Source organism: Leptosomus discolor, unplaced genomic scaffold (assembly GCF_034619465.1).
Source record: "Leptosomus discolor isolate bLepDis1 unplaced genomic scaffold, bLepDis1.hap2 HAP2_SCAFFOLD_35, whole genome shotgun sequence".
In the NCBI taxonomy this organism is placed as follows: domain Eukaryota; kingdom Metazoa; phylum Chordata; class Aves; order Leptosomiformes; family Leptosomidae; genus Leptosomus; species Leptosomus discolor.
The window spans coordinates 834,673-904,467 of NW_028237764.1; the positions used below are offsets into that span (position 1 = coordinate 834,673).

Genomic DNA, 69,795 nt, shown 5'->3' on the forward strand with positions numbered 1-69,795 from the left:
CAGCCTCCCATGGTCAGTGTCTCAAACTGCATCTGAGACACAGCAGACGTCGCCCAGACCCCCCACAAACCTGAGCTTTTGCAAGCAAGAAGAGGAGCAGCAGGAACAGGAGAAAAAAATACAGAGCAATACATTGATCATTATGCAAATGAAGAACAGGAGAGGAAGACCGCTGGCACTCAGGAAAGCCTTCTCCTTACACAACAGAGCACAACACCTCCCCGTTGGTGACATCCCAGGCCAGTTCCTCTCAGTCACTTGTCTCTGTAGAAGGAAGAGATTTCTGTGTCAGAAGAGATGCATCTTTGCTGGAGATCAGTCCTTCCACTCAGAGCTTCTCCCCACAGCTCTATGAGGAAATCTCTGGGCTGAGTGATGATGCTGGTTGATGACAGATTCCCTGCCATAGGTCACAGCCCCTGGGGTAAAAATACACTGCTTGGAAGGACAGCCCTTGGAATACCTGGATGCACAACCACCTACACATCCTGAAGCCATCCCCACTGGGCTTCACACCCCACAGCCATCCCCACCAGAAGGCAGCCGTCATGCCCTGTCCCTCTCACACTGCACTAAGCAAGCCCTGCTCTGCAGCCCGGCTTCCTCTTCTCCATCACAGACAGATCCCAGAGGTTGGACACATTCAGGAGATCCTGCAAGGAGCCACCGACACATCACCCTGCACCCAGAGACTTACTGTGTCAGAGGCTGGGAAGAGTTCTCCTCCAGTGAGCTCTCGGACACCCTCCCCCTCTCCCCTGCCTTCAACCTCTCTCTGCCCCGCTCCTTTCTCCTTGGTGCCCACAGGCAGCCCCCTCAGCCCTGCTGCGCTTTGCAGAGCAGCTGCTGCTGGGCAGAGCTGTCCCCCTGCAGCTCTGCCTGCTTGCTAGGAGCTCTCTCTGTCCCAGGAGCCCAGCCCAGCTCAGCAGCAGAGCAACAGCCCAACAACTTTTTAATCATCTCTCTGGTGGTTTTGCCAACGAGTTCGTGAAATTAAGAGACTGAGGGGAACCTGAGGAAACCTCTCGAGGAGTCAAAGTCAGATGCAAACTCCAAAGTTTCTTGGAGCGCTAATGGGTTGCACTGAGGGACGTTACTGACAAAGCCTCTCTGGGGGCTGGTTAAAGGACAAACCTGGAGGCAGTGAGGACAGGTAGGCAAAGGCAAGGTGAAGGTGGCTCTGATGCTGAGTAAACCTTGCTGTGCTTCATCAAGCCAAAAGACCAAGCCCTGACTCGCCAGCCCCTGCAGGGCAGACCCTGTCCCTCAGCCATTCCTCAGGGTTCTTCCTGGGGCAGGGTGATGTGGGGATGTGCAGTGCCAAGGGCAGGGCCAAGATCCTCTTCTTCTGGGTTTGTCCTGGGTGGGCTGAGGAGGCACTGAGGTGCTGGTGCCGTAAGGTGAAGGGGTCTTCTGGTAGGCCTTGGGGGTTGAGACAACCGCCATAATCAAGGGGAGAAAGACCTCGGCTCTCTTGGGGGCTTTTTGTCTTGCCAGAGCCCTTGAGCGTCTCCACCACAGGATGTCCTACAGTGTCCCACACCTGCGCTTGCCATTGCACCGTGCAGATCAGACTGTGCCCAGGAGAGGCCTGAGCAACGCCTGAGGGACATGTGGCAAGAGGACAGTGCTGCCAAGAGCTCTGGAGTGTCACCCTGTTCCCAGAATCACAGAACCAAGGAGGCTGGAAGGCAGCCAGCTGCCGCCTTTTCTAGGCTTCCCCTTCATGCTTGGTTTTAGGCAGCAGCTCCTTTCTCAGCCATGCCAGCCTCCTGCCACCTTGATGTGACTTCCAGCATGTCAAGGTGGACTGTTCTGGATTGTTAAGAGGAGATCCTTGAGTATCAAACAGCTCTCTGCACCTGTCTTCTCTGCTTGTCTGTAGCCCATCCGTTCTTCTAAGAAGGTCCATCAGCAGGCCAAAGTCTGCCCTATAGAAGCTCTGTTCTTTCTTTTCTTCCCTTTTTCTCAGTATCCACAACTCTACCTTCTCCCCCTGGCCTTTTCCATTCCTAGCCAGCTCTTCCTTGTTTGTAAATGTTGTCTGTTAAACCCAGCAAGAATTTAGGCACAACCCTGCAGCTTGCACACCTCCCTCCTCCAACCTCTGTGGAACAGCGGAAAAGGAAAGAAGAGTAAAAGCAAGAAAACTTGCGGGTTAAGATGGTCACTTGGGGTCATTGCCCTGATTGTGTCCCCTCCAAACCTCTTGTACTCTAACCCCCCCAGTCTATTCACTGCTGGAGCACAGTCAGAAACAGAGCAGGCCTTGACGCTGTGCAAACACTCTTCAACAACAGCCAGACATTAGTGTGTTCTCAGTATACTTTTGATCACAAATCAAACACAAGACCATGGGAGCCTCCATGAATAAATGTATCTCCAGCCCAGCCAGACCCAATCCAGTCTCCACCCCTTCTCCATCCCCTTACTCTCATAATCAGCTCCACACTGTGCAAAAGCACCTCACCTGCCACCACCCCTTCCCATCACGTGACTGACGGCTATTATTGCCTTATCTATGGGTCATCCCTCTCACACGTCCATGAAATGATCCATAAAGTGTCCACTGATTTAATGTTGTCCATGACTTGGGTTCCATTTGGGATGGCGGCTACTGAGGACAAGAGGGGTGTGATGTGTGGAGTTACTGGTCATGAAACCAGCTCAGGTTGGATCATTGCTTCACTTGCTCAGGTTTTTAGAATGCTCATTTAGGTGATATGTGCTGTAGAACTTTCGAAAATGTACAACTCAAATTGTGAGGTTTTTTCTACCCAGGTTAAATCTACTGCAGGTACACATCAGATTTTCCAGAAATAAACCCAGTGCATCCACATCTTTGAGAAAAGAAATCCTACAATCAGGTTGGCCTTTTCCTGAGGAAGGAGCCACCTGTGCTGTCTTTCCCGGACAGTTCCCTACGTGCACTATAGGGACATTATCTCCTTCTGCAATAGGCAGGTTTTTGTCTGGGCAGGGCCAGGTCGGTCAGTCGATCCTCTGGTATTAACTACGCAGGTGGCTTCTGCTCAGGCTGCATCCCACCGCTTGTATTTCCCAGTCCCCTTTGCTCTCACTCTTGTCCTTAACAGTCTCTTCTCTCTGTCAATCGTTCCAGAGGCTGGTGTGTGACAGGGGATGTGGCACACCCAATCATTGCCACGTTCCCTGGCCCAGGGGCTTCTGAGGGTGTTTCAGAAAGGAATCCTGCTGTCTGCCTCAGGTCTTTCTGGGGTGCCACAGCACTTGCTCTTCAAGGCCCAGGATGGTGTTTTGGGGGGTGGTTTGGGTCATGGGGCATGTTGCCATCCATCTGGTTGTCACTTCCACCGCAGTAAGCACATGTCACTTGCCTGGGCAGGTTCGTGGCAGTGTGATATAACCCATCTGTGAGGCCTCTCTGGATTGATATCGCAGCACCATCCTTCACACCACAGAGGCTTTGCTCGCTTGGCTCACTTGACTCCGGTGCGTGTGTCACACTCCTGAATAACACCTGCAATGGCTTTAGTGGTCCAGTCCACCCCTCCATCTCAAGCCCATCTGGACATTGAAGCTCTCCCTAGATGTCCTGACCCTACAGGATTCCACTAACTTATGACTAGTTAACTCCTGTGTTCCCAGTGTTGGTCCACCTCAGCCACTTCCATTGTTTCACCCCGTCTACTTGCTTGTTGTGTTGATGTTCCTCAGGGATTTCTCTGTCACTTCCCTTGTCCCTGGTGAGTGACTCCAGCTGTTGAGCTTCCTCATCCTCCAACTCCCGACTTGTTCAGCATTCGGGCCAACACTGTTGAATGTCCTTCCTTTCCCCCTGTACAGGGGAGCCCCATTCAGGGAGAAGGCCTGGGTATGGATTGTCATGCGCCTTCTGCCCGAGTACCTGATGGGACAGCAGCAGGCGTGTGACTTGTTTGTGCCTCTCCAGGAAGCTGAAAGAGCAGGTTCAGAGGATCACGGTGAGGTTACTTCTGTCTGGTCAGGTGAAAGGCCAGAGGAAGGATGATGAGTTAGGCTGGCTGCTTGAAGGGGGCTTTCTGAGATTTTTAATCTTTCCTTGGAAGCAGGAAAAATCAGGAGAGAGAAAAACTGCTACAAGGTGCAGCTTGGAAAGTGGAGACTGGACATGAGGAAGAAGAAATGTGCAGTAGAGCTGAGAGAGTTGTCATCAGTGCAGCTGAGCCTAGTTGGAGGCCTGTAACTAGTGGTGTGCCCAGGAGTCAGTACTAGGTCGAATCTTATTCACTCTATTTATCAGCCACTGGATGAAGGGACAGAGTGCACCCTCAGCCAGTTTGGTGACGATAGAAATTGGGAGGAGTGACTGACACACCAGAAGGCTGTGCTGCCATTCAGAGAGACCTGGACAGGCTGGAGAGGTGGACAGGGAGGAACCTCATGAGGTTCAACAAGGGCAGGTAATAGAGTCAGATGGAAGATATGTGCAGGCTGATACAGGGACAGGACAACACCTGGGGGCCTCTTCTTGCAGGCTCTTGGCACTTTCCTTTGGCCAACAGCAATGGCAGCTGATGCCCCAATAAAGGGCATCTGAACCTGTCCCTGTTGTGATGTTCAGGGTGGCCTGTAGAGGTGTTCATCTGATGGGATGGAGTCATGTGCCACAGGGAGAGCTCAGTGTCTCTCTTCCTCCTCTCCATCTGGTGGATTTACTAGATCTTTACTGACTGCATTGGCAGTTGTCTCATGGTCAGCCCCATGTCGTGTGACACTATTCAGAGCAGCTACTCAAGTCAAAGTTCCAGTCCAGGCCCACAGAGCTATCTGAGATGCCAGGACTGGCACAGGAGTCACAGGTCCTACAGGAAAAGCAATTCTCATTCAGGGAGGGTGCGTGACAGACACCACTGATGGCACCTCAGAGAGCGGGATTTGGTGCCTTTGTGCCATCAGTGGTTACCATCAGTCAGAGGCATCAGTCAGCAGATGATACCAAAGAGGTAAGGTCCCAAGCACAGCAATGGCCCATATCAAAACTCAATTGAAACCCAAAAGGTAATTCAAGGACACCAAGACGTGCTGTTGCTACATCAGGAACAGTTGAAAAAGAAACAGAGATCCTACAGGACTACTCCTACATTAGGTAAGAATACATGTAGATAGATCTGGGATAGTCTATGTCCTCTTTGCTGCAGTTACCACCAGCAAGGTCTCCCAGGCCTTTGAGCTGTGAGGCAGGACTCTGGAGGAGAACAACCAGTGGCGGATGGGGATCAAGCCAGGGGTCCCTTAGCAAACCACACCCTTTCCAGTCCATGGGACTGGACATGTTGCATCCAAGGGTGCTGGTCAGCTCATGAGGATGACTAAACCCAGCCACCCCCAGCAGTGGGCATTCCCCATCTCCATGGCCTGCACGCAAGTTGGAAACATCTGTATCATCCCTGATATGCACAGAAGGGGCCTTCATTCCTGCTATGTTTCCAGTAAAACCCTCCTCCTCCTCCTCTACCTATTTTCTATTGCTGGACAGCCTTTTAAGGATTCGATAAAGCCATCAGCAATCTCTTTATTTCTCACTGACATCCGCCAACTCCCTGTCCCACACCTACACATGGCCAACGACTACTGCTCAGGGCCGCTTCCTCTTCAGAAGAGGCCTTGAGTGTTTTAGATCTTCCTGGTGATTTTTAGAATCTTCCTTGGTGCCTCTAGAGCTCATGGTGAGCTTTCTTAGACACAGCAGGGCCTTTTTGACCATGTCTTATGAAGTGATTGTCTGTTTGTGATCATCTGTGCAGGAGCAGTCCCAGAAAAGAACCAAATCAATCAAAACCGATACTGAGTGAAGTGTCGGTAGGAGCCAGGTGAGCTGCCCTCATGGCTGTGGCTTCCTGGCAAGGAGTCTGTCCTGAGAAGGGGATCCAGCCTCAGCCACGCTCTGAGAGGGAAACAGCAGTGTCTATGCCACCTGGTGACACAAAGGGTGGGTTTTACAAGGCCACCCTTCATCTGAACCGCTTCAGAGAGGGACTTGTGGATTGGGTATCACGCTGTGGATGGCAAATGCTGATTGCATTGGCATTACCCAGAGGGGCTACCCTGGTGCAGATGGCTCTGCTGCAGACATTGGTGTTTAGGCAGACGAATGCTGTTGTTGTTGGAGATAGTGAAATCACCCAAGCACTTGGAGGATAATTTGAGGATTGCCACCTCAGCGGCCCTTCAGTGAACTGGTTCCTGTTTGCCATTGTCTCCCTGTCGTGGTGCAGGGTGTGGTGTCAAAGGTACTGAGCAGAGGAGCACAATCCCTTCTTTTGGCTGCGCTCCTGCTCCTACAGCCCAGGAGGCTGTTGCCCGCCTTTGCTGCTGGCTCATGTTTTGCCTGATGATAATCAAGGACCACCAGGGCCATTTCCACAGAGCTGCTGCCGAGCCACATGGCTCCTGGCCTCTCTCCCTGCAGCCTGTAGTTCCCCTGCTCAGCCCTTGGGTCTCTTCAGAAGGCGTGTGTGAGATTCACTTCTTGCTTTCTCCAGTCATGGAGACCTTCCAACTGGACCAGAGTACCCCTACTATGGCACTGGCCTGGTCTGTCAACAGCCTCGGCCTCATCCCGTCTGCTCCAATGGGCTCCTAAGGGTTGGGCTGACCTTACCTAAGTAACCCCTGACTTGATCTCTGTCACTGTTGGATTGTTTCTGGGCTTCTGCCTCTTAGACACACAGAACTGGAAGACCTTGCTGGTGAAGACAAAGGCCAAAAGTGCCTCAGACCTCTCTACACCTACTCTGAGGAAATTCAGCAGTGGCCACACATTGTCTGCAGTTCTTCTTGAACTGTTCCTGAAGCAGTAACAGCTCATCATTGTGCCCTTGAATTGCCTTGCAAGTGTCAGCCTCACAGCAGCTCTGGCTTTTCTAAAACAAAAGGGAGTTCTGAATTCCTCCTTTTTTCGATCCTTGCATCCCCCTCTTGTAGGCTTCCTTTTTTTCTGTGCAGCTTCCCTGTGACTCTCCTGTTCCCCCAAGCTTCTCTCCTGACAGCTCTGCTTGTTGTCCTGACTCTTGGTGCGCACTCTCTCGTGCTTGAAAGACACTGTCCTTGAACACCAGCTAGACTGAGCATTGCTGCCCTTCTGTGCTGCTCACATGGGCTCCTGCCCTAAAATTCACAAGGCTTGGCAAAAGTCTGCTCCTCTGAGGTCTAACATCTACACTCTTCTATTCTCCTTCTGCTTAGGAGTGGAGACGCCATGCTTCCGTGGTCATGACAGGAAAGGTTTTCACACCCATGCCCAGCTCTTCCTTCTTTGAAAGCAGCAGATGCAGATGAGCGTCACCCTTGCTGACCAAGCTGGCAGCTGTGCTATAAACACCTGTGTCCCAAGCCCCTCCAGAGACCTCCAAGACTGTTTGCATGTTGTTGTGGTCCCCTTCCAGTGAATGCCAGGTAATTCAAGTCCACAAGGGGACTTAAATGGGTTCTCTGCCTCACACCATAATGTTCTGGAGTGGATGGTAGATGGCAGTGTGGAGAGGAAAGGAGGTGCCCACAAAGAGAGCAAAACCTGCTCTCCTCAGGGCCAGAGAGAAACAGAGCAGGGCTGTGCAATCTGAACAGGAGAGGGGTTTGTTGTCTGTTGTGTCTCTGCAGCCCCAAGGGCCTGTGGTGGAGGGGAAGCTGACCTCAGGAAGGAAAACATGAAGTTGAAAATGTCCTTGATGTGGACATCCTGTGACTCAGGCACACTGTGAAAAACATTCGGCTGATCCGTGATTGTATCATCGAGGGGACGGTTACACACTGGAGGAGAGAAGAACCAGCAGAGTTGGAGAAGGAATGTCCATGAGCGAAGACCCTGCTGCGATGAGCTTTGTACTCACACTCTGCCCGACATTTACTGGATAGAGACAGGACACCCCTGAGGTGATTTCAGGGGTGGGATTCAGTCACTGGCCCAAAGGCATTGACTCTGAGGTGCCCTGGGTGGTGCCTGTCACTCAGCTAGTCTGAATGGGGGCAGGATTCCTGGGTTGGAGCTGTGCTGTCCGTGCCAGGTGCCTGCAGTTGTGCTGGGGAGCCCTGGCACCTCCCATAGCACTATGGGCCTGTATGTGGATATTAAAATGAGGTTCAGCTGCCCCGAATTAGGGCAGGCAATGAAGGGATGCACAGGAGACAACTGCTGTTAGACTCGAAGGCCATAGAGAAAATAGAGCTGGTGGAGAAGAGAAAGAGAGAGACTTGGCTCTGCCTGTGCCACATGGCTCCGTTTGATCAGCTGAATACCTCTAGAGGATGCCCTGGACATAGGGAATAGTTACAGGTTCAGTGGTACTACCCACGGGCACCTTCTGTCTTTTAAGTTGGCCAACGGAATTTCCCACCAGCCTCTAAGGAGATGCCCCCAGATGTTGCCCTGTGCCTAGGAACTGCTCCATCAGAGCTTGCAGTCACCAGCATGCATCTTGGTCACCTCTGGCACCAAATGTGTCACCAAGTGTCTGTGCCTGAGCACCTTCCTCCTGCCCTCCATTTCCAGTAACGAGCAAGGGAGCTGAGACAAGGAGCTCACGTGCAGGAGCCTATCTTGTGCACGTCTGAACGGAGGCAAGAGGGATCCCCCCTCCTGTGGGTTTGTGGTGGGCATGGGATGGAGCTAACCCCTCTTTTAGCCCTGGGGACTACAGACCCAGGATGAGATGCCTCCCTTGAGACAGCTGAATCCCTTCCCTCAGGCCAGGTGAAGGAGATCCCTCCCTGTGTTTTAGAAGAATCCAGGAAGACCCACCGCTGAATCGTGAGGTCCAGACAGGCCCCCCTCACTTTCTAAACTTCCTCTCCAAGAGGAGTGTCGGTGCAGCTCGACCCAGCCTTAGCCCCCGACTGCAAAGAAGAGTTTGGAGCCTCGGTTCTAGCAGACACACGTGTTCCTGAGCTGCCTCCCCTCATGAGTGCCAGAAGGTCAACTGCCCCAAGGGTGTGTGTGGCTGTGGTGAATCCTGGAGAGTCCCTCCCGGGAAACCTTGCCGGCTGGGGTTAAAGCACAACCAACACAAACTCCAGAGGTCTATTCCAGTGCTGGACTCTTCCCCTGGTGATTGGGTTTTTTTATTCTTTATGTCAAGTTAGAAAGCATTAGACAACTACGTGGACGAGATCATAGGAGGGGAACATGACTTTCATGTCTTTTAACATTTTACAGCTGATTCCACACAGGGACACCGTAGATAGTCTGTGGGTTCCATCAAGCGATTTCTCAGCCTTGAGGGTAGCCATCTCTTCATCGATTGTTTCACCCTATGGGCCCCATTGACTACTGACCATCCTTTGATGATTTCCCTTTAACGTGTGGTTGGTCAGGCACAGCTTGAAGTAGCTACTGGCGTTAAGCTATAGAGGGACACTGAAGATGCTCTGGAGGACAAAGATGTCATGGTGGGGCATGGCATAATGGGAGGGCCTCAGGAGACCTTTCCCCTTCTTGAAGAGGATGAAAGCCAGGCTGGACACAGGGTTTTGTTGGAGCAAGTACGGGGTGCTCTATTCAGGCCACCATGTACCCCAGGGAGAGTTCTGGTACTATTTGGGACTCTTTTGCATACTCTGTAGTATCACTTTGTCCAGAGGAGTCTCTTCAAGGCAATTCTCACTTCCTTATTCCTCAGGCTATAGATGACAGGGTTAAACACGGGGGTCCCAACTGTGTAAAGCAGGACAAGGTATTTGTTGGTGCCTATGGAATCCCTTGACCATTGCTTTAAGTAGACGACTGTGGCCAAGCCGTAGCAGAGCGTCACCACCCAGAGATGGGAAGAGCAGGTGGAAAAGGCTTTGTGTCTGCCCAGAGCCAACGGTATTTTCAGAGTTTCCCTGGTAATTTTAACGTAAGACACAACTATGAAGGAGAAGGGAAGGACTCCGAATGCCAGGATGATGGTGTACAGCATCCCTTGGTTCCAGAAAGTGTCTGCACAGGCCAGTGCCAGCAGAGGGGGGAGGTCACAGAAAAAGTGGTGAAGGTGACGAGATGCACAGAAGGGCAAAGTGAACTCCTGGTGGGTCTGTCCTACTTGCACTGGTAAGACAGTCAGCCACGACCCCACCACCAGCCAGATGCAGAGACCCCTGCTCATGGTGAGGGTATAGTGCAGGGGGTCACAGAGGGCTGTGCAGAGGTCATGGGCCATAGCAACAAGGAGAAGGCACTCAATGCTGCCCCACAAAACCAGAAAATACAGCTGGGCAGCACAGCCAAGACCCTGAGGAGAAGGGCCTGGGCACTACGAGGGGTGCCATAGGAGCCGGTGGTACATGCTCACCGTGTGGAAGGCCAGCTGCAGGTGGGGCTGCAGAGATGGGGCTATGCTAGGGGGTGCGTGGCCACCCAGACAAGGGACCTGTAATCCCCCTTGGCTCAGCACTGCTGTGGCCACATCTGGATGACCAGAGTCTGGCTTTGGGGCTCCCTTGCCTGGAGGAATGGGGAGGAAAAGGAAAGCCTGCCGAGGAGATCTGCCAGGCTGGAGTTTGGAGCCTGTGCAGGGAGGAAGAAGGTTCTGGGCTTCTTTAGCCTGCTGAAGTGGAGGCTGAGGGCACTACAGGAGCAGCGTGCACCTGCTTGAAGGGTGGTTTCAGAGCTGATGGAGATTTTCTTGGTAGTGGGAAGAGAAGGAAACCTCCACAAAGTGCAGCTTGGAAGGTTTAGACTGGAGGGGAGAACAAAAGAAATGTCTCACAGAGGGTAGTCTTGCAGTGCAAGAGGTCCCCCAGAGGGCGTCTGTATCAGCCTATGGCTTTGTGTTTCAAGGAATGGCCAGCGAGAGTGGAGAGACACGAGAGAAGGTGGAGAAACGGTGGGGTGAGAGCTGGGTGGGAAAGCAAGCAGGGTGTGAACAGCCTGAAGGGAAAGAGGTGCAGGCTTGGGGCAGGGCAGGACAGCCTGCAGTAGAGATGGCCAAGGGCTGTAGCAAGGCTGAAAGGTCCAAGAGGCCTGAGGTCTTGGTCCTCTTGGCTAGAGCAGTTGCCTCTGCCAGCGAGGCTGGTGAGATGGAACTTGGAGGGTGTCAGGATGGGCCTTGGCAGGGCCTGAGGGTCAGGGCTTGGCCTTTCTGCTTCCTAAAGCAAAGCAAAGGGTTTTCTCAGCATTCCAGCCCCCTGCACAGGGCCTTGGCCTGCCTGCAAGCATGGCCTCCAGTGATCTGCTCTAAGGAGGCCCTGGGGAGGCTTTGTCAGTAAGGGCCCTCAGGGGGGCCAGTCAGGGCTTCAAGGGACTTCTGGGCTTTGCTTCTGACTTTGACTTCTGGAGAGGTTTCTTCAGGATTCTCTCAGTACCTGAGGGTCATGGAATGAGCCCCAAATGCCCTAATGAGCTGTTTACCTTGTCATTTTCTTCAGGTCTTCAAAACTTGCACAGATAACTGGAGCTATTTCATAGTGTAGTTCCGGAGGAAGTTTTCAAAGTGCAGCTAAGAAATTTTTTTGTTTTTTTTTTAAGGGTTACACCTTCTGGCTTTTCTTTCAGAGAAGGGGTTCAAGCAGCATTCTCCAAGTGCTAACGATCCCGAGGGTCTCCTCAGGAGATCTGGACTGGTCAGAAAGGCATTTTTTTGACGTCTGACACTGTATGGACAACCTTACTCCTCACCTCCCAAACCCCACAGTTTTCCTCATTGTCCCCTGGAACCTGCATCACTTTTGTGACATCAGCCTTCTCCCTTGCATTCTGCAGCTGGATGTTACAGCTCCATTGCATCATCTCCCGCCTGATCTCCTGACAGACCCGGCTGCACGCGGGCACAGAAGAACTTTCCTGATGTGTAGAGAACAGTGAGGCATGATGAAGTTTCATGAACAATAAAACACACTCTGCAAGCATATGCTCTGTCCGAGCTGTCTCTAATGAGCTTGAACTTCCTACAAGCGATAATCTGAGGAGAAATATCTACAGTAGGTGGATACAAGATAATTAGAAATAAAGACAATGAAAGAGTTGGCTAAGGACACAATCAGACTGTTGAAAGACAGGTAAGATTTTACTCCCTGAAGCTCAAAACAGCAGCATAGGTGAGAGGCATCTGAATGAGCAAAGATTAAGGGGAGGAGGAAACCAGAGACTAATGATCTGACCAGTCTGCATCTGAAAAGATGACTTCAGAAATGGTCATTGTATCCTGAACAGGTGCAAATATCTGAAAGATTAAAGAAATTAGATCCACCATAGAACAGGAAGAACAGTGTTAGTGAACTCACAGGGGAAGATGGATATTTCTTTGGAATATCCCTTTGGAAAGGTCATGGGAATGGCAGAGGTCTCTTCTGAGAGAGGACAAACATCCATCTTTGAAAGAGGCCGAAAGTGCATCCCAGGGAACCCCAGACTGTACAAGCTCACGCTGGGGAGGAGTGTGACATCAATGAGAGTCCTCATGGGTGACAGTTCTGAGCACCTGCGAGAGAGTGACTGTCAACATGGACTCTCCAAGGGTCACTCGTGCCTCACCAACCTGACAGCCTGCACTTGTGCACGAGGAGATAAAAAGTGGCTGCCATTTGCCTCAGCTTCAGCCCAACCCTTGCCATGGTCTCCCTCAATATTCTTCTACCCAAGTCAGGCCATTCCAGTCGGGACGGGTAGAGAAACATTAGGTTAAAACTGCATTAGGAAAAGCGATGCTGGCAGGTGGAGGGAGGTGACCCTTCCCCTCCACTCAGCACTGGTGAGGACACACCTGGAGTGCTGTGTCCAGTGCTGGGCTGCCCAGGGCGAGGAAGTTGCTGATCTACTAAAGCAAGTCCAGCAAAGGGCCACAGAGCTGGTTTAAGGGACTGGAGCAGCTTTCATAGGTGTTAAGGCTGAGAGTTGTGGGACTGTTCTGTCTGGAGAAGGAGGCTTGGAGGGATTTTATTAATGTATAGGAATACCTGATGGGAGGGCATGAAGACCAGGGAGCCAAACTTTTCTTGGTAGTTCCCAGTGACAAGGGGGTGATGGACACAGATATATAGACACGAAATTCTGTCTGAAACAGGTAAATGCTTTTTGACTGGAAGGGTGGTCAACAACTGGAACAGAGTGCCCCAGTGGATTGGTGGAGTCTCCATCAACCGACCTCGACCAGGTCTTCAGCAACCTGCTCCAGCTGGCCCTGCCTCAGCTGGGGTTTGGACTAAATGATTTCAGTGTCTTTAGATGACCATTGAATGTCCCTTCCAACCAAATCTATGAATGAATCTATGATTCTAAAAGCTCATTTTGATGAGGAGTGTGCCATCAATTAGAGTCCTCCTGGGTGATGTTCCTGGGCCCCTAAAAGAGAAGAATGTGTCCAAATGCAGGCAGTATGGACTTAGCAAGGATACATACTGGGACGTACGTGGGGAACACACAGACCTTTTCTGGGTCCTGTTCAATTTAATACCTGTATCCATGACCCAGAGGAGTCACCGTGTTTAACAAGAACAAATGTCAGATTCGACTCCTGGGATGAAAGAACACCAGTCATAAGTGTAGACTGGAAGAGGACTGGCTGGAGAGCAGCCCTGTAGAATGGGATCTGGGGGTGCTGGTTGACAGCAGGCTCAACAGGAGTCTCGAAGGTTCCCCATCAGCCAAGAGGGCAAACTAGATACTGGGGTGCATCAAACAAAGTAGAACCAGCCAGCCCAAAGACGGGATTATCCCACTCTGTTCAGCGTTGGTGTGGCCTCACCTTGAGCACTGTGTGCACTTCTGGGCCCCACAATTTTCAAGGATGTTAAGATACTTAAGGTGCTCAGAGGAGGCCAACAAAGCTGGTGGCAGGGCTAGAAGGCATGTCCTATGAGGAACGGCTAAGGAGAGTGGGTTTGTGTAACTTGGAAATAAAGAGGCTGAGGAGTGACCTCATTGCTCTCGACAGCTTCCTGAGATGGGGACATGGAGAGGGGGGGCTGAGCTCTCCTCCCTGATATCCTGTGACAGGGCATGTGGGAATGGTTCCAAGCTGCACCAGGAGAGGTTTAGACTGGACATTAGGAAGCATTTCTTTACCAAGAGGGTGGTCAAACCCTTCAACAGGCTTCCTAGAGAGGCGGTCAACACCCCAAGCCTGTCAGTGTTTAAGAGGCATTTGGACAATGCCCTTAAGGACATGATTTATCTTTTGGTGGCAAGTGGTCAGGCAGCCGGACTGGATGATGATTGTAGGCCCCTTCCAACTGAACCATTCTATTCTATAGACAAACCTGTACAGGATGGATCCCTCCAGCACCCAGGCTCTGACACTCAGTCTCCTCAGTATGAGCCCCTGAGGCTACAGTCCCATTCTAGGTGCTGGTACAGACCACCTCAGTCTCACATACACACCCACACGCAAACTCTGACGTCCAGTTACTCCCGTCTCTCAGTTGCTGGCACAAACGTCACAAGGCCTGTCTGATGCCCTGGTCCTGCTGCAGTTGCTGCACTCACACCCCTGTGCTCATAGATTCACACAGAGGAGAGACTCACTCACCCAGGAAAGAGTTGGAAGTAAAGTTTCACGAGAAGACAGAACAGGTTACACTGGTCGAGAGCCTCCCCTAAACTTCCCATGATAAGTCCTGTGCAATCCAAAAAAGCTCCTGCCCTGCATCCCAAAAGGTGTCCTCCACCTCCAGGCAACAGTCCCCTTAGCCCAAGTGGTGATCCAGAAAGCTGCTCTCAGTGACTTGTCTTGATGGGTTTGACACCTGGAAACAGGGCTGATGGCTCTCCCAGGGCAGCCCTGGAAGGAGCTGGGACAACTTGTTCATGCCTCAGGAGCCTGTAATATGGGTTCCCACCTGCCACTGTGCTTCTGTGCTCTTCTTAGTTTGCAGAGAAGGGCTCTTGATGAGCTGGTGGCTCTCCTGGGATGGGTCTGGGAGAGCTCAGGCAGGGTATTAGCTGAGCTACTCCTCCTGCCATTGGTAGTGCTTTCTTCGACTGTACAGATGAGTTTCGTATCACTTAGCCTGACACAACCCCACAAGAACATCAGCCTCCTGAGGCATCTGTGTTTGGAGGTCACATACATATGCACTGGTATCATTTAAGAGGTGACAGCAGGTCATTGGAATCAGTGTCCAGAAAGGCATCATGATGAGGGGAAAAGCTGTACTGTTGCACGGGCAATGGCTTTGTTCAGGGCCAGCATCACAGCCTTGTTTCTAAGGCTGTAGACGAATGGATTTAAGAATGGGTACAGGACGGTGTTCAGCAAAGCTACGATTCTGTTTGTCTCCAAGGAAACATCTTCGGAAGGACACACGTAGAGAGCAATGCAGCTCCCATATACAATGGCCAAGGTGGTGAGATGGGAAGAACATGTAGTAAAAGCTTTTTTCCTCCCAGAGGCTGCTGGAAGGTGTAGAATACAGAGAAGGATGCCCATGTAAAATGCCAGAGTTAAACCTAAGGAACCCAGTACGACAAATGGCAATAAAAAAGAGTCTAGTTTCCAAAGCAGGCTGGTGTCAGAGCAGGACAATTTGAACAAGGGGGAGTTGTCACAAAAAAAATGGTGGATGTTGTTGGAGCCACAGAAAGTCACCGTGTGGAGGAGGACCAGACGGTAACTCATGAGTGTGATGCCTGTGACCCAAGCAGCAACAACCAGGCGGATGCAGAGCTGAGGCTTCATGATGGCAGCGTAACACAAAGGCTGGCAGATGGCAACATAGCGGTCAAAGGACATGACAACCAGAAGAGCAAACTCCGTGCAGCCCAGGGCAAAATAGAAATAGGATTGGGCAAAGCAGCTGCTTAGTGAGATTCTTCTCCTCCCAGAAGCCAGGATCACAACGAGTTTGATGCTTGTGGAGGATGTAAACCAGATCTCCAGGAAGGACAGGTTGCTGATGAAAAAGTACATGGGGGTTTGCAGGCGGTGGTCCGTACACACCAGGAAAATGATGGTCATGTTCGCCACCACTGTTGTCAGGTAGACGAGCAGAAGGACCAGAGAGAGAAATAGCTGTAGTCTTTGATCAAGCCCTGAGAAACCCTCTAGGATGAACTCAGTAACTGCAGGTTTGTTTTCTGGTCCCGTGCTCAATTTCAGTTCATCCTGAGGAGACAGGAACCTGGCAAAAACCAACTGTGATAATTTCACCATCTGGGTGAATAGTTCTGTCCTTCCTTTTCTGCTGCTTTCCTTTCTTGCAGTCTTGCTATATGACACAGACAGAGACAGTCCTTCAAGCATTTCTCCCACCTGAATTTTTCTGTTTCGCATTTCAGTGGGAGTCCTCACAGAATTTGTTGTCTCTTTTCTACTCTTTCCAAACACTCACAAAGGATTTCTTTCTCCAGAACACATTTTAAAGAGGCCGTTAGCTATTTCATCCCATTCCTGGGTAATCACAAATTCATTCACTCAGACCTATTGCAAACCTCTGTCACACCTATGTGCCAAACTCTCCTCTTCTATTGCACGAATACTAAAAAAGCAAAACAAATGAAATCAAACCAAATCTGTATGTTAAAAGCTGTTCTTTCTATTTTTCCATACTTGCCTTTTTGGGCTAGGAATCGCTGAGAATCTGCTGATTTTAAAATAAGTAATATCAAGTATCTCTTCTGTAATCCCCCACTTTCTTCCATGGCTTCTTGTTCTCTGTTTCTTCAGGAGAGGACAGGGGTGGGAAGGGGGAGCAAGGACCAAGTCTGACTTGTCTTCCTTAGTACTCTAAATAGTGACTGAAATTTTCAGTGGTTCCACACAGTCTCATCTGACATCCGCCTGCACTCAAATGCAGTTGTTTCCAAACAGCTGCTCATTGCTATTACCCTCAAATGTCCTGACCGAAATGCAGAGCAAGGGTGTCTGGAAGAGATTTGTAAGCTTTGTTTTGCATGCCAGTTATAGGCTGGGAGGACCCAGCCTCTAGTGTTTTCTCTTGTCTCCATTGAGTATAGAGGGAGCCTCTGGGAAACAAGTTCTCACAGGCACCTGCAGCACAGTCGGTGACACTCACTGTTCAAGTCTCAAACCTCGGATGTACCCAGTTATTATTTTTTAAAATCAAAATGCGAATCTAACAGAAGGAAGCACAAGAAAAGTGTACATAATAACGACCAATGTTTTTCCCTTCATCTATACCGTTGTTTTTAGACATAGAAAGGAGCAGAGCAGATGACTCCAGTCACAGGATGATTCACAACACAAGGGGAGGAGAGCGAGGGGAGGAGCTGGTGGGTTTGAAGCAGTGAAACAAAAGTTCTCCACAGGCTGTGCTGTCCCCTCAGGCTCTGTCTCAGGGCAGAATGGGTAGCATTACCCAAGGAGCAAAATGGGAATTTCAGCATAGGGTGGTGCTCCACGTTGGCACGACATTTCAGCTTGGGGCTCAGGCTTGTCTTACATCCTAAATGCCCGGATTGTTCTTTGCCTCTGGTCTGGCACAGGGGAAGCTCTGCACTGGGTTTGTCTGGAAAACTTTCTGAGGTTAAACCACCGGCTGCATTTGAGCAAAAGCTCAAGCTCAGTCACCCCCAGCAGTTTGAGCGTGGTGAATCGGTGAATCAGAGGTGGTCATCCCAGTTTCCATTTTCTAGGTCAGTTCACACACTCAAAGGCTGGTGTCTTCTTACTCTGTTGGGTGACACCTAAATTATCTAAAAGTATTCTTCTCCTGAAGGCACCTCCTTAGGGGAACCTGATAATTTGCAGACAGATTCTGTTCAGGCCCTGCATCGCCAAACACGCAGCCAGCATGAGAGACACAGAGTGAAGAAAGAGAGGATGTGCAGGTGAAGGATATTCGGGTGAAGAAGGCCTTATTGTGGCTTTGCACAGAGGTTATCCTCAGGATGGTGCCTCTCATGGAGGCATAAACCACAGTAGTCCATGTGAAGGAGCTCAGCAGCACAGCGGAGGAGAGAGCAACGCTCCTGGTTCATAGTAGCTGGTGCCCGTGCGGGCTCCTCTCAGCAAAGGGATGATGTCCCAGAAGAAGCAGTCTCTGCACTGGGCACAGAGGGTCTGGTGGCACACAAGATGGTGAGTCTGAGCATGGGCAGAGGAGCCATTCCCCAGCAGGTGAACATGAGCACGGAGCACAAGCAGGAGCTGGCAAAGACAAGAGCAACGCGAGGGCTTGCAAATGGCCCTGCAGCCGTCGAAACACGTCGCAACACCTCGGTTAAACTCAGCCGTGCCCAGGGAGACAGAGAATGTCTGCGGCTCGTGAGCAGCTACAGAGATCTCTTAGTCTGCAACACGGGACTGACAAACATGTCAGGGGGAAGGACCAAAGTGAACCAAATCCATGGGTCGATGCTGCAGGGGATGCAAGGCCCCCTCATGACCTTCACCCCAGATGAGCCTGAGAGGGGAATGGGATGGGACCCGCTGTCTTCCCAGCTGTGTATGTGCTGCTGCTGGTGTGGTGGCTTTAAAGGAGAGAAGGGATGGAAAGAGGTAACAGGATTGAGGCAGCTCCTGCCCTGAGCCTTGAACAAGAGCAAAGGAAGAGAACAGGGAAGTAAACGGGTGCAGACCCTTAGACACGAGAAGAACACAAACCTGCAGGACAGCAGCCAACGGGGCTAGCGGTAGTGGCCTGTGGACAATGCCTGTACACCAATCACAGCTTTCTTAGTGGCACGTATACTAGTAGAGAAACGTATATAATGATGCTGTAGCAAACAATAAAGGTCTCCGATTCATCCTCGATCGGAGTCCGTGCCCTCAGTCTTCACAAATGGCGCCCGAACAGGGACTTGAATCGTGGCAGTGAGCGACCGGTGGAGAGCCCAGCTGAACGAATAAAGCAGCGGATTGAGAGCTGCCGTCCGGACAAGTAATCACCTAGGAAAAAAGGTGAGCGGCTGGGAATGTAACTTAAGGAGTAGCTGATCCAGTGGCAACCCTGTTGAACTCCCCAGGCTGCTGAAAGGAAGCAGGATCGCGGAGTCACATTAATCTTCTCTGCAGGACAGGGGTGAGCAACGGGGCATAATGGATAGCTCTGTGTCTGGGGAGGAAAAGACTGTCATGAAGAGCTAAATAATCTGAACGAGCAGCTGGATAAATGTCTTGGTTTGAAAGACAGGTGTCTGGGGAGGAAGGCAGGAGCCTCCCTTGAAATGGAAAATGCAGCCCCCTTCCCTCCAAATTATTATAATTTTGAAATTAAGGGACCTTCAGGCAAAGATACAGGGAATAGGAATAACAGTTCTTTACTAATATATATATATATATATATATATATATATATATATATATATATATAAAACAAGGCAGAAAAAAAAAACCACTGGTTTAAACTGAGAGTCAGGAATACAACCTGACACCCTGTTAGGGTGGCAGTAGCAGTCCGATAAGATGGTGGCTGCAGTCCTCCTGAAGTGATGGATGTAGTTCTGTGGAAGCAGCGATCAGGTAAAAGAGTCTGGTCTTCCTCCGAAGGTCCAGTGGTAGGTAGGTAGCTCTTGTCCTCTGGAACTCCAGTGGGGGGAAAAGCTCCTCTGGGAATCCACTGGAAGAAGGCTGCTAGAGTGTTCGAGATCTCAGTTTTTATTTGGCATGGACTGCTTGGCTCCTTCCCCCTGGTCGGAGCATCTCACAATGGGATGGTGAGTCCTGAGGCAGTTCCTTGATGGGCCATTAACAGGAGATAGTCCAGGAGGGAGGAGGCAGGGACCACCGCCCCACCTGGTCTCAAAAGCTCATGAAGATGGTAACGGAATACTTTTTGGGCACATCTTACACTGTAACCTCGGACAATAAACAAAGCAAGAATCTCGATAGCTTAAAAAGTGAATTTGAACAAAAAATGCAGGAGAGAAAGGCCAAAATTGAGTCCTAACTTAAGCGTATCTTGAAGTGGATCACGGTCTCAGTCCCCAGAGTGGACTCATGTACTACCTATTCCCCTGAGATATGGGACGAAGCTCGCCCCAAGGCTCGGGAAGAGGGGGACTTGGAAATGTTACGTGCCTTGCCGGTTCGGTACAGTTGCCAGATGGACCCCCTGGAGCACCCCCTCTCTGAGTACCCCTGGTTCCACAGGACCCTGTTGCAGCTGAAGGTGGCGCAGCTGGTGCTGGCAGCGGCTCCCGCTCCCAAAGTATCTTCCTGGCGTGGCAGAGTGAGGCGCGCCCGGCGAGTGAATCCTCCCATACAGCTGTCAGGGCCAGCTGGCCCAGAACCCCTTGGCCCAGACGCCGATGGCCTGGCCAAGAACCTCCTGTAGCCCCCCATGCCGTGAGCAGGAAGAAGGACAAGGACGACGCTGAAGGCTCATGGCCGGGGATGGGGGACCCCCAGTGTGACACCTGGAGTCAGCCCAACACATCCCCCCACAAAAAAAACGGACTTCACCCCCTCACCGCCCCCCAAAACGGACCTCACCCCCAAAATGCTATGGAATGGCCCTGCCCAACCCCCCCACCCCCCCTGAGTCATTTTTCAGGTGGAGCGTGTTTCTAAGAAAATTTAAAAAAAAAGAAAAAAAGAAAGAGAAGGGAAAAAAAAGGGAAAAAAAAAAAGGAAAAAAAAGGAAAAAAGAAAAAAACAGGGAAGAAAGAAGGGAACTGCATAAAAGATATAAAAGCCTTTGACAGATTTCTTGAAGTGGATTCCTGCTAGCTAGGAAAAGTCTGAGTTACAGGGGCTGAGCTTGTTTTCCTGTGTTTGCTTTACTTTGCCTTGGTCACGTGTGTTTCCTTTGATCTGTAACTGGTCACTCAGAGCGAGCACCAGTGCAGTTGTTCTACAGAAGCCTGTGTAATAGTTGGGCATGTCACGCTGCAAAATCGTACAGCTATTGGTGTTTTGCTTTTAGCACAAGTCATGGATGTGAGGATTTTGAAGGAATGTGTTGCATGAATTTATCAGATCACTCTGAGTCAATCCCTAAAAGTATCCAGACGCTGAAGGATGGAGTTCTCAAGCTTCGGGTTGATGACCCATGGCAATCGCTGAATCAGTTTTAGAGGGATGAGGTTTTGTTAGCTGGTTTAAATCACTTAATAAGGTGTTGTTAGTCTGTCTGCTTCTCTTCTTACATATCCTTATCTGTATACCATGTCTCCTGCAATGTATTAAGCGTTTAACATATGACTGTCACAGCTGTCTTGGTTGTAAGCAAAGGAGGGGGAGACGTAGGAGTAAGTCAGAGGCGACCTTTGGAAGCCGGCCAGGCACTGTTGCACTGAGGAGGAACAAGGAGAGAAGGGGTGGGAAGAGGATTGAGGCAGCTCCTGCCCTGAGCCTTGAACAAGAGCAAAGGAAGAGAACAGGGAAGTAAACGGGTGCAGACCCTTAGACACGAGAAGAACACAAACCTGCAGGACAGCAGCCAACGGGGCTAGCGGTAGTGGCGTGTGGACAATGCCCATAAATCAATCACAGCTTGCTTAGTGGTGCATGTGCTAGTAGAGAAAAGTGTATAATGATGCTGTAGCAAACAATAAAGGTCTTTGGTTTATCCCAAATTGGAGTCCGTGCCCTCAATCTCCACACCGCTCTGCGCATCCCTCCTGTCCCAGAGCAAGAAACAGGCCACAGAACGTTCATCCAGCCGGCATGCTGAGGAGATCCCCACACTGAGTATTTTGCAGCCCCAAATGCCAAACTTGCTTCCCATGACAGCAGGAGACAACTGGCCTTGGGGATCCTCAGGAAGGTCCTTTTGCCCCAGGGAAAGGGCAGCCTGACCCGAGCTGCCACCCACACCAAAGGGTTTCTCTTTCCATGTCCCCCCTGCACACACACACACGGTGCCCTGCTCTTCTCCCGGGACATCCCATCTGCCCACAGAGACTTTTCCCTACAGAGCTCATCTCTGCTGACCTGGACGGCCATTCCTGCACCCCCTCCCCAGGCTCCCCACAGACCCTGAACTGGTGGTGCTGCTCTGCAGAGCAAGTGGGCTGTGGTGGCCAGGGCCGTACTGGTGAGGCTGAGAGGCAGACCCAGCTCAGGGTGGCTACTGTCCCCTCCACCTCAGCACACAGACGCTGCCCCCGCAGCTCCACAGAAGATCTTGCAGAAATGAACTCAGACAAACAAGTCGGTGCAGGGTCCTTTATTTGGTTTAAACACGCAGACAGCACAGCTCCTTATTTACACACAGTCTCTGGAGCACACAAGACAGGCAGACACTGACATAGAAATAGGACGAGGAATGATAACATTTTCTTGGACATTAGTTTAATGAAATATTTCATACTGCCTAGAAAAGCTAAAACGCCAAGAACCCAAAGCAAACAATCCACCAAAGACAGACTGGGCCTGTAATGAGTTCCATTACTAGTGATAGGCAGGGGAAGATGGGCAGTTCATTGCTGCTTCTGCAAAGCAACCAGTCATCAGTTTCCTCAGAGCATCCTTGAGCTCCTGGTTCCTCATGCTGTAGATGAGGGGGTTCACTGCTGGAGGCACCACCGAGTACAGAACTGCTGTCACCAGGTTCAGGGATGGGGAGGAGATGGAGGGGGGCTTCAGGTAGGCAAACATGGCAGTGCTGACTAACAGGGAGACCACAGCCAGGTGAGGGAGGCAGGTGGAAAAGGCTTTGTGGCGTCCCTGCTCAGAGGGGATCCTCAGCACGGCCCGGAAGATCTGCACATAGGACACCACAATGAACACAAAACAAACAACGTCAAAAATGACACTAGCCACAATTACCCCAGCCTCCCTGAGGTAGGTGTCTGAGCAGGAGAGCTTGAGGATCTGAGGGATTTCACAGAAGAACTGGTCCACAGCATTGCCCTGGCAGAGGGGCAGTGAAAATGTATTGGCCGTGTGCAGCAGAGCATAGGGAAAAGCAATGCCCCAGGCAGCTGCTGCCATGTGGACACAAGCTCTGCTGCCCAGGAGGGTCCCGTAGTGCAGGGGTTTGCAGATGGCAACGTAGCGGTCGTAGGCCATGACGGTGAGAAGAAAATACTCTGCTGCTATAAAAAAGAGATTGAGAAAGACCTGGGCAGCACATCCTGAGTAGGAGATGGCCCTGGTGTCCCACAGGGAATTGGCCATGGCTTTGGGGAGAGTGGTGGAGAGGGAGCCCAGGTCGAGGAGGGAGAGGTTGAGGAGGAAGAAGTACATGGGGGTGTGGAGGTGGTTGTTGCAGGCTACAGTGGTGATGATGAGGCCGTTGCCCAGGAGGGCAGCCAGGTAGATGTCCAGGAAGAGCCCGAAGGTCAAGAGCTGCAACTCCCGTCTGTCTGCAAATGCCACCAGGAGGAATTGGTTGATGGAGCTGGCATTGGACATTATTTAATTGCAGGAATGAGGGACTGCTGAAAGAGAAAAAGTCATTGATAAGTGAGGGCAGATTGCGCTGAGCCAGTCTTATCCCTTTTCCCATAGATATCTCCCACAATGGCTTCATTTTTCAGGGAACTTCAGACAGTCCCTTTTTGTGAGGTCAGCATTGACGAGCAGGGACTCTACCCATGGGCTCCAGAGAAGTCAGACCTCTGCTATTGCAGTGGTGTCAAACAGCCCATGCATTCAATAGCTGTTCCTGGCAATGGGTGCTTCACTTGAGTGAGAGGTATTTGCCTCGGTGACCGTGTGACAATTGTCCCTATTTATTGCAGTGTGATGGAGTCAGCACCCAGACCTGCTGTGTCTGAGAGGGAAGAGCCCAGGGAGGGACCCAGCCCTTCCAACTCTACTCTCCTGAACAGCAAAGTCTGGGAAGGAATCATTGTAGGCTGAGAGAGAATATTTCTCACCATCATTTTCCATCTCCAGGCTCTCTCCAGACATGATAAGAGCAGCGTGCCTGTGGGGGAGAATGGGCCTGTCACTGGGTTCCCATCCCCCCTGCTGAAGTGCTCCCAGCATGGGGGAAGGGCACTTCAAGCTCTTCAGCCCAGGGAGATGCTCAGGTGCCCAAAAGACAATGCCCAGCATCTCCTAAAGAGAGACTCACCTTGTTTCATGTTACTGCACTCTACATTATCCAAAGCCCCCAACGTTCAGTGTCTCAGAACACATCTGAGACAACCCCTGACGTCCAATGCCCACAACCCAGAGCTTTCAAAAGCAAGAACAGGAGCAGCAGGAATTGGAGAAAAAAACACAAAGCAACACCCTGATCCTTCTGCAAATGGGGAACAGGAGAGGAAGGCAGCTGGCACTCGGGAAAGCCTTCTCCTTACACAGCAGAGCACAGCACCTCCATGTTGGTGACATCCCAGGCCAGCTGGTCTCAGACCCTTTTATCTGCAGAAGGAAGAGATTTATGTGTCAGGAGAGATGCAACTTTGCTGGGGATTTCTCCTTCCACCCACAGCTTCCCCCACAGATCCGTGAGGAACTCCCTGGCAGGATGAGTGCTGATGCCAGCTGGTGACAGAGTCCATGCCCCAGGTAACAGCCACCTGAGGTGAAGAGACACAGCTTGGAAGGACAGCCCTGGGCACCCCTGGCTGCACACCCACCTTCACACCCCACAGCCATCCCCACCAGAAGGCAGCCGTCATGCCCTGTCCCTCTCACACTGCACTAGGGAAGCCCTGCTCTGCAGCCCGTCTTCCTCTTCTCCATCACAGACAGATCCCAGAGGTTGGACACATTCAGGAGATCCTGCAAGGAGCCACTGACACATCACCCTGCACCCAGAGACTTACTGTGTCAGAGGCTGGGAACAGTTCTCCTCCAGTGAGCTCTCACCCATCCTCCCACTTTCTCCTGCCTTTTACCTTTCTCTGCCCCGCTCCTTTCTCCTTGGTGCCCACAGGCAGCCCCCTCAGCCCTGCTGCGCTTGGCAGAGCAGCTGCTCCTGGGCAGAGCTGTCTCCCTGCAGCTCTGCCTGCTTGCTAGGAGCTCTCTCTGTCCCAGGAGCCCAGCCCAGATCAGCAGCACAGCAACAGCCCAACAACTTTTTAATCATCTCTCTGGTGGTTTAGTGTGAAGTTCATAAATCACAGAGACTGTGAGGAAGTTGAGGAAACCTCTTGAGGAGTCAAAGTCAGATGCAAACTCCAAAGTTTCTTGGAGTGCTAATGGGTTCCACTGAGGGAGGTTACTGACAAAGTCTCCCTGGGGGCTGGTTAAAAAGGAAAATGTGAGGCAGTGATGACAGGTAGGCAAAGGCAACATGAAGGTGGCTCAGATGATGAGTAAACCTTGCTGTGCTTTATCAAGACAAAAGACCAGGCCCTGAGCCCCAGCCCCTGCAAGGCAGACCCTGTCCCTCAGCCGTTCCTCAGGGTTCTTCCTGGGGCAGGGTGATGTGGGGATGTGCAGTGCCAAGGGCAGGGCCAAGGTCCTCTGCTTCTGGGTTTGTGCTGGGTGGGATGAGGAGGCACTGAGGTGCTGGTGACATAAGGTATAAAGGGTCTTCTGGTAGGCCTTGGGGGTTGAGACAACAGCCACAGCCAAGGGGAGAAAGCCCTCGGCTCTCTTGGGCGCTTTTTGTCTTGCCAGAGCCCTTGAGCGTCTCCACCACAGGATGTCCTACAGTGTCCCACACCCGCGCTTGCCATTGCACCGTGCAGATTAGACTGTCCCCAGGAGAGGCCTCCGCAACGTATGAGGGACATGTGGCAAGAGGACAGTGCTGCCAAGAGCTCTGGAGTGTCCCTCTCCTCCCAGAATCACAGAACCAAGGAGGCTGGAAGGCAGCCAGCCGCCACCTTTTCTGTGCTTCCCCTTCATGCTTGGTTTTAGCCAGCAGCTCCTTTCTCAGCCATGCCAGCCTCCTGCCACCTTTATGTGACCTCCAGCATGTCAAGGTGGACTGTTCTGGATCGTGAAGAGGAGATCCTTGAGTATCAAACAGCTCTCTGGACCTGTCCTCTCTGCTTGGCTGTAGCCCATCAGTTCTTCTAAGAAGGTCCATCAGCAGGCCAAAGTCGGCCCTATAGTAGCCCTGTTCTTTCTTTTCTTCCCTTTTTCTCAGTATCCTCAACTCTACCTTCTCCCCCTGGACTTTTCCATTCCTAGCCAGCTCTTCCTTGTTTGTAAATGTTGTCTGTTAAACCCAGCAAGAATTTAGGCACAACCCTGCAGCTTGCACACCTCCCTCCTCCAACCTCTGTGGAACAGCAGAAAAGGAAAGAAGAGTAAAAGCAAGAAAACTTGTGGGTAAAGATGGTCACTTGGGGTCATTGCCCTGATTGTGTCCCCTCCAAACCTCTTGTACTCTAACCCCCCCAGTCTATTCACTGCTGGAGCACAGTCAGAAACAGAGCAGGCCTTGACACTGTGGAAACACTCTTCAGCAACAGCCACAACATTACTGTGTTCTCAGCATAGTTTTGGTCACAAATCAAACAGAAGACCATGGGAGCCTCCATGAACAAATGTATCTCCAGCCCAGCCAGACCCAGTCCAATCTCCACCCCTTCTCCATCCCCTTACTCTCATACTCAAGTCCCACACTGTGCAAAAGCACCTCATCTGCCACCACCCCTTCCCATCACGTGACTGACAGCTATTATTGCCTTATCTATGGGTCATCCCTCTCACATGTCCATGAAATGATCCATAAAGTGTCCACTGATTTAATGTTGTCCATGACTTGGGTTCCATTTGGGATGGCGGTTACTGAGGACAAGAGAGGTGTGATGTGTGGAGTTACTGGTCATGAAACCAGCTCAGGTTGGGTCATTGCTTCACTTGCTCAGGTTTTTAGAATGCTCATTTAGGTGATATGTGCTGTAGAACTTTCTAAAATGTACAACTCAAATTGTGAGGTTTTTTCTACCCAGGTTAAATCTACTGCAGGTACACATCAGATTTTCCAGAAATAAACCCAGTGCACCCAAATCTTTGAGAAAAGAAATCCCACAATTATGTTGGCCTTTTCCTGAGAAAGGAGCCACCTGTGCTGTCTTTCCCAGACAGTTCCCTACGTGCACTATAGGGACATTATCTCCTTCTACAATAGGCAGGTTTTTGTTTGGGCAGGGCCAGGTTGATCAGTCCATCCTCTGGTATTAACTACGCAGGTGGCTTCTGCCCAGGCTGCATCCCACCGCTTGTATTTCCCAGCCCCCTTTGCTCTCACTCTTGTCCTTAATAGTCCCTTCTCTCAGTCAATCATTCCAGAGGCTGGTGTGTGACAGGGGATGTGGCACACCCAATCATTGCCACGTTCCCTGGCCCAGGGGCTTCTGAGGGTGTTTCAGAAAGGAATCCTGCTGTCTGCCTCAGGTCTTTCTGGGGTGCCACAGCACTTGCTGTTCAAGGCTCAGGATGGTGTTTTGGGGGGTGGTTTGGGTCACGGGGCATGTTGCCAACCATCTGGTTGTCACTTCCACCACAGTAAGCACATGGCGCTTGCCTTGGCAGGTTCGTGGCAGTGTGATATAACCCATCTGTGAGGCCTCTCTGGATTGATATCGCAGCCACCATCCTTCACACCACAGAGGCTTTGCTCGCTTGGCTCACTTGACTATGATGCATGTGTCACACTCCTGAATAACACCTGCAATGGCTTCAGTGGTCAAGTCCACCTCTCCATCTCAAGCCCATCTGGACATTGAAGCTCTCCCTAGATGTCCTGACCCTACAGGATTCCACTAACTTATGACTAGTTAACTCCTGTGTTCCAAGTGTTGGTCCACCTCAGCCACTTCCATTATTGCACCCGGTCTACTTGCTTGTTGTGTTGATGTTCCTCAGGGATTTCTCTGTCACTTCCCTTGTCCCTGGTGAGTGACTCCAGCTGTTGAGCTTCCTCATCCTCCAACTCCTGACTGGTGCCCGACTGTTCCAGCAGTGGAGCAGCCAGGCACCTCTCTCCTTCCCTCTCTGGCACCTGTTATATTTCTGGTTTTTTCCATGGTCTCTCAAGTTCAGTGACCTGGTAGTTTTGGTCTGATTTTACTGATTTTTCTCAATTCTTTCTTCTATTTCCATGAAAAAGAACAGCTTCATACTTCAATTCGTTCTCCTGCCCTACTAATAGGTGGTACAGACCCATCCACATTTGTGTGGCTGGTTTTTTACTGCTGGGGTGATTCCTCTAGTGACTTGAGGCTTGGGTTGCTATTTCATCCCTGGTGGCCTCAGGTTTAGTTTGGGTTCCCATCCCAACCATGGTGTTCTCCAATATTTTGTCCATGTCACAATCATGGCATGCTCAGAGATGACTTGGGTCTGTATCTCAGCCATGATTTTCTGACAGCACTGAAGAGATAGACACAGGCCAAGCCCCAGTACAGCCCTTGGAGCTGCTGGGTTTCACTGGGGTAGGCAAGGCACCCTTCTGTTAGGTAGTGTGTCCATGGAGCAGGATTACCTGCCGTCTCAGGCTTCAAAGAACAGGCATTGGGAGGTGATAACCACCCTAGGCACCTGCCCACGTGCCCTGACACCCAGGGACTGCCTGCCTCAGGGCATCTCTCAGGATCTCCTCACCAACGACTTGTCTCGCCTGATGTCACAATTCCACACCAGATTGCACACACATTAGAAGAGAGGAACACTCTTAGCATATAATTGCTGCATGATTATCTCGAGACCCAAGACTTATCCCCTCCCCTTCCTGAGAAGAACAAGTGTTCAATCAAGATAAGGACACCTCTGTTCTCCCAAAAGTAACAGATGGATCCACGTTGAAGAGAAACACCAGTTGCTGATGCCAAATGACTTTGCAGAAGTCAGTGATGGAAACATAGAATCATAGAATCATGTAATGGCTTGGGTTCAGAGGGACCTCAAATATCACCTAGTTCAAACCCTCCTGCCATGGCAGAGACACCTCCCACTAGACCAGGTTGCTCAAGGCTATATCCAGCGTGGTCTTGAACACTTCCAAGGATGGAGGTGAGGCTGACAGGTCTGTAATTACTCGAGTCCCCCTTCTTGCCCTTTTGAAGACTGGAGTGACATTTCTTTTCCTCAGGTACCTCATCTGTTCCACAGACTTACGAAAGATGATGGAGACTGATCTAGAAATGACTTCTGCCAGCTCCCTCAGCACCCGTGGGTGCGTCTCATCAGGGCCCACGGATTTGTGTATGTCCAGGTTGCTTAACTGATCCCTGACCCACTCCTCATCAACCAAGGCAAACTTCTCCTTTCTCCTGACTTCCTCTGGAGCCTCATGGGTCTGGGGCTCCTGAGGACAGTCTCCAGCAGTATAGACAGAGACAAAGAGGGCATTCAGTAGCTCTGCCTTCTTTGTATCCTCTGTCACCAGGGCATGTGCCTCATTCAACAGTGGGCCTACATTGCCTCTGGTGTTAGTTTTGTCTGAAAGGTATTTGAAGAAGCCCTTTCTGTTGTCCTTGACCTCCCTTGCAAGGCTTAACTCCAAGGAGGCCTTAGCTTTCCAAGTTGTCTCCCTGCATCTTCTGACAACACTCTTACAGTCCTCCCAATTGGCCATCCCCTCCTTCCAAGTTCTATAGACTCTCTTCTTCCACTTGAGTTTGCCCTTTCCTTCCCTCTTTATACTGTGAGGGTCTCCTGCTCCTTTTCTTGATTTAATACCCACTGGGATGCTCTGATCTTGAGCTTAGAAGAATTGAACATAAACCAACTATTTTGGGCCTCTTTACCTTCTAGTACCATGTCCCATGGGATTTCCCCTGGCAATTGCTTGAAAAGGCCAAAGTTGGCCCTGCTGAAGTCCAGGGTTGTGATCTTGCTTGGTATTCTGGTCCTACCACACCAGATCCTGAACCCCACCATCATCTCATGGTCACTGCAGCCAAGGCTGCCCTCGACCTTTACTGCTTCAACCAGACCCTGCTTGTTAGTGAGGAGGAGATCCAGCAGTGCTCCCCTCCTTGTTGGGTCACCCACCAATTGCATCAAGAAGTTCTCATCGATGCACTGGAGGAACCTCCTGGACTGTGAATGACTGGTTGTGTAGGCCTTCCAGCAAGTATCTGGGGAGTTAAAATCCCCCCATGAGCAACAGGTCCTGTGATTGTGAGGCTGCTGTCAGCTGCCTGTACAAGGCCTCACCAACTTCCTCATCCTGGTCAGGTGGCCTGTAACGGACACCCACAACAGTATCTCCCATGCTAGCCTGCCCCTTGAGTCTCACCCAAAAACTCAGCTATCTCCTCATCCACTCCTGGCCAGAACCCCATACATTCTAGTTGCTCTCCCCCACCAAGCCTTGTTGACCTCTCTTTCCTTATAGCGGGAAAACCTCAGGAAAGCTCCTGAACACTGAGATCCGCTGCTGGCTGCTCCCGACTTGAAGCAGCTGATCTTAGAGACTGATGTATAATATGTTTAAGTTTCTTCTTGAGAAAATGTCATGTCATTTTCTGTGTAACCAGAGTGTGGATTTCTGTATCTGCATTCCTCTTTGTAGGGACCGGAGCTGTTGCTGACAGTATGTCTTTCCTGAAATCCTTGAGTGTCAGGTTTTTTTGGTTATGATTTTTTTAAGGCTAATTTAATATTTCAATTAAAGTGAGATGGTTACTTGTTTACAGTTACTTCATGCATTTGATGGGAAGAAATGGATCTCATGAATCAGAAAACGTGGAGGAAAGCTCTGCCTTGTTCAGTGTCAGTTTGCTTCTGAAATCCCAATTTCATGAAGGATTTGTCAGCTTTCTTTTGTAATGCTTTTTATAATATTGAAACTCTGTGCGTGTTCCGACTGGTAGTAGAGCGCGTTTTTAGCCTTAGTTCTTGCATCCAGAAGGTGTCAAATTCAGGAGTAATAGAGGAGGTCACAGGCAGGGGCTTAATCATTCTCACAGTGGATTCTTTCATCCTAGTCAGCTGTCCGCTTCTTGTGGAGTGTCTGAGTTTGTGTGGTGTGTAACAGTGGTCAGCTCATAACCTTTGGAGTGAATCACTGACATGTGACGCACAGCAATGAAGTAAAACATCCCTTGAGCTGCCTGAACATCTCATCTGGGGGAAAACTGATCCCCATGACTGCATTGAAGAAGCAGCGGTTGACTGGGGCAGACGTGGTAACGGGCTCCGTAAATAAGTGTCAGTGTCAAAAGTGCAAGTGGAGCATTCCCCACCTCTGGTTTTTTGAGTGAGGTGCGTGTGAGTAAACTACACTCGCAGCTCAGACATGAAGGCTTTTATTGCCTGGAACAGGCTGCCGGAGGGCTAAAGTACTGCATGGGTCGCTGAGAGCCGCTAGACTCTCTGGAGTGCTCTGAGGTTCCTTTGTGGCAGGAAAATGAAGAATATTTGGGTCAGTGCTACCCCTGCTGTTCTTGCTTCACATTAAAACAGGACACTAAGCTAAATGGGTCGTGCTGGGTGACGTCATAGGTGGCTGCACAGGTGACAGGTGAAGAGCAGCCCCTGCCTTGTGCAGCTCCTCCTGCTGTCCCTGATGGCTCAGGAGCTGCTAGGGCAGGAGTGTGCAGCAGGGTTGTGCCAGTGCTGATGACGTCACCTGTTCCTCCCTGCCCAGCTCTCCAGCCTGTCCAGGTCTCGCTGAATATCAACACAGCCTTCTGGTGTGTCAGCCACTCCTCCCAGTTTAATTTCAACAGCAAGTTTTAGTTGTATATTTTAGCAAGTACTGCAGCAGATATCACCTAAATGAGAGTTTCAAAAATCTAGGCAAGTGCAAGAATCATAGAATCATGGAATTGTATTTTTTGAGAACCTCCAGGGATGGTGACTCCACCACTTCCCTGGGCAGCCTGTTCCAGTGTTTGAGAACTCTTTCAGGAAAGAAATATTTCCTCATGTCCATTCTAATCTTCCCCTGGTGCAACGTGAGCCCATTTCCTCTTGTCCTATGACTTGTTACTTGGGAGAAGAGACTGACCCCCACCTCAGTACAACCTCCTCTCAGGTAGTTGTAGAGAGCGATGAGGTCTCCCCTCAGCCTCCTCTTCTCTGGACTAAACAATCTCAGTTCTCTCAGCTGCTCCTCACAAGACCTGTTCTCCAGACCCTTCATCACCTTTGTTGCCCTTTTCTGGACACGCTCCAGCACCTCAGTGTCTTTCTTGGAGTGAGGGGCACAAAACTGCACACAGAAGTTGAGGTGCGGCCTCACCAGTGCTGAGCACAGGAACACAATCACCTCCCTGCTCCTGCTGGCCACACCATTGCTGATACGGACTGTGATGCTGTTGGCCTTCTTGGCCACCTGGGCACACTGCTGGCTCACGTTCAGCCGCCTGTCGAGCAGCACACCCAGGTTCTTTCCTGTCGGGCAGCTTGCCAGCCACTCATCCCCAGCCTGTTGCAGTGTGTGGTGTTTTTGTGACCCAAGTACAGGACTCGGCTGTTGGCCTTGTTGAACCTCATACAATTGTCCTCAGCCCATCGATCCAGCCAATCCAGGTCCCTCTGTGGAGCCTCTCTACCTCAAGCAGATCAACACTCCCACCCAATTTAATGTCATCAGCAAACTCACTGAGGGAGCACTCAATCCCCTCATCCAGATCGTCAATAAAGATGTTAAACAAGACAGGTCCCAACACTGAACCCTGGGGGTCACTGCTTGTGACCAGTCACCATCTAGATTGAACTCTGTTCACCATCACCCTGTGCTTGACCGTCCAGCCGGTAACCTCACCCAACCTGAGCTACTTGTCGTGATCAGTTACTCCACACAACACACCTTTCCTGTCCTGTGTAACCCCCATACCAAATGGAAAAGAAGTTATTGACGAACTCAGTTGACACTTCACGGACAATTTCACGGACATTTGAGAGGGGTGGCCCACAGTTAAAGCAGTGATAGCTGTCTGTAAACGGTATGATTGGAAGGGGGTGGTTGTATATGAAGGTCTTTTGGATAGTGTGGGACCTATGACAGAAGTGGGATGGAATAACGGGTGGAGATTGGACTGGGCCTGGCTGGGCTGGACTTACTTCTCTTCATGAAAGCTCCCGTGGTGCTATGTCTCAGTTTCGTGACTAAAACCATGCTGAGAATACACGAATGTTCTAGCTGTTTCTGAAAAGTGTTTGAGAAGCCTCAAGGTCTGCTCTGCTTCTGACTGTGCCACACCAGTGAATAAAGGGGTGAGGGTGCAAGAGGTTGGGAAGAGAAACAAGAAGGCCGTTGACCACAAATGGTCACCTTAACCCGCAAGTATTCTTGCATTTACTCTTCTTTAGTCTTCCCCTGTCCCATAGAGGTTGATGAGGGATATGAGCAAGACACTGGGTGGTGCCTAATTTCTTGGGGTTGTTAATCCACAACATATAGAAAACAAGGAAGAGCTGGCTAGGAACGGCAATGTCGGGAGTGAGAAGGCAGATTTGAGGATCCTGAGAAAATGGGAAGAAAGTAAAGAACAGGGCTTCTGGAGGGCCTGCTGAGGGACATCCCTAGAAGAACCCACGGCCTACAGCCCTGAAGAAAAGACGAGTGCAAAGAGCTGTTTGATGCTCAAGGATCTCCTCTTCATGACCCAGAATGTTCCGCCTTGACATGCTGGAAGTCACATAAAGGTGGCAGGAGGTTGGCATGGCTGAGAAAGGAGCTGCTGGCTAAAACTAAGCATGAAGGGGAAACCCAGAAAAGGTGGCGGCTGGATGCCTTCCAGCCTCCTTGGTTCTGGGATTGTGGGAGGAGATGACACTCCAGAGCTCTCAGCAGCACTGCCCTCTTGCCAGGAGCTCCCTTCGTCCCAGGCAGGCAAAGGCACGGTCAAGGTTGCTCTGATGCTGAGGAAAGCTGGGGGTGTTCCATGAAGGCTACAGGTCCTGACCTCCAGCCTCTGGGAAGGGAGAATAAGTCCCTCAGGTGTCACTCAGGCCTCTCCTGGGGACAGTCTGATCTGCACGGTGCAATGGCAAACGCAGGTGTGGGACACTGTAGGACATCCTGTGGTGGAGACGCTCAAGGGCTCTGGCAAGACAAAAAGCCCCCAAGAGATCCGAGGTCTTTCTCTCCTTGGCTAGGGCTGTTGTCTCAACCCCCAAGGCCTACCAGATGACCCCTTCACCCTATGAAACCAGCACCTCAGTGCCTCCTCAGCCCACCCAGGACAAACTCAGAAGCAGAGCACCTTGGCCCTGCCCTTGGCACTGCACATCCCCACATCACCCTGCCCCAGGAAGAACCCTGAGGAATGGCTGAGGGACAGGGTCTGCCTTGCAGGGGCTGGGGAGTCAGGGCTTTCTTTTGGCTTGATGAAGCACAGCAAGGGTTACTCAGCATCAAAGCCACCTTCATGTTGACTTTGCCTACCTGTCCTCACTGCCTCCAGGTTTGTCCTTTAACTAGCCCCCAGGGAAGCTTTGTCAGTAACGTCCCTCAGGGGAACCCATTAGTGCTCCAAGAAACTTTGGAGTTTGCATCTGACTTTGACTCCTTGAGAAGTTTCCTCAACTTCCCCTCACCGTCTGAGTTTCAAGGACTCAACATAAAAACCACCAGAGAGGTGATTAAAAAGTTGTTGGGCTGTTGCTGTGCTGCTGATCTGGGCTGGGCTCCTGGGACAGAGAGAGCTCCTAGCAAGCAGGCAGAGCTGCAGGGAGACAGCTCTGCCCAGCAGCAGCTGCTCTGCCAAGCGCAGCAGGGCTGAGGGGGCTGCCTGTGGGCACCAAGGAGAAAGGAGCGGGGCAGAGAGAGGTTGAAGGCAGGGGAGAGGGGGAGGATGGCTGAGAGCTCACTGGAGGAGAACTCTTCCCAGCCTCTGACACAGTAAGTCTCTGGGTGCAGGGTGATGTGTCGGTGGCTCCTTGCAGGATCTCCTGAATGTGTCCAACCTCTGGGATCTGTCTGTGATGCAGAAGAGGAAGCCGGGCTGCAGAGCAGGGCTTCCCTCCTGCAGTGTGAGAGGGACAGGGCATGACGGCTGCCTTCTGGTGGGGATGGCTGTGGGGTGTGAAGGTGGGTGTGCAGCCAGGGGTGCCCAGGGCTGTCCTTCCAAGCTGTGTCTCTTCACCTCAGGTGGCTGTTACCTGGGGCAGGAACTCTGTCATTAGCCAGGATGAGCACTCATCCTGCCAGGGAGTTCCTCACGGATCTGTGGGGGAAGCAGTGGGTGGAAGGAGAAATCCCCAGCAAAGTTGCATCTCTCCTGACACATAAACCTCTTCCTTCTGCAGATAAAAGGGACTGAGACCAGCTGGCCTGGGATGTCACCAGCATGGAGATGCTGTGCTCTGCTGTGTAAGGAGAAGGCTTTCCCGAGTGCCAGCTGCCTTCCTCTCCTGTTCCCCATTTGCAGAAGGATCAGGGTATTGCTTTGTGGTTTTTTCTCCAATTCCTGCTGCTCCTGTTCTTGCTTTTGAAAGCTCTGGGTTGTGGGCATTGGACGTCAGGGGATTGTCTCAGATGCGTTCTGAGACACTGAACGTTGGGGGCTTTGGATAATGTAGAGTGCAGGAACCTGAAACAAGGTGAGTCTCTCTTTAGGAGATGCTGGGCATTGTCTTTTGGGCACCTGAGCATCTCCCTGGGCTGAAGAGCTTGAAGTGCCCTTCCCCCATGCTGGGAGCACTTCAGCAGGGGAGGATGGGAACCCAGTGACAGCCCCATTCTCCCCCACAGGCACGCTGCTCTTATCATGTCTGGAGAGAGCCTGGAGATGGAAAATGATGGTGAGAAATATTCTCTCTCAGCCTACAGTGGTTCCTTCCTAGACTTTGCTGTTCAGGAGAGCAGAGTTGGAAGGGCTGGGTCCCTCCCTGGGCTCTTCCCTCTCAGACACAGCAGGTCTGGGTGCTGACTCCATCACACTGCAATAAATAGGGACAATTGTCACACGGTCACCGAGGCAAATACCTCTCACTCACATGAAGCACCCATTGCCAGGAACAGCTATTGAATGCACGGGCTGTTTGACACTACTGCAATAGCACAGGTCTGACTTGTCTGGAGCCCATGGGCAGAGCCCCTGCTCTTCAATGCTGACCTCACAAAAAGGGACTGTCTGAAGTTCCCTCAAAAATGAAGCCATTGTGGGAGATATCTATGGGAAATGGGATAAGACTGGCTCAGCGCAATCTGCCCTCACTTATCAATGACTTTTTCTCTTTCAGCAGTCCCTCATTCCTGCAATTAAATAATGTCCAATGCCAGCTCCATCAACCAATTCCTCCTGGTGGCATTTGCAGACAGACGGGAGTTGCAGCTCTTGACCTTCGGGCTCTTCCTGGCTATGTATCTGGCTGCCCTCCTGGGCAATGGCCTCATCATCACCACTGTAGCCTGCAACAACCACCTCCACACCCCCATGTACTTCTTCCTCCTCAACCTGTCCCTGCTCGACCTGGGCTCCCTCTCCACCACTCTCCCCAAAGCCATGGCCAATTCCCTCTGGAACACCAGGGCCATCTCCTACACGGGATGTGCTGCCCAGCTCTTTCTCAATCTCTTTTTTATTGCAGCAGAGTATTGTCTTCTCACCGTCATGGCCTACGACCGCTACGTTGCCATCTGCAAACCCCTGCACTACAGGACCCTCCTGGGCAGCAGAGCTTGTGTCCACATGGCAGCAGCTGCCTGGGGCACTGCTTTTCCCTATGCTGTGCTGCACACGGCCAATACATTTTCACTGCCCCTCTGCCAGGGCAATGCTGTGGACCAGTTCTTCTGTGAAATCCCCCAGATCCTCAAGCTCTCCTGCTCAGACACCTACCTCAGGGAGGCTGGGCTACTTGTGGTCAGTGTCTGTTTAGGCTTTGTTTGTTTTGTGTTCATTGTGGTGTCCTACGTGCAGATCTTCAGGGCCGTGCTGAGGATCCCCTCGGAGCAGGGACGCCACAAAGCCTTTTCCACCTGCCTCCCTCACCTGGCTGTGGTCTCCCTGTTTATCAGCACTGGCTTTTTTGCCTACCTGAAGCCCCCCTCCATCTCCTCCCCATGTCTGAACCTGGTGATGGCAGTTCTGTACTCGGTGGTGCCTCCAGCAGTGAACCCCCTCATCTACAGCATGAGGAACCAGGAGCTCAAGGACGCCCTGAGGAAACTGATGACTGGTTGCTTTGCAGAAGCAGCAATGAACTGCCCATCTTCCCCTGTATATCACTAGTAATGGAACTCATAACCGGCCCAGTCTGTCTCTGGTGGGTTGTTTGCTTTGGTTTCTTGGCGTTTTAGATTTTCTAGGTTCTATTAAAACTGTCATTAAACTAATGTCCAAGAAAATGTTATCATTCTTTGTCCTATTTCTGTGTCAGTGTCTGCCTGCCTTGTGTGCCGCAGAGACTTTGTGTAAATAAGGAGCTGTGCTCTCTGTGTGTTTAATCCAAATAAAGGACCTTGCACCGACTTGTTTGTCTGAGTTCCTTTCTCCCAGATCTTCTGTGGAGCTGCAGGGGCCTCGCCTGTTTGCTGAGGGGTAGGGGACAGTAGCCACCCTGAGCTGGATCTGCCTATCAGCCTCACCAGCGTGGCCATGGCCACCACAGCCCACTTGCTCTGCAGAGCAGCACCACCAGTTCAGGGTCTGTGGGGAGCCTGGGGAGGGGCTGCAGGAATGACCGTCCACGTCAGCAGAGATGAGCTCTGTAGGGAAAAGTCTCTGTGGGGAGATGGGATGTCCCGGGAGAAGAGCAGGGCACCGTGTGTGTGTGCAGGGGGGACATGGAAAGAGAAACCCTTTGGTGTGGGTGGCAGCTCGGGTCAGGCTGGCCCTGCCCTGGGGCAAAAGGACCTTCATGCGGATCCCCAAGGCCAGTTGTCTTCTGCTGTCCTGGGCAGCAAGTTTGGCACATGGGTCTGCAATTTGCCCGGGGTGGGGATCTCCTCAGCATGCCGACTGGATGAATGTTCTCAGTGCCCTGTTTCTTACTCTGGGACATAAAGGACAGGCAGAGAGGGGTCTGGTCTGTTCCTGTGCTCCCTGGACACCCCAAGGGGAGCTGCCCCAGGCCCATCCTCACAGAGCAGCCAATGAGAAACACCATTTCCATCACTGGCCTCTCACCCCAGCTTGCAGAGGTTGCTTGTCCCTCGAAAGATGGACACCAAAGGACTAAGTCAGAAGTCCATGTTTGCATTGTACGGAGGAGACATAAGCATGCCCATCGTGTGTGTGTGGGGTGGTGATCCCAAGCAAGCACAAGGGCCATCAGCTCTTCTTAGGGGTTCCATGAAGGCCTGTGAGACAGGCAGTGCCTTGAGGTCACTTCCCGTTGAGAGTAACAACCCCTGGGAAACACCTGAATGCAGCCCTGGGATGGGCTTCCTTGAACCAAGATCAGAAGTAGCGCCCTGGCTTGTGAAGGTGCTTTTGAGGCATCTGCTGTCTGAGTATGGGATAGTGGATGAAAGGCCATGTGGCTTGTAGAGGTGCTTGTGTTGTCCTATTTCCATGGAGATGTGAGTGGGCGGGAGGAGGCAGCTGGGTTGTGCAGGTGCTTGTGATGTCACTTGTGGCTGAGGAGCTCTTAAGATCCCTTCAGTTCTCAACAAGCTACTTGTGATGTCACATGATCCCAAGCAGGGTACAGGCCCAGAGGTGTCCCCTGGCATGTGCATCTCCTTGTAATGACCCTGGTGGCACTGTAGCTAGTAGGGCAGGAGCAAGGTCATGGTTTGTGCAGGTGCCTGTGATGTCCACGGTGGCTGAGCCCCGTCTTCTGCCAGGTTCTGGCCTGGCCTATGCCAGCAGCTCCTGTCACATGGCTCCTCCTGCCCAGGTCTGTGGCTGGAGCACAGACACACCAGCATTTTGGGAAAGCCTTGCTGATCCAGAGCAAAGCCATGGCAGCTCCCCTACCCTCTCCTCCTGTCCTGTCCACTCCCCTCCTTACCACCCTGCCTCCCTCGCTTGAGCAGCCTCAGACCCTCGGTGCAGACCTATATGCTACATCAGCTCGTTTTTTGAACACCTCTGCCACTTCACTTGGGCAGCCTGTTCCATGTTTGACCACTCTTTCAGGAAAGAAATTTTTCCTCAGCTGTAAACTAAACCTCCCCTGGAGAAACTTGAGGCCTTTTCCTCCTGTCCTATCGCTTGTTACTTGGGAGACGAGACTGACACCCAGTTCACTAGAACCGCCTCTCAGGTAGTTGTAGAGAGCGATGAGGTCTCCCCTCACCCTCCTCTTCTCCTGAATATACCACCCCAGTTCCCTCAGCCACTCCTCATAACACCTGTTCTTTAGGCCCTTCAACACCTTCATTGCTCTTCTCTGGACACGCTCCAGCACCTCAGTGTCTTTCTTGCAGTGAGGAGCCCAAAACTGCACACAGTATTTAAGGTGCGGCCTCACCAGTGCTGAGCAAAGGGGCACGATCGCCTCCCTGCTCCTGCTGGCCACACCATTGCTGATACAGGCCAGGATGCTGCTGGCCTACTTGGCCACCTGGGCACACTGCTGGCTCATGTTCAGCCACCTGTTGAGCAGCACCCCCAGGGCCTTTTCTGCCAGGTATCTTTCCAGCTACTTATCCCCAGCCTGTAGCACTGCGTGGGGTTGTTGTGCCCCAGGTGCAGGACTCGGGCTCTTGACCTTGTTGAACCTCACGCAGATGATCTCATCCCATCGATCCAGCCTGTCCAGATCCCTCTGCAGAGCCTCCCTACCGTCAAGCTGTTCAACACTCCCACCCAATATAATGCCATCTGCAAACTCACTGAGGGAGCACTCGATCCCCTTAGCCAGGTAATCGATAAAGATGTGGAACAAGACCGGTCCCAATACTGAGCCCTGGGGGACACTGCTTGTGACCAGTCACCATCTGGATTGAACTCCATTCACAGAATAACAGAATCACGGAACTTTAGGGGTTGGAAGGGACCTCGAAAGATCATGTAGTCCAACACCCCTGCCAGAGCAGGACCACCTAGACTACCTCACACGGGAAGGTGTCCAGGCAGCTTTTAAATGTCTCCAGAGAAGGAGATTCCACCACCTCTCTGGGCAGCCTGTTCCAGTGCTCTGTCACTCTTACATTGACGAAGTTTTTCCTTATGTTTATCAGATTATTCTTATGCTGCAAGGGTATGATATGAATCACCAAGCTACCTGCTAATGCGTGTTTCTAATTATCGAAACTATAAACGGAGTTCAGCGTATTTTTGTTGGTCTTGCAGCATCACCACCCAGCAGCATTCTTGTGGTTTATCTCTTAGTCCAGATGTTCCATCACTCGTGTCTGCAAAGTCATCAAGAGTCAGTAACTCCTGTTTCTCTTTGATGTAGATACTGCTGTTGATTTTAGGAGAAGAGAGGTTTCCTTATCTAACTTGAACACTTCTTCTCACTTAGGGTAGGTGATAAGTCTTGGGTCTGGAGGTAATGATGCAGCAATTATATGCTAATACTGTTCTTGGCTCCCCAAAGGCCTGTGTGGTCTCACTAATCTATATCATAGTTTGAAGAATCTCTCGGCCCTATCCACCCTACGGATCCTTTCCGGGTGGAATGGGGGTACGTCATGTCAGGGTTGTCAATACACAGATGGAAACAGGGCCCTGAGGGTCCAACCCGGCCCGTGGGATTGTACTCCCGTGGATTTAAGGATGCCGAGAGGAGATGTGGTGCTTGGGAGAGAGGTTTGTTTGTGGTTAGCCTGGCTCTCATAGAAGTAGGGAAAATCGCATGACAACAGCCAATCGTATTAAGAGGCCTGTTTAAAGTTATAAAACCAGTTACTACTGGGACCTCCCCCCATGACGGGGTGGCCCAGAGAGCCTCGGTACGAAAGAGGTATGCCCAGATTGAACACTATTGTGACATTTTCTCAGTGACCGAAGGCACCTTCACCTCGAGCTTCTACCAGGATAACCCGTTTCCAGAGACTGTCCCACCGGATTTTCTGCAACTACTGACATCACAGGCACCTTCACCGTGAGTTTCCACCACCATAAGCCTGCTTCCAGTGCCTTCCACAATGGATTTCCAGCAACCTGTGCAATCACAATCACTGCCATGGCAAGATTCCATGAGCACAGGCCTGTGTCCAGAGCCTGCCACACCACATTATTAAACCGCCTGTGCCATCACAGGCACAATCACCACGAGCTTCCGCCACCATAACCCTGCTTCCAGAAACGGCCACACAAGAGTTTCAACCACTGTGACATCACAGCCACCTTCACGGCAGGCTTCCACAGCCTTAAGCCTGCTTCCAGTAACTGCCACACCATATTTTCTGCCTCTGTGACATCACAACCACCTTATTGGCAAAATTCTACCAGCATAGGCAGGAGTCCAGGTCCTGCCTTGCCATATTTTAAAGAACCTCTGAAATCACAGGCACCTTCACTGCAAGATTCTACCACCATAAGCCTGATTTCAGTGACTGCCACACCAGATTTTAACTCTCTGTGACACCACAGGCACTTTACAGTAGCTTTCCACAACAGTGAGCCTGCTTCCAGCAGGCTCACATTTTCAACGTATGTGACATCACAGGCACCTTCTCTACAAGCTTCCACCAGCTGAGCCCTGCTTGCAGCTCCTGCCACAGCTCTGAAATAACAGGCACGTTCTCAGCAACCTTCCATCACCATAAGCCTGCTTCCAGCGACTGCCACACCATAAATTTCAACGTCTGAAATCACAGGCACCATAATGGCAAAATTCCACCAGCATAAGACTGGTTCTACCACCTGCCACACCAGAGTTTTCAACCTCCTGTGAGATCACAGGCACATTCCCCACATCTTCCACCAGGATAAGAATGGTTCTACTGCCTGCCACTCCAGATTTTCAACCTCTGTGACATCACAAACACCTTCATAACAGGCTTTTAGCTGCATAAGCCTGCTTCCAGTGCCTTCCACACCAGATTTTCAACCACCTCTGACATCACTGGCATATTCTCAGCAACTTTCCCCATCACTCACCTACTTCCAGCACCTGCCCCACAGGTGTTTCAACCACCTCTGACATCACAGGCACCTTCACAGCCACGTTCCAGCACCACAAGCCTGGTTCGAGTGACTGCCACACCAGATTTTCAAACTCTGTGACATCACAGGCACTTTAGTCGCCTTCCACCAGCATAAGCCTGCTTTCAGTACCTGCCACACCACATTTTCAACCATATCTGACATCAGAGGCACCTTTACGGCAAGATTCCATCAGCATAGGCCTGTTTCTAGTGACTGCCACACCATGTTTTCAATCACTTCTGACATCACCTATTTCCCATCCTTTACCAAGTACATACAAAACCTGGGTATCCCACAGGCTGTCTCCTCACGGGATTGCACCTTTCAATATCAGTTGCCTTAGGCTTAGCCCAGTCCTGTGGGGTTTCACCACACCTTACAGACAGGCAGTTACCATTCCCCCAACCCAATAATGACAGAACACCTTTACCTGCTCCTGGGGAACTTGCTTGAGCAGTGTGGTCCGGGGATTGATGGTTATTCCCAAGAAGACCTCGGTGCCAGCTGGAGGTCCTGCGATCCCCAGGATCCGCTGAGATTAGCAAGAAGTGTCCCAGTTACTGGTTATACTGGATACATAATACATAATAAACAGGTTCTCATACATAAACATGTTAATTCCTGTAACTCACTATCATCTCACTCCCTTCATCCAGTTGTGCGCAGTAGGTTCTTGAATTGAGTCGAGAGGCTGTGCTGCGACCACCCGCAGACCCCAGACTCAAATGTGCGACCCTCCAATGTCCTTCAGTCAAAGCCTTTGGCTCAAACTCTCCTTTGGTCACGATTCAAAGACTGTTAACAAAAAGTTAGAGTAATAAATCCCACCCAGCAGACATCCCTAAACAAGAACATATTATCTTTGCCCTTAACCATGAACAGACCATCGGTTAACGAACACCTCTGGTCTATGTAGCTTGGGACTCTACAGGGTATCTTAACAGAGTATATACGATTGATTTTTATACATACAATTAATTTTTATACCTGTTTGATGCCACTGGGAGAGGCTGGGGGCGAGCAGGGGGGTCTTGGAGGCTAGCGCCTTTGCAGAGATGCAGCAGGTAGAGCTGTGTCATGTCTGCCCTGACCGCTTGAGGCCACATCCTTTAGGTGGCTTCAGGTTTTAGAAGAGTGAACTGAAATCTTTTTTTAGAAGTAATTGCTGATGGATGTGAAAAATGTCTTGTGCTATTTTTGGTTTTGGTTGGATCTGCTGCTGCGTTGGTGCTTGATGCAGAGCCCTGGGGCTTAAGGAACTGCAGGGCTGCTTTTCCTACTGCAAAGAAGCCGGGCTGTTGCCATTGCTTATCTAAGGGAATGAATTGTTACACTGAAAAAAAAGTCAGAGCTTCCAAACCCCCCAGCTTTCTAATGCTCCTCACCGAGGTGGGAGGACAGCTGCGGCCGGGTGAGCATTCCGAGATGACCGCTCAGTAACAACAGGTGTCATGAAGCAGCGTTCTTTGTTGCAGCACTGGTCAGCACTGGGGATCGCTCCGCCACAAGCGGTCTCACAAAGCAGATTAAGGACAGTTTAACTCGTGCCTATTCGTTACATCTCTCAGAACTAATTAGAATAATCAGGATTTTCCTAGAACCCATTATTATACGCTAATTTTTTGGAACCTGCACAGTTAATTATGGTAGAGGACTCTTCTCCCTCTGGTGGTCTTCTGTAGTCTTCCTCACGTTGTCCTTCTTTAACCCCAACCGGTGCACATGCTTAAGTTGTCCTTTGAAAGTATTTTTGTGTCTCCTGGTCTCGTACTGTACTTGGGTATTTTTCCAAGGTCTTGTTATTTACACACGTCGATATGTCTGTATCTTCCAGACACCAAAGGCCACACAAACTGTTGTTCCTTGACACAAACACATGATCAAGTTCCCCATGCCTTAACTGGTAAAAATATCATTCTCTGACAAACAGTGTAAACTACAGACAGAGTATATAAGATCAAATGCTTCTGAAAGACAGTAGTTTAAAACAGCCAGGCTTAACACGGTAAATACAAGGAAATCTTAGCCCTCTCATTCAACCCCTTTTATTTAATCTCTGCAAACTCTTTTACAGATCTTCTAAATTCTCATACTTCATTACTTTGGCTAAGGCCCATATTCTGCGAGTAAGAGTTCTAAGCTTACACCACATATAACAATTAAATTGGTAGCGAGGCAGGGGTCGGTCTGTTCTGCCTAGTAACAGACGATGGAACAAGGGAAAATGGCCTTAAGCTGCACCAGGGGAGGTTCAGGCTGAAGATTAGGAAGAATTTCTTTACTGAAAGGGTTGTCAGGCACTGGAACAGCCAGCCCAGGGAGGGGGGTGGAGTCACCATCCCTGGAGGTGTTGAAGAGACACGCGGTGAGTTCCTGGACCTTCACAGTAGTGTAGGCAGTTAGCAGCGCTTGAAATGGTCCCACCCACTTCTCATCCAAGGCAGATCCAGAAATGCTCTTGACATACACCCGCCCTCCTGGTTTGTAGGAGTGAACAGGCGCATCCAGTCCTGCGGGATGACTAGATAGCACCAATTTATTAATACCTTTCAATACCAATCCCAAAGATATGACATACTGATTAATCTGAGCCTCTCCTACTCGTTGAATATTCTCACCTTTAGAGTGAGTTGGAAATGACCTGCCATACATTATTTCAAAAGGGCTAACCTTTTATTTGATTCTGGGTTTTGTTCTTCATCTTGTTATTGTTAAAAGTAAAGGTTAGTCCCACCTTAGAAAGTTTGCTTGGCAGATTTTACTCAATTGTGTCTTAATGAGGCGATTCATCTTTTCTACCTGTCCACTAGCTTGGGGTCGGGATGCCGTGTGGAGTTCCCACATTATTCCCAAATATTTACTAGCCTGTTGAACTACTTGACATACAAAATGAGGTCCTCGATTCGAGGACATTGTCTCAGGTACCCTCAATCTTGGAATAATTTCTCTTAGGAAGTTCTTAGTTACTTCCCTGCCCTTATTAGTTCTCCATGGAAAGGCTTCAGGCCATCCTGAAAAGGTGTCAGTTGGTACTAAGAGGCATCTGGACCCTCCTTTTCTAGGGAATTTCGAAAACTCTATTTGCCACCCTCAGCCTGGTACGTTCCCTTTTCCTGTGTTCCCAAATTTAACTCTAGTCTCTGTCTTTGGGTTATTTCTTAAACAGAGCTCACACCTCTCGGTAAATGACTTGATTTCTGTAACGTCTTTCTGGCCACAGATTGTCGAGATAAAAAGATGTAGAGTGCCTCTGTTCCCCAAAGAGTTTGACCATGTTCTGACTTTACCAAATGCCATCAAATATGAAAGGGAACTACTATTCTCCCATCTTGAGTTTTAACCCACCCTTATAGTTCTGTTTGTGCATCTAAACCTTTTCTTAATTTTGGATCCTTGTCGTCATCCTTTACCTGTTCTGGTAGTGGCAAAGTTCTTTCAGGAATTAAATTTAATACTTCGCTTGGTTCTGCAGCCTCCTTTGCCCCTCGGTCTGCCAATTTATTTCCCAGTTCTTGGGCAGTATTCCCTTTCCGATGTCCTCTGCAGTGCATAATAGCTACTGCAGTTGGTGAGGGCACAGCATCTAACAATCTCAAAACAACATCTGCAGGTTTAATATGTTTTCCTTCTGCAGATGAAAGTCCTCTTTCCTTCCAAATAGCTCCACGGGCATGTGCAACTCCAAAAGCACACTTGAAGTCTGTCCGGATCGTTACCCTTTTATCTTTCCCTGGCTCTGGGGCTCTCAGCAGAGCTTTTATTTCCTCCGGGTGGGCTGAAGTTTCTTTGGGTAGAGACTTAGCTTCAACTACCTGTTCCTCTGTAGTTACCGCTACCCAGCCATCCTTTTCCCATTTGGAATGAAGCTGCTCCCTGCTCCCAGGTTCCAGTTGGCATCTTCTTTCAGGTCCAGTCTGCTCACCGGCCCATTCCTCGTCCTGCTTGGAGGAGGCTGTCCTGTTCCAGTCTGCTCACCGGCCCATTCCTCGTCCTGCTTGGAGGAGGCTGTCCTGTAAGGCCTAGCAGGTTGCCTGAGCACCTTCACCCTTCAGAGCTGCTTCCCATGGCCCCACTTGTGTCGGTCTCCTGAGGACATCAAAGTCTTCTCCTCTGCAGTCCCAGGTCTGTGTTCTGCTGCTGGACTTCCTCACACCCCTCTCCTGCCTGGGACCCCCCTATTTCCTGGTCACAACAGCCAAGGCTGACAAGGATTATAGCATCCCTGAGCAGCTCTTCCTTGTTTGCCAGGACCAGGTCCAGGGGAGCATCCCCCTTGGTGGCCCTTGTAGCATCTCTGCTCAGAAGTCATCCCAGCAGCCTCCACACTGTTGGCACTGGGTGGCTTTGTATGGCCAGGGGCTGCCAGGGCCCTTCCCGTTCCCAACAGGAACCTGCTCATCAAGCTGGACACTGCCAGACCTTTTCTGCCTACCCGCCCTCATCAAGTAGTTCATAACTGCCAAGGTAGGTAGAGGCAAGGCCACGCAGGAGGCATAATGTCTGGTAGAGAGTGGGAGCTGCCTCCAGGCTCTTGTGTGACCACATGCTGCTGAGGTTGTCCTGCTTCCAAGGGATCTGGGCAGCACAGCGCGGGTTTGAAGGCCACGCTGTACGTGCAGCACAGCGCAGCACAGCACTAACTGCCCGAGGTACAAAGGTGTTCTGGTCAGGATCAGTGCCCAGGTTTCCCTCTGAGAAGTCTGTGCTCCCCTACGGTGACACAGCTGAGGGGCTGTGACATTTCTGCACTAAACTAACTGCCAAGACAGTGTCACCCTCACTGTCTTCTCCTCTAACCCTCACTCACACAAGATAACGCCACCTGTTGCCAGTCTTGTAGTGGAGCTTCATGTATCTGAGCTGCTCCTTCACACTGGGGGCATCCCCCCACCCTCATCCTCCTTGCCACTGCCTCTGGCACAGCCTGTATCCTTCCAGCGCAGCACCAGTGCTCAGCAAGCTGTCCCACCACGCCTTGTTTAGTGCAGAAATGTCACAGGGCTGTGACAAGCCATGGGGGCTCCTCCTGGCCATGTGTATTTGGGCCACAGCAGTGCCTCCTGGTTCAGCACCCTTGGATGCAGCCTCTCCAGTCCCGTGGCCTGGGAAGAGTGCAGTTTGCTCAAGTAACCCCTGCCTTGACCCCCATCCATCCCAGGTTGCTCTCCTTCAAAGGCTGCCTCAAAGCTCAAAGGCCTTGGAGACCTTACTGGTGGCAACTGAGGCAAAGGGGTCACAGACTATCTCAGATCTATCCACACCTGCTCTCACTAAATTCAGCAGAGGTCCTATATTATCGCTTTTTCTTCTTTAACAGTCCCTGAAGGACCAAAAATTCATTTTAGTGCCCTTGAATTCCTTTTTGAGTTCCAGTTGGGTTATGATATGGACCCTTCCTGTGCTTGGAGGACGCTGTCCTGGAAGACACAGTATCCAGGCACACGGTTAAAATTCTTGGTCTTTGCATGGATTTTATCCTCAAGGAGCCGGTAAAGATCCCTGTGTGATCTGCTTTGTGCTCATGCAATACCTGACCCTGTTGGGCAGAGAAGGGATAGACCCTGTCACTCTCCTGGCATCTGAGGACTGATCGATCGTATCAGTCAATGGCACACGGGCACCAAGTCAAGCTCTCATCGATGCTGTCTGGGGCCTCTGTGACAGACCTGCCATAATGGGAATTGCTTTCCTGTAGGTCCTGTACTGTCCCTGCCAGCCTCGCTACCTCATGTAGCTCTGGGGGCCTGGGCTTGAGCATTAAATGCAGTAGCTGCCCTGAATTCTGTCAGGCAACGTGGGGATGAACATGGGACAAATGCCATTGTAGTCACTGGTGATCTAGTAAATCCAGCTGGTGAAAAGAGAGAGACCTCGCTGTCCCTATGGCAGATGACCGAAATAGTCCATAGGATCACCTCTATAACCGGCCATGAGCGTGATGAGCAGGAAAAGATTATTTTGGCCTTTATAGGGCTGTCATTTCCCTGGGCCAAAGGAATTTCCATCACGCTCATACATGATCCTTGAGATGTTGCCCTGTCTCTATAAACTTCTCCATCAGAGCCTGCAGTTACCTGTGTGCCTCTTGCATCTCCTCTGGCAACTCAGATGTGGCCAGGGGTTTGCATCTGAACACCTCCCTCCTGCCTTTCACCTCCATGTATTCCCGGGGAAGCTGAGAAATGACTTCTCAAATGCAGGTGCTTATTTTATGCAGAGCTGAGGAGAGGCCAGAGGAATCCCACCTCCTGTGGGTCTGTGGCAGGCATGGGAGGGAACTGAGTCTCCTTCAAATGCCAGGAATAGAAATGCAGGGTGAGATGTCTCCATTGATTCAGCTGAATCTCTTCCCTCATCAGGGGTAAAGGAGGTCCCTGCCTGTCACTGCCTCTGTGTCCTGTCTGATAATAAGATAAAAAAAGGTGATTTTTAGATGTAACTTTGTCTCTGAAATCTTTTCTCTCTCCAGCTGAGAAAGAAAAACCTCAGGATGACTTCAGCCTGTTTGAGAGCAGGTTCTCCTGGAGCCCCAGGGACAGCTGGAGGGAGCCAGAGGGGGCAGAGAAAGGGCTGCCTTGGGCTGCTCCCCTGCTGCTGAGCTGGGCTGGGCTCCTGGGATGGAGGGAGCTGCTGGCAAGCGGGCAGCGCTGCAGAGAGACAGCTCTGCCCAGGAGCAGGGCTGGGGGTGCTGCCTGCAGGCAGGGAGGGGAGAGGAGCCAGGCAGAAAGAGGTTAAAGGCAGTGTGGGGTGGGAGGAGAGAGGAGAGCTCGCTTGGAGAAAAATCTTCAGAGCCCTTGACATGGTAAGTCTGTGGCTGAAGGACTGTGCAAGTGCCTGGAACGATCTCCTGAAGCTGACCCACCCCACAGCCTGCAGCTTCCCTGCTGCACTGTCAGAGGGACAGGGCATGTTGGCTGCAGAGTGTGAAGCCGGGTGTGCAGCCAGGGTGCCCAGGGCTCTCATTCTGAGCAGGGTCCCTGCATCCCAGCAGACTCTGTGCCATTCCAGGGACTTTGTCTCCTGCCAGGGTCAGCACTCAGCCTGCCCAGGGAGCTCCCAACAGCAGCGCAGGGAGAAGCTGTGGGTGGAAGCAGCAGGTGGTGACAGGAGAGGGTCCTTCTGGTTTCACGAGGGTGCTGTGTGGCTCAGATCTCCTCACAGCTCCTCATCCCCCCCCAGGACATTTCTGAGGGCACTTTTCAAGGGCAAGGCAGGGATCACTACAAAGGTAAGGGGCTCTCCTGAGCCTGTGTTCTCAGTTTCTTACTGTTGGGGATTTGGGGGGAGAAAAGGCAAAGGAGCTCTCGTGCTTGAACAAGTCACTCAGCCTGCTGAGCTGTAAGTGAGAGTCCCCAGTAGGTCTGACAGCAGCCTCCGAAAGTGCCTCCAGCCACTCCTCTGCCTACGGACAGCACCAGCATCACCTTTGCTGGACCCAGCAGTGTTGGTCTGACCTGCCCTTTTCCACCTGCAAACAGGATCATGCATCCAGCCAGTGACCTGCAAGCAGTGTCTGTAGGGCCAAGGTGAGTGCACAGCGGTTGGGATGGGCTCTGTGAGCACTCACAGGGAAAAGGGATGGCACAGGGAAACACCTCCCAGAAGAAAACGCTCCAGGCAGCAGGGATATGATCTGGGAATGAGAGAAAACTAAAACCAGGAATGTTGTGGGAGGGAGAATTCAGAAACCTCCTGATCCTCCCCTCCCATGCAGAGCCCTTCCTCTCAGCCAGCCCCCTTGCCTCCCCTCCCACCCACCAAAGCCTCTGCCCTCAGGGCTCCGGGGGTCCAAGCCATGAAGCAGCTCCTCTGCAGCCAGAGCTCCAGCAGAGCCGTGCTGCAGCTCTCCAGCCCCGTGCCCAGGGCCCTCTGCAGAGCACAGGGGCTGAGAGCAGCTGCCCGGCCATGTTGGGGTCTGGGAGGTGGCGTGCCCAGCTGGGGCAGGGGGACGCTGCCCCGAGTGCGCGGCTGCCTCTGCCCTGGCCTCTCTCAGCTGGACCCTCCCTGCATTTTCCCTTCTCTCTCTTATTTGCATTGTCCTCTTGTTCTTGCTGTCAGTCTCTGTGGGGATGGGAGCTTCATCTGCAGAGTCACACACTGATCTTGGGTGTGCTCCCATGCAGGGGTGTCCGTGGGAACGAGTGTCCCAGCTGTCCTGTCACCTCCTAGGGTCTGGTCCATGCAGTCCGTGGAGCCAGAGTAGGAGCTGACTCTTCCTTTTTGAGATGCCGTCTCTAGGGCACTTGGTTGTCTCCTTGAGGTGCCCTTCCCAGCTTTGAGCTGCCCTCCAGGATGCAAACCTGTCCCGTAGAAACTCTGTTTTATCTGAATGCCATGTGGAGAACGGAAAGACTTCAGAGCTGTGGAAATACTGTTGGGTTGGTGAAATGAGGCAAGAGTGTCCTTGGATAGAAGTGGGGTGCTGGGACCTTGAGAAAGGGTGGGACATTGAGTGGTGTGCACTGGATCCCTCTGCTCCCAGCAGGGTCGAGTTGCTTTTCAGGGTAATATGGGAATGTGATCCTCCTGCACCTGAGGAAGGTGCAAGCCCAGGGCAGCTGGGCACAAGGCGGAGGGACAGACCAGCTCCCCTCCCTCTGCACTAAGCACAGGCAATCCTCCTGCCTCACAGGGCTCTGCCGTTCCCTTCCAGTGTAGCAGGAGTGCTGAGTGTTTCTGGCATCCAAGAAAATTGCCAGGGGAAATGGGAGAGCTGTAACCCCCCCCCCCAAACCTCTCCGACTGCCTTCTGCCCTCCTGGTTCCTTGGCATGGGGAGTGCAGGTGCTGACCAGCCCTTTTGCATTAGGAGTGGTTTCTGCTGACAAAGTCGAACCCCAGGACTGGTCTCTGCCCCCTCTGTTCCCGTGAACCCCCTGCTGCAGAGCAGGGCTGACTCCTTGGCTGCCAGCAGGCACAGGTCCTGCTCCTCATGAGACACCAACGAGAGCTGCAGCCACAGAGCTGAAGGAAGAGCTTCTAGAAAACTGTCTGTGTGTGTGTGTAGTGGGGAGAGGGGGTATGGGAACTGGCTTTCATGTTTTAGAAAGTCTCCCCTAACTTGTTTCCCTCCTAGAACAGTCCCCCACACCTGACAGCAGCAAATGTCCAACAGCAGCTCCATCACCCAGTTCCTCCTCATGGCATTCACAGACACAAGGGAGCTGCAGCTCTTGACCTTCGGGCTCTTCCTGGGCATCTACCTGGCTGCCCTCCTGGGCAACGGACTCATCATCACCACCATAGCCTGTGACCCCCACCTCCACACCCCCATGTACTTCTTCCTCCTCAACATCTCCCTCCTTGACCTGGGCTCCCTCTCCACCACTCTCCCCAAAGCCATGGCCAATGCCCTCTGGAACACCAGGGCCATCTCATTCCCCGGGTGTGCTGCCCAGCTCTTTCTGTTTGCCTTCTTGCTCACAGCAGAGTATTGTCTCCTCACCGTCATGGCCTACGACCGCTACGTTGCCATCTGCAAACCCCTGCACTACGGGACCCTCCTGGGCAGCAGAGCTTGTGTCCACATGGCAGCAGCTGCCTGGGGCAGTGGCTTTCTCAATGCTCTCCTGCACACTTCCAGTACATTTTCACTGCCCCTCTGCCAGGGAAATGCCCTAGACCAGTTCTTCTGTGAAGTTCCTCAGATCCTCAAGCTCTCCTGCTCACACTCAGGCTTCCTCAGGGAGTCTGGGCTTCTTGTGGTCAGTGCCTGTTTAGCATTTGGGTGTTTTGTGTTCATTGTGGTGTCCTACGTGCAGATCTTCAGGGCCGTGCTGAGGATCCCCTCGGAGCAGGGACGCCACAAAACCTTTTCCACCTGCCTCCCTCACCTGGCCGTGGTCTCCCTGTTCGTCAGCACTGCTGTGTTTGTCTACCTGAAGCCTCCTTCTATCTCCTCCCCATGCCTGGATGTTGTGGTGTCATTTCTGTACTCAGTGGTGCCTCCAGCAGCGAACCCCCTCATCTACAGCATGAGGAACCAGGAGCTCAAGGACACGCTGAAGAAACATTTTCAATCACTTGTCTGTCAGCAGCAATGAGCTGCCCATGGCTCTTCACAAGTGATTTCCCATTCTCTCAGCAACCTCCTGGGCTTTGGGCATTTCACCCAGGAGAACTCTCTTTGCTCAGGAATGTCTGAAGCCACTCCACTTCTCCAAAGGCAGGAACCCAGCCTGTCTGACCCAGAGGCCTTTAGACGTGTGTCTGGCACGATGGTACAGCTGGTCTGCTGTGCTGTATCTCTGTAATAAAAAGGAATTTCCTCAGTGCTCGTGTCTGGAGGTTGGAGGTCTTCTTCCAAAGCTGCAATTAGGAACAGGCTGAAGAAATACCCGCCCTGAGGCTGTGCTGCTGTGCTTGGGTTCTCCATGGGCTCAGGGGAGGAGTGTACGGGGTGTTGTGTCAGGAAAGGGCCGGTGCTGAGAGTTCACCTTTGGGTGCCCAGTGACTCTGGAGACGGTCCATGATCCATAGGGATCTGCCTGGGACTGCCTTCCCATGGCTTACGGGCCCTTGAATCCCCTCAGCCCACAAAGCAGCACCACAAACTTGGGGCCATGTGGGGAGCATGTGGAGGGCGCGGGAGAACCAGCCAGGCCAGCAGGGACACAGTTCTCTGTGGAAAGGCTCTCTGGGGGCAGTGACAAGAGCCTGGACAAGAGAAATGAGCAACTTATGAGGACAATAAATGCCTTAATAAATGCTTAGGACGGCAATAAAGAAATATCCATCTTCCCCTGTAACTTCACTACCACTATTCTGCCTGTCCAACAGTGTATTTACTTTCTTTAATCTTTCAGATATTTGCACCCGCCCAGGATCCAATGATCATTTCTGAAGTCACCTTTTCAGATGCCGACTGGCCAGACAAAGGCCCTTCCCATTATTCTCCAGCTTCCTCCTCCCTTAATCTTTGTTCATTCAGATGCCTCTCACCTATGTTGCTGTTGAGCTTCAGGGAGTAAAATCTTACATGTCTTTCAACAGTCTAATTGTCTATTTAGACAACACTTTCATTGTGTTTATAGCTCTCATTTTGTATCTACCTGCCTCAAGTATTTCTCCTCAGATTATCGCTTGTAGAATGTTCAACCTCATTAGAGACAGCTTGGATAGAACATGTGCTTGGGAGTGTGTTTTATTGTTCATGAAACTTTATCGTGCCTCACTGTTCTCTGTTTGCACATCAGGAAAGTTCTTCTGTGCCCGCGTGCAGCCGGGTCTGTCAGGAGAGCAGGCGGGAGATGATGCGATGGAGCTGTAACATCCAGCTGCAGACTGCAGGGGAGAAGGCTGATGTCACAAAAGTGATGCAGGTTCCAGGGGACAATGAGGAAAATGGTGGGGTTGGAGAGGTGAGGAGCAAGGTTGTCCATATAGTTTCAAAACTCAAAACACTTCTTTTCTGACCAGTCCAGATCTCCTGAGGAGACCCTCGGGATCATTAGCACTTGGAGAATGCTGCTCTAACCCCTTCTCTGAAAGAAAAGGCAGAAGGTGTAACTTTGAAAATAAAATTATTAGATGCACTTCGAAATCTTCCTCCTGAACTACATTATGAAACAACTCCAGTCAGCTGTGGTGAAGAAAGTTACAGAAAGATCAGCAGCTCGTTAGGGCATTTGGGGCTCATTCCATGACCCTCAGGTACTGAGAGAAGTCTGAAGAAACCTCTCCAGGAGTCAAAGTCAGAAGCAAAGCCCAGAAGTCCCTTGAAGCCCTGACTGGCCCCCCTGAGGGCCCTTACTGACAAAGCCTCCCCAGGGCCTCGTTAGAGCAGATCACTGGAGGCCATGCTTGCAGGCAGGCCAAGGCCCTGTGCAGGGGGCTGGAATGCTGAGAAAACCCTTTGCTTTGCTTTAGGAAGCAGAAAGGCCAAGCCCTGACCCTCAGGCCCTGCCAAGGCCCATCCTGACACCCTCCAAGTTCCATCTCACCAGCCTCGCTGGCAGAGGCAACTGCTCTAGCCAAGAGGACCAAGACCTCAGGCCTCTTGGACTTTTCATCTTGCTACAGCCCTTGGCCATCTCTCCTGCAGCCTGTCCTACCCTGCCCCAAGCCTGCACCTCTTTCCCTTCAGGCCATTGACACCCTGCTTGCTTTCCCACCCAGCTCTCACCCCAACATTTCTACACCTTCCCTCATGTCTCTCCACTCTCGCTGGCCATTCCTTGAAACACAAAGCCATAGGCTGATAAAGACGCCCTCTGGGGGACCTCTTGCACTGCAAGACTACCCTCTGTGAGACATTTCTTTTGTTCTCCCCTCCAGTCTGAACCTTCCAAGCTGCACTTTGTGGAGGTTTCCTTCTCTTCCCACTACCAAGAAAATCTCCATCACTTCTGAAACCACCCTTCAAGCAGGTGCACGCTGCTCCTGTAGTGCCCTCAGCCTCCACTTCAGCAGGCTAAAGAAGCCCAGAACCTTCATCCTCCCTGCACAGGCTCCAAACTCCAGCCTGGCAGATCTCCTCGGCAGGCTTTCCTTTTCCTCCTCATTCCTCCAGGCAAGGCAGCCCCAAAGCCAGACTCTGGTCATCCAGATGTGGCCACAACAGTGCCGAGCCAAGGGGGATTACAGGTCCCTTGTCTGGGTGGCCACGCACCCCCTAGCGTAGCCCCGTCTCTGCAGCCCCATCTGCAGCTGGACTTACACACGGTGAGTGTGTACCACCGGCTCCTATGGCATCCCTCATAGTGCCCAGGCCCTTCTCCTCAGGGTCTTGGCTGTGCTGCCCAGCTGTATTTTCTGGTTTTGTGGGGCAGCATTGAGTGCCTTCTCCTTGTTGCCGTGGCCCACGACCGCTACACAGCCCTCTGTGACCCCCTGCACTATGCCCTCATCATGAGCAGGGGTCTCTGCATCTGGCTGGTGGTGGGGTCGTGGCTGACTCTCTTACCAGTGCAAGTAGGACAGACCCACCAGGTGTTCACTTTGCCCTTCTGTGCATCTCGTCACCTTCACCACTTTTTCTGTGACCTCCCCCCTCTGCTGGCACTGGCCTGTGCAGGCACTTTCTGGAACCAAGGGATGCTGTACACCATCATCCTGGCATTCGGAGTCCTTCCCTTCTCCTTCATAGTTGTGTCTTACGTTAAAATTACCAGGGAAACTCTGAAAATACCGTTGGCTCTGGGCAGACACAAAGCCTTTTCCACCTGCTCTTCCCATCTCTGGGTGGTGACGCTCTGCTATGGCTTGGCCACAGTCGTCTACTTAAAGCAACGGTCAGGGGATTCTATAGGCACCAACAAATACCTTGCCCTGCTTTACACAGTTGGGACCCCCATGTTTAACCCTGTCATCTATAGCCTGAGGAATAAGGAAGTGAGAATTGCCTTGAAGAGACTCCTCTGGACAAAGTGATACTACAGAGTATGCAAAAGAGTCCCAAATAGTACCAGAACTCTCCCTGGGGTACGTGGTGGCCTGAATAAAGCACCCCATACTTGCTCCAACAAAACCCTGTGTCCAGCCTGGCTTTCATCTTCCTCAAGAAGGGGAAAGGTCTCCTGAGGCCCTCCCGTTATGCCATGCCCCACCATGACATCTTTGTCCTCCAGAGCATCTTCAGTGTCCCTCTATAGCTTAACACCAGTAGCTACTTCAAGCTGTGCCTGACCAGCCACACGTTAAAGGGAAATCCTCAAAGGATGGTCAGTAGTCAATGGGGCACAGAGGGTGAAACAATCGATGAAGAGATGACTGCCCTCAGGGCTGAGAAATCGCTTGATGGACCCCACAGACTATCTACGGTGTCCCTGCATGGAATCAGCTGTAAAAAGTTAAAAGACATGAAAGTCATGTTCCCCTGCTATGATCTCGTCCACGTAGTTGTCTAATGCTTTCTAACTTGACATAAAGAATAAAAACCCACAGTCACCAGGGGAAGAGTCCAGCACTGGAATAGACCTCTGGAGTTTGTGTTGGTTGTGCTTTAACCCCAACCGGCAAGGTTTCCCGGGGGGAAAGCTCCGACATCCACCACAGCCACACACGCCCTTGGGGCAGTTGACCTTCTGGCACTCATGAGGGGAGGCAGCTCAGGAACACGTGTGTCTGCTAGAACCGAGGCTCCAAATTCTTCTTTGCAGTCGGGGGCTAAGGCTGGATCGAGCTGCACCGACACTCCTCTTGGAGAGGAAGTTTAGAAAGTGAGGGGGGCCTGTCTGGACCTCACGATTCAGCGGTGGGTCTTCCTGGACTCTTCTAAAACACAGGGAGGGATCTCCTTCACCCGGCCTGAGGGAAGGGATTCAGCTGTCTCAAGGGAGGCATCTCATCCTGGGTCTGTAGTCCCCAGGGCTAAAAGAGGAGTTAGCTCCATCCCATGCCCACCACAAACCCGCAGGAGGGGGGATCCCTCTTGCCTCCGTTCAGACGTGCACAAGATAGGCTCCTGCACGTGAGCTCCTTGTCTCAGCTCCCTTGCTTGTTACTGGAAATGGAGGGCAGGAGGAAGGTGCTCAGGCACAGACACTTGGTGACACATTTGGTGCCAGAGGTGACCAAGATGCATGCTGGTGACTGCAAGCTCTGATGGAGCAGTTCCTAGGCACAGGGCAGCATCTGGGGGCATCTCCTTAGAGGCTGGTGGAAAATTCTGTTGGCCAACTTAAAAGACAGAAGATGCCCATGGGTAGTACCACTGAACCTGTAACTATTCCCTATGTCCAGGGCATCCTCTAGAGGTATTGAGCTGATCAAACGGAGCCATGTGGCACAGGCAGAGCCAAGTCTCTCTCTTTCTCTTCTCCACCAGCTCTATTTTCTCTATGGCCTTCGAGTCTAACAGCAGTTGTCTCCTGTGCATCCCTTCATTGCCTGCCCTAATTCAGGGCAGCTGAACCTCAATTTAATATCCAAATACAGGCCCATAGTCTTATGGGAGGTACCAGGGCTCCCCAGCACAACTGCAGGCACCTGGCACGGACAGCACAGGTCCAACCCAGGAACCCCGCCCCCATTCAGACTAGCGGAGTGACAGGCACCACCCAGGGCAGCTCAGAGTCAATGCCTTTGGGCCAGTGACTGAATCCCACCCCTGAAATCACCTCAGGGGTGTCCTGTCTCTATCCGGTAAATGTCGGGCAGAGTGTGAGTACAAAGCTCATCGCAGCAGGGTCTTCGCTCATGGACATTCCTTCTCCAACTCTGCTGGTTCTTCTCTCCTCCAGTGTGTAACCGTCCCCTCGATGATACAATCACGGATCAGGCGAATGTTTTTCACAGTGTGCCTGAGTCACAGGATGTCCACATCAAGGACATTTTCAACTTCATGTCTTCCTTCCTGAGGTCAGCTTCCCCTCCACCACAGGCCCTTGGGGCTGCAGAGACACAACAGACAACAAACCCCTCTCCTGTTCAGACTGCGCAGCCCTGCTCTGTTTCTCTCTGGCCTTGAGGAGAGCAGGGTTTGCTCTCTTTGTGGGCACCTCCTTTCCTCTCCACACTGCCATCTACCATCCACTCCAGAACATTATGGTGTGAGGCAGAGAACCCATTTAAGTCCCCGTGTGGACTTGAATTACCTGGCATTCACTGGAAGGGGACCACAACAACATGCAAACAGTCTTGGAGGTTTCTGGAGGGGCTTGGGACACAGGTGTTTATAGCACAGCTGCCAGCTTGGTCAGCAAGGGTGACGCTCATCTGCATCTGCTGCTTTCAAAGAAGGAAGAGCTGGGCATGGGTGTGAAAACGTTTCCTGTCATGACCACGGAAGCATGGCATCTCCACTCCAAAGCAGAAGGAGAATAGAAGAGTGCAGATGCTAGACCTCAGAGGAGCAGACTTTGGCCAAGCCTTGTGAATTTTAGGGCAGGAGCCCATGTGAGCAGCACAGAAGGGCAGCAATGCTCAGTCTAGCTGGTGTTCAAGGACAGTGTCTTTCAAGCACGAGAGAGTGCGCACCAAGAGTCAGGACAACAAGCAGAGCTGTCAGGTGAGAAGCTTGGGGGAACAGGAGACTCACAGGGAAGCTACACGGAAAAAAAGGAAGCCTACAAGAGGTGGATGCAAGGATCGAAAAAAGGAGAAATGCAGAACTCCCTTTAGTTTTAGAAAAGCCATAGCTGCTGTGAGGCTGACACTTGCAAGGCAATTCAAGGGCACAATGATGAGCTGTTACTGCTTCAGGAAGAGTTAAAGAAGAAATGCAGACAACGTGTGGCTGCGCTGAATTTCCTCAGAGTAGGTGTAGAGAGGTCTGAGGCACTTTTGGCCTTTGTCTTCACCAGCAAGGTCTTCCGGTTCTGTGTGTCTAAGAGGCAGAAGCCCAGAAACAATCCAACAGTGATGGAGATCAAGTCAGGGGTTACTTAGGTAAGGTCAGCCCAACCCTTAGGAGCCCATTGGAGCAGACAGGACGAGTCCAAGGCTGTTGACAGACCAGGCCAGTGCCACAGCAGGGTTACTCTGGTCCAGTTGGAAGGTCTCCATGACTGGAGAAAGCAAGAAGTGAATCTCACACACGCCTTCTGAACAGACCCAAGGGCTGAGCAGGGCAACTACAGGCTGCAAGGACAGAAGCCAGGAGCCATGTGGCTGGGCAGCAGCTCTGTGGAAATGGCCCTGGTGGTCCTTGATTATCATCAGGCAAAACACGAACCAGCAGCAAAGGCGGGCAACAGCCTCCTGGGCTGTAGGAGCAGGAGCGCAGCCACAAGAAGGGATTGTGCTCCTCTGTTCAGCACCTTTGACACCACACCCTGCACCACGACAGGGAGACAATGGCAAACAGGAACCAGTTCACTGAAGGGCCACTGAGGTGGCAATCCTCAAATTATCCTCCAAGTGCTCGGGTGATTTCACTATCTCCAACAACAACAGCATCCGTCTGCCTAAACACCAATATCTGCAGCAGAGCCATCTATACCGGGGTAGCCCCTCTGGGCGATTCCCATGCAATCAGGATTTGCCATCCACAGCGTGACACCCAATCCACAAGTCCCTCTCTGAAGCGGTTCAGATGAAGGGTGGCCTTGCAAAAGCCACCCTTTGTGTCACCAGGTGGCCTGGACACTGCTGTTTCCCTCTCAGAGCGTGGCTGAGGCTGGATCCCCTTCTCAGGACAGACTCCCTTCCAGGAAGCCACAGCCATGAGGGCAGCTCACTTGGCTCCTACTGACACTTCACTCAGTATCGGTTTTGATTGATTTGGTGCTTTTCTGGGGCTGCTCCTTCTGCACAATCACAGATGGGCAATCATTTAATAAGACATGGTCAAAAAGATCCTGCTATGGCTAAGAAAGCTCACCATGAGCTCTAGAGACACCAAGGAAGATTCTAAAAAGCACCAGGAAGATCTAAAACTCTCAAGGCCTCTTCTGAAGAGGGAGCGGCCCTGAGAAGTAGATGTTGGCCATGTGTAGGTGTGGGAGAGAGCGTCAGGGGATGTCAGTGAGAAACAAAGAGATTGCTGATGGCTTTATCGAATCCTTAAAAGGCTGTCCAGCAATAGAAAATAGGTAGAGGAGGAGGAGGAGGGTTTTACTGGAAACATAGCAGGAAGGAAGGCCCCTCCTGTGCATATCAGGGATGATACAGATGTTTCCATCTTGCGTGCAGGCCATGGAGACGGGGAATGCCCACTGCTGGAGGTGGCTGGGTTTAGTCATCCTCATGAGCTGTCCAGCACCCTTGGATGCAACATGTCCAGCCCCATGGACTGGAAAGGGTGTGGTTTGCTAAGGAACCCCTGGCTTGATCCCCATCCGCCACTGGTTGTTCTCCTCCAGAGTCCTGCCTCACAGCTCAAAGGCCTGGGAGACCTTGCTGGTGGTAACTGCAGCAAAGAGGACATAGACTATCCCAGATCTATCTACATGTATTCTTACCTAATGTAGGAGTAGTCCTGTAGGATCTCTGTTTCTTTTTCAACTGTTCCTGATGTAGCAACAACTCGTCTTGGTGCCCTTGAATTCCCTTTTGGGTTTCAACTGAGTTTTGATATGGGCCATTGCTGTGCCTGGGGGATGCTGTCTTTGAAGGCAAGATGTCTCCAGGCACACTGTTAAAATGCTTGGGCTCTTCCTTGGTTGAATGGTCAGGGGGTGAGTAAAGACCCCGCTGTGATGCGCTTTATGTTCCCCCAATGTCGGCAGCTGTTAGATAGAAGAAGGGACAGACCTTGCCTCTTTGGTGGCATCTCTGATTGATGCCTCTGACTGATGGCAACCATCAATGGCACAAAACACCAAATTGCACTCTCTGAGGTGCCATCAGGGGTGTCTCTCACACACCTTCCCTTAATGAAAATTGCTTTTCCTGTAGGACCTCTGACTCCTGTGCCAGCCCTGGCATCTCAGGTAGCTCTGTGGGCCTGGACTGGAACTTTGACTTGAGTAGCTGCTCTGAATCGTGTCACACGACGTGGGGCTGACCATGAGACAACTGCCAATGCAGTCAGTGAAGATCTAGTAAATCCACCAGATGGAGAGGGGGAAGAGAGACACTGAGCTCTCCCTGTGGCACATGACTCCATCCCATCAGACGAACACCTCTACAGGCCACCCTGAACATCATGACAGGGACAGGTTCAGATGCCCTTTATTGGGGCATCAGCTGCCATTGCAGTTGGCCAAAGGAAAGTGCCAAGAGCCTGCAAGAAGAGGCCCCCAGATGTTGTCCTGTCCCTGTATCAGCCTGCACATATCTTCCATCTGTCTCTATTACCTGCCCTTGTTGAACCTCATGAGGTTCCTCCCTGTCCACCTCTCCAGCCTGTCCAGGTCTCTCTGAATGGCAGCACAGCCTTCTGGCGTGTCAGTCACTCCTCCCAATTTCTATCGTCACCAAACTGGCTGAGGGTGCTCTCTGTCCCTTCATCCAGTGGCTGATAAATAGAGTGAATAAGATTCGACCTAGTACTGACTCCTGGGAACACCACTAGTTACAGGCCTCCAACTAGGCTCAGCTGCACTGATGACAACTCTCTCAGCTCTACTGCACATTTCTTCTTCCTCATGTCCAGTCTCCACTTTCCAAGCTGCACCTTGTAGCAGTTTTTCTTTCTCCTGATTTTTCCTGCTTCCAAGGAAAGATTAAAAACCTCAGGAAGCCCCCTTCAAGCAGCCAGCCTAACTCATCATCCTTCCTCTGGCCTTTCACCTGACCAGACAGAAGTAACCTCACCGTGATCTTCTGAACCTGCTCTTTCAGCTTCCTGGAGAGGCACAAACAAGTCACACACCTGCTGCTATCCCATCAGGTACTCGGGCAGAAGGCGCATGACAATCCATACCCAGGCCTCCTCCCTGAATGGGGCTCCCCTGTACAGGGGGAAAGGAAGGACATTCAACAGTGTTGGCCCGAATGCTGAACAAGTCGGGAGTTGGAGGATGAGGAAGCTCAACAGCTGGAGTCACTCACCAGGGACAAGGGAAGTGACAGAGAAATCCCTGAGGAACATCAACACAACAAGCAAGTAGACCGGGTGCAACAATTGAAGTGGCTGAGGTGGACCAACACTGGGAACACAGGAGTTAACTAGTCATAAGTTAGTGGAATCCTGTAGGGTCAGGACATCTAGGGAGAGCTTCAATGTCCAGATGGGCTTGAGGTGGAGGGGTGGACTTGACCACTGAAGCCATTGCAGGTGTTATTCAGGAGTGTGACACACGCACCGGAGTCAAGTGAGCCAAGCGAGCAAAGCCTCTGTGCTGTGAAGGATGGTGGGTGCGATATCAATCCAGAGAGGCCTCACAGATGGGTTATATCACACTGCCACGAACCTGCCAAGGTAAGCGCCATGTCCTTACTGTGGTGGAAGTGACAACCAGATGGATGGCAACGTGCCCCATGACCCAAACCACCCCCCAAAACACCATCCTGGGCCTTGAAAAGCAAGTGCTGTGGCACCCCAGAAAGACCTGAGGCAGACAGCAGGATTCCTTTCTGAAACACCCTCAGAAGCCCCTGGGCCAGGGAACGTGGCAATGATTGGGTGTGCCACATCCCCTGTCACACACCAGCCTCCGGAATGGTTGACCAAGAGAAGGGACTGTTAAGGACAAGAGTGAGAGCAAAGGGGGCTGGGAAATACAAGCAGTGGGATGCAGACTGGGCAGAAGCCACCTGCGTAGTTAATACGAGAGGATCGACTGACCGACCTGGCCCTGCCCAAACAAAAACCTGCCTGTTGTAGAAGGAGATAATGTCCCTATAGTGCACGTAGGGAACTGTCCAGGAAAGACAGCACAGGTTGCTCCTTCCTCAGGAAAAGGCCAACCTGATTGTGGGATTTCTTTTCTCAAAGATGTGGGTGCACTGGGTTTATTTCTGGAAAATCTGATGTGTACCTGCAGTAGATTTAACCTGGGTAGAAAAAAACTCACAATTTGAGTTGTACATTTTAGAAAGTTCTACAGCACATATCACCTAAATGAGCATTCTAAAAACCTGAGCAAGTGCAGCAATGACCCAACCTGAGCTGGTTTCATGACCAGTAACTCCACACATCACACCTCTCTTGTCCTCAGTAACCGTCATCCCAAATGGAACCCAAGTCATGGACAACATTAAATCAGTGGACACTTTATGGATCATTTCATGGACATGTGAGAGGGATGACCCATAGATAAGGCAATAATAGCTGTCAGTCATGTGATGGGAAGGGGTGGTGGCAGATGAGGTGCTTTTGCACAGTGTGGGACCTGAGTATGAGAGTAAGGGGATGGAGAAGGGGTGGAGATTGGACTGGGTCTGGCTGGGCTGGAGATACATTTATTCATGGAAGATCTCAGCGTCTTGCATTTGATTTGTGACCAAAACTATGCTGAGAACACACTAATGTTGTGGCTGTTGCTGAAGAGTGTCTGCACAGTGTCAAGGCCTGCTCTGTTTCTGACTGTGCTCCAGCAGTGAATAGACTGGGGGGGTGAGAGTACAAGAGGTTTGGAGGGGACACAATCAGGGCAATGACCCCAAGTGACCATCTTAACCCACAAGTTTTCTTGCTTTTACTCTTCTTTCCTTTTCCGCTGTTCCACAGAGGTTGGAGGAGGGAGGTGTGCAAGCTGCAGGGTTGTGCCTAAATTCTTGCTGGGTTTAACACATAACATTTGCAAAGAAGGAAGAGCTGGCTAGGAATGGAAAAGGCCAGGGGGAGAAGGTAGAGTTGAGGATACTGAGAAAAAGGGAAGAAAAGAAAGAACAGGACTTCTATAGGGCAGACTTTGGCCTGCTGATGGACCTTCTTAGAAGAACGGATGGGCTACAGCCAAGCAGAGAAGACAGGTCCAGAGAGCTGTTTGATACTCAAGGATCTCCTCTTAACAATCCAGTACAGTCCACCTTGACATGCTGGAAGTCACATCAAGGTGGCAGGAGGCTGGCATGGCTGAGAAAGGAGCTGCTGCCTAAAACCAAGCATGAAGGGGAAGCCTAGAAAAGGCGGCAGCTGGCTGCCTTCCAGCCTCCTTGGTTCTGTGATTCTGGGAACAGGGTGACACTCCAGAGCTCTTGGCAGCACTGTCCTCTTGCCACATGTCCCTCATACGTTGCGGAGGCCTCTCCTGGGGACAGTCTGATCTGCACGGTGCAATGGCAAGCGCAGGTGTGGGACACTGTAGGACATCCTGTGGTGGAGACGCTCAAGGGCTCTGGCAAGACAAAAAGCCCCCAAGAGAGCCGAGGTCTTTCTACCCTTGGCTAGGGCTGTTGACCCAACCCCCAAGGCCTACCAGAAGACCCCTTCACCTTACGGCACCAGCACCTCAGTGCCTCCTCAGCCCACCCAGGACAAACCCAGAAGCAGAGGACCTTGGCCCTGCCCTTGGCACTGCACATCCCCACATCACCCTGCCCCAGGAAGAACCCTGAGGAATGGGTGAGGGACAGGGTCTGCCTTGCAGGGGCTGGGGAGTAAGGGCTTTCTTTTGCTTGATGAAGCACACCAAGGGTTACTCAGCATCAGAGTCACCTTCACCTTGCCTTTGCCTACCTGTCCTCACTGCCTCCAGGTTTCTCCTTTAACAAGCCCCGAGGGAGGCTTTGTCAGTAACATCTTTCAGTGGAACCCATTATCACTCCAAGAAATTTTGGAGTTTGCTTCTGACTTTGACTCCTCGAGAAGTTTCCTCAGCTTCACCTCAGTCTCTGAGTTTCATGAACTTCATATAAACCACCAGAGAGATCATCAAAAGTTCTTGGGCTGCTGCTGTGCTGCTGATCTGGGCTGGGCTCCTGGGACAGAGAGAGCTCCTAGCAAGCAGGCAGAGCTGCAGGGAGACAGCTCTGCCCAGCAGCAGCTGCTCTGCAAAGCGCAGCAGGGCTGAGGGGGCTGCCTGTGGGCACCAAGGAGAAAGGAGCGGGGCAGAGAGAGGTTGAAGGCAGGGGAGAGGGGGAGGATGGCTGAGAGCTCACTGGAGGAGAACTCTTCCCAGCCTCTGACACAGTAAGTCTCTGGGTGCAGGGTGATGTGTCGGTGGCTCCTTGCAGGATCTCCTGAATGTGTCCAACCTCTGGGATCTGTCTGTGATGCAGAAGAGGAAGCCGGGCTGCAGAGCAGGGCTTCCCTCCTGCAGTGTGAGAGGGACAGGGCATGACGGCTGCCTTCTGGTGGGGATGGCTGTGGGGTGTGAAGCCCAGTGGGGATGGCTTCAGGATGTGTAGGTGGTTGTGCATCCAGGTATTCCAAGGGCTGTCCTTCCAAGCAGTGTATCCTCACCCCAGGGGCTGTGACCTGTGGCAGGGAATCTGTCATCAACCAGCATCATCACTCAGCCCAGAGATTTCCTCATAGAGCTGTGGGGAGAAGCTCTGAGTGGAAGGACTGATCTCCAGCAAAGATGCATCTCTTCTGACACAGAAATCTCTTCCTTCTACAGAGACAAGTGACTGAGAGGAACTGGCCTGGGATGTCACCAACGGGGAGGTGTTGTGCTCTGCTGTGTAAGGAGAAGGCTTTCCTGAGTGCCAGTGCCTTCCTCTCCTGTTCCCCATTCGCAGAAGGATCAGGGTATTGCTCTGCATTTTTTCTCCAATTCCTGCTGCTCTTGTTCTTGTTTGTTAATCTCTGTGTCATGGGGAGTGGGGGCGAGGGGGTGTTACAGATGCATTTTGAGAACTCTGACTCCGGGGGCCTCTGGGCAATGCAGTGTGTGGAATTTGGGAACAAGCTGAGTCTCCTTTCAAGAGATGCTGGGCACTGTCTTTAGAGCAAGTGAGCAACTCCCTGGGCTGAAGGGCTTGAAGTGTCCTTCCCCCATTCTGGGGGCACCTCAGGAGGGGAGGATGGGAACCTACTGACAGCCCCATTCTCCCCCACAGGCACGCTGCTCTTATCATGTCTGGAGAGAGCCTGGAGATGGAAAATGGGGGTGAGAAAGGTTCTGTGTCGGCTGTGAGTGATTCCGATGCAGACTTTGCTGTTCAGGAGAGCAGAGTTGGAAGGGCTGGGTCCCTCCCTGGGCTCTTCCCTCTCAGACACAGCAGGCCTGGGTGCTGACTCCATCACACTGGAATAAATAGGGACAATTGTTACACGGTCACTGAGGCAAATACCTCTCACAGGATTGAAGGCACCTGTTGCCAGGAACACCTACGGAATGCAGGGGCTGTTTGACACCACTGCAATAGCACAGGTCTGACTTCTCTGGAGCCCATGGGCAGAGCCCCTGCTCGTCAATCCTGAACTCAAAAAACAAACTGACTGAAGTCCCCCCTCAAAAAGAAAGCCATCTTTGGGGTTATCTGGGAGAACTGGCGTAAGACTGGTTCAGAGAATTCTGTCCTAATTTGTCAAAGTCTTCTCATTTTTCAACAGTCTCCCATTCCTGCAGTGAAACAATGCCCAATGCCAGCTCCATCACTGAATTCCTACTCTTGGCATTTGCAGACACACAGGAGCTGCAGCTCTTGACCTTCGGGCTCTTCCTGAGCATCTACCTGGCTGCCCTCCTGGGCAACGGACTCATCATCACCACTGTAGCCTGTGACCCCCACCTCCACACACCCATGTACTTCTTCCTCCTCAATGTTTCGTTCCTTGACCTGGGCTCCCTCTCCACCACCCTTCCCAAAGCCATGGCCAATTCCCTCTGGAACACCAGGGCCATCTCCTACACGGGATGTGCTGCCCAGGTGTTTCTATTTCTCTTTTTTATAGTAGCAGAGTATTGTCTTCTCACTGTCATGGCCTACGACCGCTACGTGGCCATCTGCAAACCCCTGCGCTACGGGACCCTCCTGGGCAGCAGAGCTTGTGTCCACATGGCAGCAGCTGCCTGGGGCACTGCTTTTCCCTATGCTCTGCTGCACACGGCCAATACATTTTCACTGCCCCTCTGCCAGGGCAATGCTGTGGACCAGTTCTTCTGTGAAATCCCCCAGATCCTCAAGCTCTCCTGCTCAGACACCTACCTCAGGGAGGCTGGGCTACTTGTGGTTGGTGTCTGTTTATCCTTTGGGTGTTTTGTGTTCATTGTGGTGTCCTACGTGCAGATCTTCAGGGCCGTGCTGAGGATCCCCTCGGAGCAGGGACGCCACAAAGCCTTTTCCACCTGCCTCCCTCACTTGGCCGTGGTCTCCCTGTTTGTCAGCACTGGCGTGTTTGCCTACCTGAAGCCCCCCTCCACCTCCTCCCCATCCCTGAACCTGCTGATGGCAGTTCTGTACTCAGTGGTGCCTCCAGCAGTGAACCCCCTCATCTACAGCACGAGGAACCAGGAGCTCAAGGATGCCCTGAGGAAACTGATGACTGGTTGTTGTTCAGAAGTAGCAATGAACTGCCCATCTTCTTCCGCATATCACTAGTAATGAAACTCATTAAAGGCTCAGCCTGTCTTTGGTGAGTGATTTGCTTTGGTTTCTCTTGGTTTTAGCTCTTCTTGGTTGTATAAATGCTGTCCAAAAAAATGTTGTCATTCTTCATCCTGTTTCCATGTCAGTCTCTGCCCGCCTTGTGTGCCCCACAGACTTTGTGTAAATAAGGAGCTGTGCTGTCTGTGTGTTTAATCCAAATAAAGGACTCTGCACTGACTTGTTTGTCTGAGTTCCTTTCTCCCAGACCTTCTCTGGAGCTGCTGGGGCAGCGTCTGTGTGCTGAGGTGAAGGGGGCAGTAACCACCCTGAGCTGGGTCTGCCTCCCAACCTCAACAGCATGGCCCTGGCCACCACAGCCCACTTGCTCTGCAGAGCACCACCACCAGTTCAGGGTCTGTGGGGAGCCTGGGGAGGGGGTGCAGGAATGGCCGTCCAGGTCAGCAGAGATGAGCTCTGTAGGGAAAAGTCTCTGTGGGGAGATGGGATGTCCCGGGAGAAGAGCCGGGCACCGTGTGTGTGTGCAGGGGGGACATGGAAAGAGAAACCCTTTGGTGTGGGTGTCAGCTCGGGTCAGGCTGCCCTTTCCCTGGGGCAAAAGGACCTTCCTGAGGATCCCCTAGGCCAGTTGTCTCTTGCTGTCCTGGGGAGCAATTTTAGCACGTGGGGCTGCAAGGTGCCTGAGGTGGGGATCTCCTCAGCATGCCGGCTGGATGAATGTTCTCAGTGGCCTGTTTCTTGCTCTGGGACATGAAGGACAAGCAGAGCTGGGTCTGGTCTGAGCCTGTGCTCCCTGGACACCCCAGGGGAGCTGCCCCATGGACATCCTCACAGAGCAGCCAGTAACAACCACCATGTCCAGCACTGGCCTCTCACCCCAGCTCGCAGAGTTTGCTTGTCCTTTCTCAGAGGGACACCAAAATGTTGTTCCCAGAAGCTGGGTCCAGTGCCCGATGTGCAACAAGCCAACTGTACAAACAGAGATGACATATTTATATATAAATCTGGGCAGAAAAGGGTGCTAGGTCAAAATTCCACAAAGCTAGCACACCTTGTTGCTTCACTTAGTAGTTTTTATGCAATTTAAAGCTACATAACTCAATTACTACAAAAGCTCAGAAAGTATTTTCTGTTATACTCTCTACACCAAAATGCAATATATAAACTGAATTCATTTGCTTACAGATTTTCAAGGATATTTTTTCTCAAAAAAGTGTTTTTTACTGATGGGTTGTACTTGCCTGGATCGCATAAATCAGTACAAACAAGCAAGACTATCTGGTGGGACTCTCCCTGGTAGGATGTTTCTCTTTTATCAGTCTGTCCCTGTTCCTCTCATTCAGCAGAACAGACATAAGTCAGTCACACATTGCTCATAGACCACCTGGTCCAGCATACAAAACCACTGGCCCGGAGTCTTGTGAAAAACAGGACCGAGCTGGAAAAACAAGACCAAATTTGGGAAAAGAGCTCTTGCTGATAGACCACCTGGTCTATTGGAGTAAACAATAGGCCCCACGTCTTGTGAAAACAAGAGCAGAATCTTGCGAAAAAGGAGGCAGAAAAACAGGGCCAAAATTGGGAAAGAAAAGGAAGGTAAAATTCCATTGCTAAAAAGAGAGAAAAAGAAGGAAAAAAGACATTTTCAGTGCCGCTGTACAAGAAAAGGACTAGGTCAGCAGTCCATGTTTGCACTGTACGGATGAGAGGTAAGCATGCATCTGGTATGCATGTGGGGAGGTGAACCCAAGCGAGCACAAGTGCCATCAGCTGCTCCTGGGGGTGCCATGAAGGCCTGTGAGACAGACAGTGTCTGGAGGTCACTTCCCGTGGAGAGCAACATGCCCTGGGAAACCACCGGAATGCAGCCCTGGGATGCGCTTCCTTGAACCCCGGTCCCCGTGTCCGTTCCTCACGTCGTGGGGCATCTCAGGCGAGTGCAGAGCAGGGCGATACCCCCCAGGGCCGAGGGGCCTCCCAGCCGCTGGGAGTGGCAGCAGAAGGTCGGAGAGACACTGACTGCTGCAGCGCACTGCCTCTGCGTGTGCAAGGGAAGGACTCGTGTCTCTGATCACCCATGGGTGTAGGAGGAATGCACGAGGCCAGAGGAGATGTGGGAACCTGACAGAGCTCTGACATTTCTGTGTGTGACTCCAGAACAAGCCCCACCGTCCCAGTGATGTTCATCTCAGCTGCCTTGGACAGGATCCTTGCAAGTGCTCCTGTCTGCTACGTCCCCCTTGCCTGTGATTCTGGATTGTGCCCTCCCAAGTGCCAGAGCAGACAGAAACGTTCTGGGGTCCTTGGAAAAGGCAGACGTCCATCCACCTTCAAGAAGGGCAGGGATGAGGATTGCTAGAATTAAAGCCGGTCAGCCTACCTCAGTGCCTGGGAAGGGGATGAGGTCCGTGCTCCTGCAGCCATCTCCAGGCACCTGAAGGCGAAGAAAGGCACTGCTGAACCAGAACAGTTAGGGGAAACAAGGACATGGTGTGTGCCTGGCCTTTCACACGGCCTTTGACATCATCTCCCACAGTCACCTTAGAGCCTACTGACGCTCTCAGGGCTGACAGAGCGGATGGTACAGCGAGGGTGGGAAGTTGGCTGGATGACCAGGTCCAAACGTGACCAGTGGTACAAAGCTCTCCTAGAAGCCAGTCGTAACCGGAATCCCTCAGTGTTCAGCATTCGGGCCAACACTATTGAATGTCCTTCCTTTCCCCCTGTACAGGGGAGCCCCATGCAGGGAGAGGGCCTGGGTATGGATTGTCATGTGCCTTCTGCCCGAGTACCTGATGGGACAGCAGCAGGCGTGTGACTTGTTTGTGCCTCTCCAGGAAGCTGAAAGAGCAGGTTCAGAAGATCACGGTGAGGTTACTTCTTTCTGGTCAGGTAAAAGGCCGCAAGAAGGATGATGAGTTAGACTGGCTGCTTGAAGGGGGCTTTCTGAGATTTTTAATCTTTCCTTGGAAGCAGGAAAAAACAGGAGAGAGAAAAACTGCTCCAAAGTGCAGCTTGGAAAGTGGAGACTGGACATGAGGAAGAAGAAAACTCCAGAAGAGCTGAGAGAGTTGTCGTCAGTGCTGCTGAGCCTAGTTGGAGGCCTGTAACTAGTGGTGTTCCCAGGAGTCAGTACTAGGTCGAATCTTATTCACTTTATTTATCAACCACCTGAATGAAGGGACAGAGTGCACCCTCAGCCAGTTTGGTTATGATACTAAACTGGGAGGAGTGGCTGACATCAGAAGGCTGTGCTACCATTCAGCGAGACCTGGACAGGCTGGAGAGGTGGGCGGGGAGGAACATAATGAGGTTGAATAACGGCAAGTGTAGCGTCCTGCACTTGGGGAGGAATAACCCCATATACCTGTACAGGCT

General features: G+C 51.6%; 5 protein-coding genes across 5 annotated transcripts; 2 read left to right on the forward strand and 3 right to left on the reverse strand.

Annotated features, from left to right (window-relative positions):
- Positions 1 to 9,581: 9,581 nt before the first annotated feature.
- Positions 9,582 to 10,157, reverse strand: LOC147412911 (olfactory receptor 10AG1-like). The gene has a single exon (XM_086480787.1). The coding sequence runs from the start codon at positions 10,155 to 10,157 to the stop codon at positions 9,582 to 9,584; it is 576 nt and encodes a 191-aa protein (XP_086336913.1).
- A 4,908-nt stretch (positions 10,158 to 15,065) lies between these two features.
- LOC147412912 (olfactory receptor 6E1-like) lies at positions 15,066 to 16,085 on the reverse strand. Its single transcript, XM_086480788.1, has one exon. It carries the CDS (start codon positions 16,083 to 16,085, stop codon positions 15,066 to 15,068), a length of 1,020 nt encoding a protein of 339 aa, XP_086336914.1.
- A 6,144-nt stretch (positions 16,086 to 22,229) lies between these two features.
- LOC147412913 (olfactory receptor 14C36-like) lies at positions 22,230 to 23,195 on the reverse strand. Its single transcript, XM_086480789.1, has one exon. The coding sequence runs from the start codon at positions 23,193 to 23,195 to the stop codon at positions 22,230 to 22,232; it is 966 nt and encodes a 321-aa protein (XP_086336915.1).
- A 12,671-nt stretch (positions 23,196 to 35,866) lies between these two features.
- On the forward strand, positions 35,867 to 36,832 carry LOC147412914 (olfactory receptor 14A16-like). The gene has a single exon (XM_086480790.1). The coding sequence runs from the start codon at positions 35,867 to 35,869 to the stop codon at positions 36,830 to 36,832; it is 966 nt and encodes a 321-aa protein (XP_086336916.1).
- A 16,066-nt stretch (positions 36,833 to 52,898) lies between these two features.
- Positions 52,899 to 55,020, forward strand: LOC147412915 (olfactory receptor 10AG1-like). Its single transcript, XM_086480791.1, has 2 exons — positions 52,899 to 53,009; positions 54,373 to 55,020. Exons 1-2 carry the CDS (start codon positions 52,899 to 52,901, stop codon positions 55,018 to 55,020), a joined length of 759 nt encoding a protein of 252 aa, XP_086336917.1.
- The last annotated feature ends 14,775 nt before the right edge of the window (positions 55,021 to 69,795 follow it).

Excerpts from the sequence above, each read along its gene's own strand:
- LOC147412911 (XM_086480787.1), bottom strand. The coding sequence starts at position 10,157 with ATGGCCCATGACCTCTGCACAGCCCTCTGTGACCCCCTGCACTATACC.
- LOC147412912 (XM_086480788.1), bottom strand. The coding sequence starts at position 16,085 with ATGGTGAAATTATCACAGTTGGTTTTTGCCAGGTTCCTGTCTCCTCAG.
- LOC147412913 (XM_086480789.1), bottom strand. The coding sequence starts at position 23,195 with ATGTCCAATGCCAGCTCCATCAACCAATTCCTCCTGGTGGCATTTGCA.
- LOC147412914 (XM_086480790.1), top strand. The coding sequence starts at position 35,867 with ATGTCCAATGCCAGCTCCATCAACCAATTCCTCCTGGTGGCATTTGCA.
- LOC147412915 (XM_086480791.1), top strand. The coding sequence starts at position 52,899 with ATGATGCGATGGAGCTGTAACATCCAGCTGCAGACTGCAGGGGAGAAG. Across the intron at positions 53,010-54,372 it reads AAAATGGTGGGGTTGGAGAG|GGTCTTGGCTGTGCTGCCCA; the intron begins GTGAGGAGCAAG and ends CCTTCTCCTCAG.